The following is a 71299-nucleotide window of genomic DNA, read 5'->3' as shown; positions in this document are numbered from 1 at the left end:
TTCTGATCACAACTAAACAGGACGAGGTGTTTTCTGCTCCCTTCTGCCAACACAGCTCAACGTGCAGCAGGCCTCACCTCGTATAATCATTTAACTCAAGACGAAGACACCCTGGTGCTCTAGCCCAGCTCTAGAAAGTCAGCCCGTGCCTCAGTATGGCCTTGCACGGAAAAAGGATTACTTTGGCCTGGAGGAAAAAAAGAAACCACAACATGAAGGTCACCCATAAAATCATTACACAGATCCCTCTTCCCCAGCTCCTAGAGAAAAACCTTTATCAAACCCTCAACCTCAAACCAGAAACACAAAAAGATATGTACATTAATCCCATATACCTCCGTCAATTTTTTTCCTCGTGTCTTTAGAGCAGTTGTTTACTGCAGCCAACTGCAGAGAAATTACAGTAGCTTAACTCTCCAACTCCCTCTAAAGGATTAATCTTCCAGTGAGCATGCTCACGCGAGATCTTTTTTCAGCAGTTGCATCCATTTCATGAAGTGAGGGCTGCTGCAGACATGAGGAAATGCCATTTCAGGACTACAGGCAAAGTTAAACAGCCCCCAAAATAAGGGCTAATCCCTTCCCAGAGCTCTAGACGGGCTCTCTGCCCAACCCTCTACCTCCAAGGAGGTTGAAAGATTGCACGTTAATGTGCCCTTTCAGGAAGAGGGGGGGCTCGTGGTTTCCTGCGACACACGTTTTAAATGTCTGAGCTTGGCTTTTCTCTACAAGCTGGTGGACAGTTCATCCACCGAACCTTAAGTGGAAAACAGCTTCTTCTCAGTGGCAGATTTTTCTTTTGTAGCACTTGTTGGCTCATCTTTGCTTTAAAAAAAAAATAAAATTGGGAAGATAATTTGGGGTGCAGGGGGGAGGGGGGACATTCAAATAAAAAGGAACAGCTTTAAAAATCTAGTTCTCAACTCTGCAGCACAGTAGATAACAGATCCAGAGACACATTTAACTCCACAGATTAAGGACCCATGCAAATGAGGATTTGCTAGTAGACAACAAATCCAGTATCTAAACAAGGCTGTTCAAGTAATCGTGTCCATTCTCTCCGACACCACTGTGGATTAAACTGCTCTATTTGAGGTGTTTCTCCCTCAGCCCAAACGGTGCACCTCGAATCAGAGCTTTCCTGGTGAAAATAAAAGCTCCGAAGTGAAGGACAAGTATTTATACTTTAGAAATAGACCCTTCCATTTTCATCTTCCCATATTACCAGGGTACCGCTGCTCCCCCTTCCCATTTATCTATTTTATGTCGTGTTGCTTAATTGTTCTTTGTGGCTGATAGAGACCCAAGCCTTCCCCTCCCCCACCAAAGGCTCTTATTTCAAGTTTTAAACCCTGCTTGAGTCTAGGACAAGTAGAGCCCAGGCTGCAAGCCCTGAGCGCTGGGGAAAATCCGGAGTGGGCTACAACCGAAGGTGTGAGACTGCTTCACAGATCCAGCCGCCAGACTTCACCCCAGCCACCACAAAGATCTAAACATTTTTATTTAAAAAAAAAAAAAAGAAAAAAAAAAAAAGAAAAAAGGAGTCTTGAATGCCTTTGATGCCCTGAAGCCCTTTTTATGTTTTAAACTCTACACAGGAATCCACAAAAAAGGCAACGTGTCATGATAGTGTTAAATAAGGGCTATGTCTGCTTTTTAAAACGAACGCTCACCATAGCGACAGTCTCTGTAAGGACTGATAAAACGTATGGTGACACTGGATATTTTGTTCTGTTGTCACCTAAATAGAATCACCCACAGAAAGGAAATCTCTGTTACCATGCATTAAAATAGACGCTTTGTTTTATTTATAAAGCATCCAAACTGGTTGGTTTGGATGTGTCATAGCACAGGCTGTTCACCCACCCCTCCCTGCTCTATCCTTTGGGGACTTAGCGACCGGTGCCTGCACTCATCCTGCCCTCACCTCCCACTGATCTCAGGTGGTGCTGAGGCTGCTCCAGCTCCTCGGTGGAAGGCTTCGAGTGAGGGTGGGATCTGTCCCTGAAAATCCCTGCACAGAAAAATCCCAGACTGTAAAGCAAGCAGATGTGAAAGCCTTGATGCAGGAAGATCATGTCCTGCACTTCCTCCTCCACGGCAGGATTACACCCAAACAGAAGTTGGGATATCAGATATGGAGTCATCCTGACCTGTCATTCCCAATTTGGAAGCCAGTCATACTCCCTGAGAGTTCAGACTTTGAAGATTGACTGCTATTGATTCTTCTTCAAGCAAACAGCCCAAGCTGGCAATCAGTCAATAATAAGCAATTACTCGACAGCCTCTTATCTTCCAGATGCCAGCCCAGACAGCTCGATTCACAGAGGCAGCAGGTCAAAAAATCAAAGCTGTTCTCAAATTTTAAAATATCATCATTTAAAAAACCCACCCAGCCTTCAACCTGGCTGAAAAAGCAGCCAGGACAGAGTGCCGCAGAACAGTATGGTGGTATATTACTCATTTACCGAAGAGGAGATAGTACGGGACGTGGTGAAATCCACCGCTGACACTCCTCGTTTGTCCTGAGTACCGTGAAAGCTGCTGCTGGATGAAGATGGTGAGAGAGGAGGAAGCAAAACCCTTCTCCTTCAGTTACTCGTAGGGAAGAAGCAGAGCGGGGCAGCCTTCCCTAAACACTCACCGTTCCTGGCTGGCTCACTTTGACCCACCTCGCTGCTCACCGGGAGCCTCAGAAATACCAGCAGAAGCGTGTTTAACACCTCTCTGACAGCAAGTTGATGGCACCTTTCTAATATCCCTGCTGTGACCTCTGTACCCTGGGTATACAATTAATCATTTCATCCTAGGAAACGCACTTCTCTGCTCCTTCATGGACTAAACACGATAGAAGTATGTGAGCCAAAGGCTCCGCTTGTGTATTTCAGCGTGACCCAGCGGCGATGCTGTTAAATCCAGTGGTGCCAGCACTGTGCAACAGAGAAGAAAATCAGCCTTGCCGAAAACTCATGTAGGCATTTTATGCTCTCAGTGCAGACTCCCTTTAAAGACTCGTTTGTATGAAAAGAGCTAAGAATTGCCTATATAATTTGCAGGAGACCACACAGCTAGAATGCAAGCCTAGTACAATGGCAACCTTCTATCTAGCACTGCAGAACCTAGAAACTCAGGTACCTTCACTGTTTATCCACGGGTTCTCGCCTAAGTCATGGAAACAGCCTAGAAGTATCAAAAGAACAGAGCAATACTTAATAAATAATTCTGCTTCTGCTGCTAGAGGGGGTAGGCGGCCTACAGGACGCTGTACCCTCCACGCCAGGTCTTAGCCACGGGCACACAAAGAGGTAAACAAAGTACCGACAAGCTGCACAAGCACAGTAAATCCAAGACCTTTGGAGACCGTGACGCGCTCTGCTCGTGCTGCAGAAGTGTCCCAGATTCATCAAGCTTGGGGCAGCTCCACCACCATCCTGCAGTGTAGCTGTGACCCCATCTAGGCAGGCTGCCAAGGGTCTAAACAATGCCAAATACTTAGGAGAAGGAGGCATGACTTGGGAACAGCCTACCAGCAGCTCCCAAAGAACAGAGCAGAGGCTTCTTGCATCGTTTGACATGACCGCTGGTCCCAGGAAGGAATGTATTTAGGGATGACCAAATCTTGCAGACTGAGCATCTCCAATCACACTAGCTTGATTGAAAAACAAGATTTTGAGCATGATACCTAAACAAAAAGGCATGACCCACTGGAAGCAGGATCAACCCCATGGCTGGTACTCACTCTTCATACTCCATTTGCCACAAAATGCCAGTATCTGAGTATGTGGCCTAAAGGTCCTCAGTCTTCAACACCTTTCAGAGTTCTGGGAGGGACAGCCAGGTGAAAGGCAGCAGATAATTAATTACTTCAGCTGTACTCGCCAGTTGGGTCAGACTCCTTGTGGAGGAGCCGACTGAGGTTTTCACCTCTAGCTACACACAGTGCACTTGGTTCTTCCTTCCATCAGTGGCTGGGACAGCAGGAAGCTGTGGGAACCTGCGCCCAAAATCTGAAAAGGAGTTCTCCTCTTCTTACCCACAGAGCATCTACAGGTGGCTCTTACGCTGTCTGTCTAGTCTGCATCATCATGGCAAAGCATGGAAGAGCACTCAGGAGAAAAAAAGAAGCGTTAATGCATAATACTGTATCACTATCACCATTTATAGTAAAGCCGCAAAATGCCAAACCAGCTGACAGGATCCCACAAACCACACTGCAGAGCAACAGCGGGCTCCCGACTTTTGCAGCCTACCAGAATTATTTTTCACACAATACCTGCATTTTTTCTGGTATAAAAGACGGCGCGCTTTCCCCTCCCTCTCCAAACACACAGCCCAACGGCAGGTCAGCGCGTCCAGGCCGTAGGGAGAGTCTGGCGGCAGCGCAGCTGTAAAGAGCAGCGGGAGTCGCTGACCGCTGAAACAGTTATTTACTTGCCCACGAAAGAGAGCAACCACGCTGCCTGCTATGGGCCTGGCTTTGACGGACACAAGGCCTCAGTCCAACCCATGCTGTCATCATCCCCGCTCCGCAAAGGGAAAGTAATACAGCCACGTTACAAACCGTAAATACGGCAGTAACACAAGGCTATTTCTCATCTTTTACGACGAAAACAACGCCAGCCGCAAGACGGCCGGGTATCACAACCTGCCGTTGATCCTTCCCGTCCATCTCAGGGCGTGACCGTTCCATACAAAGGCTGGCGATCACCTGTTGTGCTCTGCTTCCTTCCTTTAAACCGCTGCCTTGTGTTAGCACCAGGATCCCGCCGCCTGGCTCCGAAGGTTTTGCTAGAGCAACAAATGCTAGAAGCTAGAGCAGAGAACAAAAGGGCTCCACAGCCCCACTGAGGATGTTATCAAGAAGACGGCAAGAATGTAAAATGGGACCCAGACACCTCTCAGCGCAGGGAACTGCCATCTCGAATACTTTTCGTGGGTAGAATGGTAATTTAGCAAGTCCATCATCTCAGTGAGAAATTACACCAGCTCAGCCCAACATCTCCTCCTTATCAGGGGCCCCATGACTGACCAAGGCTTTGCTCCTCTTCATGAGCCATTATTTCATGCCCAGCACGAACATGCCATTGCAGTCCAAGACCTCATGGCTGACTTTGGTGCAGAGAGGCAGGAATTAGGGGACAGACTTTTCCATAAAAGGCGAAGTAAATCCCTGCTCGCATGTCTAGCAGGTTGCCTTTGCAGAAGGAGACGCGGTCAGAGTACCTCTCACTGGACAAATCCAATTTAGGTTAAATTCCAAAAGCTCATTGGACAGTGTAGGCAAAATTAGTCTCTTAATGGGGTCTCACTGCACCTTTCAGGGCTTATGAGAGTGGCCCGTGTGGTTGCAATGAATATGGATGCTTTAGAAAATAATCCTCAAAGCAGACTGATTCAGGGACTTTCGTTGGTCCCTTCTAGTACCTTCAGCACGGAGACCCTACACCAAAGATGTGTGCACAGTGCCCTAACTGTAAATACTACCCACTGGAGTATGGGGAGCAGGAGGACAGTAAACAGCAGGCTTCTGTGTGATTGCAGCCCACTGACAAAATCGATCCATGGTGGTTTGTGTTCGCTGCATCACACTGTCTGCGGCACCGGTTTTGATACTGGAGAACTTTGGAAGAGCTCAGAAGATCCTCATACTTTACACTCACATGGACTCATTTTGCCCCACGCTGATCGCAAGGATCTGATTGACTCTGATTTGTCTCTCAAGACAAAAACACACTGCTTAAGGGGGGGCTTTTTTATTTAGCAGAAACTGTCCTTCTGCGCCTGGTCTTCCTATCACCTTTGATCTGCCAACTCCTTCCAGAAGGCTCTGAGAGGTAGCTAAGAAAAGCAAGCCACTTGCAGTAGTCGTGTTTGCTATACAGACATTCACACCCTACTGGCATGGGATTAAAAACCACTCAGGCAAACTAAGCAGAAGTAACAGAGAGGAAGTCCTGGAGGCGCCTGGCTTTACGTATGAAAGACCAAAAAAAAAAAATTTTCTTTCAAAGCTTAAGCAAATGGTTTAGTGAAGCTGACAAAGGCAAAAATTCTCATGGTGGCTTATGAAAATGAGTATGATGGCTAGCCAAGGCAGTACCTGCTTCAAGGAAGTAAGACTCAGAGCCTGGCTCTGAGCTGGCCTCACCTCCGGCTTGTAACACCTGCAGAGGTTACAAGCCAAGCAGCGAAGAGGATGAACGTTATTTCTCCACCTTCTGGATTCAAATTCAAAGGTGCAGAAGTTGCATGAACTACCGAGGATCACAGCACCGAGAGACTGCCTTCTTCTGGGAACAGCTGGCCAAGCCCTGCACTCTCACGCCTGCCATAATGCACGGTGAGAATCCTGACCTCAGGAAAACTGAAGGATTTTGCTGCAACTTAATCCAAAGGCCCTGACAGCACAAGGCTGTGACTGCGGCCTTCCAAAACAGCCAGGTATCAGTGCTCAGATGCCTCCTCGTGAGCCTGCTCACAGCTCTGGGAGGATCACTCTCCTCCGCGCTCAGAGCCTTCCTCAGTTTTGCTCAACAACGTACCTTTCACACGGCGTGCAAAGCAAACGAGCAGTGGGATACAGTCCAGCCTCACCTCCACTGGCATCTACATTCCAGCTTTTCATTTGCATGTTTCCATTAGGAAAAAAAAAAAGAAGAAAGAAAAGAAATCCCCAAACACAGAGAAATACAAGCACATGGAATGACAGACACTGAAATAGTATCATGTAAAAAAAGTAAATTAATTCACGGACCTGATTACTGGTCCATCCACAATTTTTGCATCTGTTTAGCTGTCCCTGATAGAGGCATCCTTTATAGCATGACAGTTCTGTTGAGACAATTCAAAGCATATTCAAAGTTACACCAACACAAACACACCTCTATCAACAGGACTTTGGGCAACACACATGACGTGCAGCACAGCCACATTTACACCAGCGTAAATGTGCTTATATGGACACAGCTAAGCCCTGTGTCTTCACATGAATTAGCTATACCAATACAGAATTGCTAACTTTAACTGCCTGTTAATTGGGATCTGTAGAGGTTCAGCCTATATATGCCAAGAGCTGTATATAAATGAGCTCTCACAGTACAGTCTTAATTAATGGTCATAGCTTTCAACATGCAAAGGAACTGCCATGATCATCCTGTCATCGGCTGTTTCTACAAATCCAAAGGCTGATGGCTGAAAACCTGCAACTGCTGCCTAAAACACCGCACCATCATCTCCTGCTTCCTGGCTTCTCTGCTCTGCTGAGGAGGGCTGTGAGGAACACACCTCTGCGGGAGCCTCCAGCCAAGAGGTCTTTATGCCATGGCAATAGCTTGCTTCACTCAGGAGGGCTTATTTTGCTGGCAAAACTGCACCCACACCTGCACAGCCTTACCAAGGAAGCATTCCCAGTTGGAGGCATGGCTCACACCTACCCACACACCGAGGGCTCAGACGTTCAGGGCTATGGCCAAGGCACAGCCATCATCCGAGCCCTTATGTCACCAATGAACAGCTCTCCCTGTAGTGCTGAATACTATGGCATATTAGTAGTCATTACTCAGATGCGTAAATGTTTGTGAGATCAAAACCCACCTGTCCAGCCACGTTACGTGGTTATAGAGCTGAGCACTCAGCAGCACACAGTTGTGTTCCGCTTCCGTCCGATTTGGATCTGCAATATACCATTACAAGAGGCTCCATGCGCTCATTCCCACATCGGTCTGTGTTCATATAACCTCTGCCACAGGTAGACCACTTGGCACACTCATGGGTGGCTGTCAGGACAGCAAAAGGTTTTTATCTGACTTTTGGACACCATATCCCTGGAGAAGCTGATTCTGTCACATAAGCAACTCATAGGATCTAGTAGAAGAGAGATTTTAACTACTCCTCACAAGGCAGCAATGTGATAGAGTGTTCTTGTGTCGAGACAGACAGATGTGGTTAATGCCACAGTGCCCCTGGCCAGTTAAGAGGAGGAGACGTATCACCAAGATAATGGCAGCATCTGCGTGAAGATTAGCTCTAAAACTAAGCTTGGGAAAACAGCACCTGAATTCACACGGAGAATAGCAAAAATTCTGATTCAAGTATCCCCGTAGAAAGAAACGGGGAAACGACTGTATTCCTGGAAATTCATTTGCAGAGGTGGCCCGTGTCCAGCAGTCCCCAGACAACAATGCTGAAGGAGCAGTACGTTGAGACACGCGGGGCTGAACACCCAAAGAAGAGGTAATGTCATCTGTCAGAGGCAGGAACCTTTTTCTCCTGCCTCTACTGCTCTGGTGAGGTAATGCGCAGGGATATTTGCCGTTAACAGAAACCGCAGCCTACGTGGGCCAAACCTTCACAAAGCTCCGATAATGCAGCGAAAACACAGTGCTGGTTGATCTTCCTTCCACGCAATTTAACTTCTAGTACTGAATATAACACTCTCCTTCCCACTCTTGTGCCCAGCTCCAAACGAAGCGGATCCGCTGGAGAGTGAGGTTTAAGTAGGATTTAAGATACATCTTGAACTTCTGATGGCAGTCCATGAAGCAGTGGATCGTACCCAGGCTGAGCAAGAGACTGTAACCACACGGTTTTGTCACGCACAGAATAAAAGCATTGTGAAGTCATGCCAAAATATTAAGGGCTTTTTCTCATTCAAAAAAACAACAAAACCAAAAAAAAAAACCCAAAACCAAAATGGCTGAATGAACCAACAGAGCAGAGCTTCCCCCAGTGCTTTTGCATGGTCAGATGCGGCCACAGCCAGACCGTGGCTGGGAGGAACCTGCACCGGGTGCTCCTGGGCGGTGCGGCCGCGACACAGCCCACGGCAGAGGATGCTGATGGGGGGCTCCAGCCCTCTTAGCCCCCTCTCTGCCTTCCCCCACTTACCTGCACCCTGAAACTAGGCCTGAACCTCCAGCTGCAACTGCTACACTCTTGCAAAACCACATTAAAAAACCCAGATATGAACAAACAAATGGGAAAGTTTGCCGAAGTGACGCTTTTCTACCCAACGTTTTGCCTTAGAAAAGTCAGTGACAGGTTGTCACAGTGGATTTGTTTATTAAAAGTAGATCTTTCCTAGCAAGGGGCACAGAACGACCGTACAGCAAATGCCATCATTACATAGGCGTGTTAAAAATTGCATAGGCCGGACCAGGACACATTAGCCTAATTTAGGAATGGAATAAGAGAACATGTGAAAGATTACAGATCACATTGTTCAAGGTGAAGTCCAACGTTGCTATCAGGAGTCCAAAGAAGAGGTGCTGGACACTTGGAGTCATACTGGCTGTGATCACAAGTAGTTCCTATGTTACGAAGTGCTTCTAGAAGAAATCTTGTATTTCTCTTAATCAGGCCCGCCCGTGATCTCAAGGAATGAAGCCAGAAACCAGAGCACGTAAAACGGTGAACGTTTTGACGTATGTAACTTGCCATGTCTTAGCCGGTGAAGATAATCTGCACATTTAAAAATTAACGTTCTGCATTTCTACCACACTTCCAGTTAAAGGCTTCTAACAGCAAGTCAAGCCTTATTAACTCTGTAAAAATATTACCTCTGTTTTACAGATGGGAAAAGCATCACAGGCAGCAAAACATCAACCAAGCTGTCCCAGGGACAAAGCCGGGAGAGCAGCACAGCCTGCAGAACCCAGCCACAGCAGGACAACCCGAGAGTGTGAGCCTCTGCTCACCCCGGGGAAACTACCGGCGCAAAAGGGACCGAGGGATTTTAGGGGGAAGAGGCCACCTCGCAGGGCTCACAAGAGAGCAACCCACGCAGATCCGCACACCTAATGGCAGCAGCCTCAAGGGACCTCCAAACATGCAGATGCCAAACTGATCCGAACCGGCAAATTCGGAGATGACAGCCCGCCCTTTCCCCTGCAGATCGGCTGGCACCGGCAGCGCACGGCTGCACCTCTACGGCACGCAGGCTGCCGACAGCGACGCCGCGTTTGCGGTAGACAAAGCACCACAATGGCGAAGCCAGGCCAATCAGCAGCATTTCAATTCATTGGCTTTTAAGTTGTCTTGGGCACAGCGGCTTTTCAGCAGGGACGAATCCTAAATCTCATAATCAGACTCCACCAACCAGCCTGGCTCGGACAGTTCTTTTGTTTAAATTGCTGACCGCCCCAGTGCTCGGGGACACTGCAAGCAGTCTGCTCTCACTGAAGCTGATGGCAAATCCCTCCCCGATTTTCCTGTTTTTGGATCAGGTCCCAAGACTCTTTTTAATATAATACTCTAGTCTATGTAATCTTCTGTCTTCTGGAGGGTCAATGCTGCAAACTCTCCTTGCACTTAAGTCCTATTATCTCCCTGCACTAATTCTGCATACAGGGTATTTACAGGTCCTTCGCTCTCTGCTCATATAGCTCCACATTCACCAGCCCCAGCCAGCCATGAAGCTGGGCATCTGCTAAGTAAGAGGGGAAAAAAAAACAAAACCCAGAGATTTACCTTACTTCAATATTCAACTGCACAGTCATTTTTTCCAATACTCTATTTTGCACATGGCATAACACATACTTGAGAAACTCTGGGAAACAAGCAGAGGTGCTTGCAAAGCACCTTCTATACTTACAAGGCAATAAAAATTAGCTTAATTAATAATACATCAGCAAGAAAAGGTTAATGAGCACCCAGCAGGGAAAAGGACTGTTTATTCTCCTTGTGTGAACTCCTTGCTTTGGCAGCAATCGGCAACTGCATCAGCATTACCATCCCAGAGCAAGCCAAGATACCCGACGCGTCAGGGACCGCGCGCAGGGACCATGGGCTGCACGTCACCATTTACATTTCTCTTTAAAAGCAGACGCTGTTGCATCAGCAGCGGCTCTTGGCAGCTCCACGCCAACTTCCACTTGTGGACTTTTTGTCATTTAAAGAAGAATTTAGAATATCCCTGGGCATCCAATGCATAAATACACACAGACGACGGGGCCTCCTGCAATCGGTTCTTTGACCACGTCTGCAAAACGTACGGCTCTGCCGACAAAGCCTGCAGCGGCTTTAAGCTGCTGACACAACCGTGCTGCCGGATCACAAGCACGCTGGGGGGGTCCGTACCGAACCTCCCTACTGCTGGGAGCTCACCGAGAACACCCCAGCTGTGTCCCGGGGGCTGCCTGCCCGCGCCGAGCTAAGAGGCAGCGCCGGCTCAAACCCGGGAGCTGCCAGATGTCTTGGGTAGGTGCATTCACGGCAGGTAACGGAAACCCCCTCTCCCAGCGGTTTTTCCCCCATGCTGCCTCCCTGTTGCAGGAGGCTGTTTTGGCAGGAGCCAGCACCCCACGAGTCAGAGCCCGGGGCTCGCAGCTGCCAGCACAGCTCTGCCGCCGGAGCGCGCCCGCGCTGGCACGCGGCCGCGGCGTGTCTTCGTCAAGGGCTGGTGCCGCATGGGGAGGTGGTTTCCTGCAGCCAATGGAGGAGCTGCCGTTTCTGCCTTTCATCAGAAGCGTGGCTGGAAACAAAGGCCCGGTGAAGAAAGGCAAGCTGGCTTGTAAAACCTCCTAGCACTAGCCAAGCCTCAGACCTGACACATCGCCCTCACCCCGCATCACCTCCTGACCAGGCTGCCTCGGGGATCACACCGGGACCGGTATGTGAGCCCGCACGCCAGCTGGGCGCGAGGAGGATCTTTGTGTCGCGTGTCATTGCTGGCGGCAGCCTCGAGCTCCAGGACAAGCAGCAGCAACAGCAACGCAATGGCCGTCTCGTAGCTGCAGCAAGCACCAGCATTTGCATCCGCAGCGGCAGGTAAAATTTTAGTCTGCTGTCACACAGGGGCAGAAGATAAATGATCTCTGTAAAACAGCCTCCATGAGGATAGTCTACAGGTGTGGATTTGAGAAGACATCAAACCAATTAGTTTTTAATAAAAGCCATAAACGATCAAGACTAATGTGCTGCATGAGAAAAGGTGCTAAGCTCTTCGAAACCCAAGAACGTAACCGCATCACCAGCACAAAGGGCACTTTCAGTAGAGAAGGAGACCATAAAACACGCAGACAAAGAAATCCCAAAACTGTGGGAGTTAGGCACTGAATACACTGTGTGTGACAGACACCTGGTCTAAATCTTAAAAAAAAAAAAAAAAAGAAAAAGATGGGAGATACAACTTGCAGTGACTGGAAAAGAAAGTGGAAATAGCCAAGACAGAATATGATCCCCCTTCGCTGGCCTTTTCAAACGATGCAAGCGGGAGGCTGTGCTACCCTCTCCCTGCTGTAAATTCTCAACAGCCAAAGCAGCCGAACCTTCAGCAGATGTGCTCGGTAGCGGTTTGTTTGCTCGCTGGTACAGGGGGATGTTGATTAAAAGACAGCACGGCTCTTCACCTCGTCTCTCCACACAGGCTCTGAAAGCTACAGGATCTGGCACTACAGCGAGAGTAAATATTACATCTCCCCCGAAGGCCGTCTTTAAAGGAACATTCTTTTTTCTCCTCAAAGTGTAGCAAAAAAGGTTAAATATTCCAGATGTCATCTCCAGGTCCTATACGACACCTGCTTATAAACAATCATCTATTGCATATTAAGGGGGCATTAAAGCACCAATTTTAAAGAATGCACCCTAGCAGTACTGAAAGGGTACTTTGGATTGGTCCCAATCCAAAAAGAACCAAAAGGATTTCTAAAGTATGGAATTCACAAATCCTTAACACTTAAAACACAGAGTTGACAAACAAGTTTGCAGCTAAAACCACCTAATGCCTTGGTTACCAGTTCAGCAGTGGTGCTTTTTGCAAAGCTTTCTGGGTGTTGATTTAATCTATCAAATATTAATAAAGCTCCTCAATTAATAAAATATTTAGACTCATGCTTTATGTTCTCATCATCTGGAGGTTTATGTTCAAACTTGCAGGCCAACAGGATACTAGATAGAATCATAGAAACCAGCTCGCACCCTGATTGTTAATGCTTTCATCTCCCAAATACAGATACTCCCTTCTTTACACCGATAAAACCCCACTTGACAGGGTGTAAATCTGCTACCTGCCCCCTTGGAGATAAGAAATGCATCTAAAAACTAAGTTAATTTCTCGGGTCCCAAAAACGCAAGTGACTTAAACGCCCATCTCCAGTTCAGTGCAGGTCCCGATGACCTCCAGGCTGGAGTCACGGCCTCTCCAGTCCCCAAATCCTCCCCTCCGCCCCATGCTAACGCAGACGTGGCCGCCGATCGCAGGGCGTGCGGAGCCGACGCGAGCAGCCTCCAGTGCTTTCCCGCAAGTCCCTTCCACGTGCCTGCAGCAAAACTCACAGGGAATGGACTTCAGTCAAGGGCAGCACAAAAACATGCCTCGGGTAACGCCCCAGGAACCGAGATAATCAAGGGAGGATAAATTAAACTACAGGGAAGAAACAGTGAAAAATACCCATGGCTTTGCTGCCCAGCTGCTCACACCTGCAGCCTCAAAACCTTCGGTCAGCTGGAGGGAGGGCACGGCTCTGATGCCAAAGGCCTTTGGGCATTCGCATTCCCCAGGCACCGACGAACGTCACGTTTCTTTAACTCCCTCCTGATACTGTGACAGGCATACTTCCAATTCCCAAATCAACAGCTGGATGAAGCATGTAATTTTGCAACCCGTTAATCCTTTCCAAGTCTTCTACCATGTGCATGTTTAACTTCCCACTTCTTGAAACAGTATTATGATTTTTGAGAGAACCTGACTGTAGCTTCTGAATGCTCTGGGTCAGCAGTATGAAACATCCCCAATTACCACTGAAGTTGGATAAAACATTTGGGTAATTTGCCTCCTGGCTTTGAGCTTTTGGGAGAAATTACCTATTAAAACTTCCTCTGAAGCTGCAGGGACTAGAAATGTGTGACTGGAGAGGAAGAAGGTAGCTAAGATTCTTAAGAACCCAGGAGCTCACGCTTAAAAAGGAAAAGAAGGAGGGAAGAAAAACTAACGTATTTCACTGCACTTTGGGCTGTATTCAAATGCATCAGCAGGTTATGGCCAATAGTCCCGGGGAGACCAGGGTTCCCTTTTGCCAAATAACATGCTAAAATACATCCGTCCACAGCTAGACTTGAGTTCTAAACTCAGGTTAACAATCTGAAGTAGCACTCTGAACAACGCATAGACTTCTCCTCTTAACATAACCAAGGCCAAAGCACAGCATATTTCAGCTGGGACACCGGACTGCAACTCCCTCTCCACAGAGGTGCCCGTGCTCTCGTGCTGCGTTCCCTTTGGCCCCACGGGTCATCCTGGCTGCCCGCCCTTCTCAGAAGCAATAAGCACCACGTTACTCTTCTTTTTAGCGACGAGACAAGCACAAGCAGGCACCTTTTTCTGCAGCACCACAAGCCTCCTGGACTTGGCTCAAATACTTTGCCCCAAAGCACAGGTAACGGGCCTGCTGTGTAATCTTTGGCACCACTATTACCTCCACTCACCTCAATTTGCTCAGTGCCCCAGTTCTCTGCTGTTGGTTTTGAACGCTGTAGCCACGGCAAAGCTCACAACCGACTCCTGGGTCATGTACCGGCCCCGCTGGCCCAAGAAGCTATGATCACTTTGGTTTATTTTTATCCTTGTTTGCATAATCTTACATTTCCCTGTCACAAATGGGGTAAAGTCACTTACCTGGCTTTATTTGCAGTGTATCCATGTCAGCCCCGTTATCTTGCTCCGTATTTACTTCCTCCCCAGCTGCACCACCTGCAAATTTCCTCCCTCTCCCATGTGCTGTCTCTGCAGGATGATCAGCCGTATGCAAACAGAAGTGGACCTGAATTTTCTGCTCTACCAGTCCATCCCACTCACCGTCTCCCTGTCCTAAACTGACACTGCTCACCACTGCCTCCGAGAGCCCTCCCTTGAGAAGGGGATATGACACCGAAAAGGATGGATTTAATATTGAATAGCCCACCTCCACCCCCAAGCCAGTCCCTTGCACACACAAGGAGCTCAGCCCTACACCGTGTGGGCTCACCTTGCTCAGCAGCTGCCTGCAGTTTATGTCACGCAGAGGGGTTGAACGCTGACTCCTCCGCAGAGCCAAACTGTATTAAATGTAAATGCGGGCAAAACAAGCTGGTACAGAGGGCAGACGGCAAGACAGTGGTGGGGATCAGGCTGAGCTTTAAGGAAACAGGAATCCTCTTGGAAAAACATTTCCTACTTGAAAAGAGGACACGCTGGATGTCCTTGATACTTTGCTTATGCTAGAAATTTTTAATTAAAAGCAGGAAAGCCTTTCTATTTTAGACGCAGCAATACCAGCATCAAGCGCTTTTATAAGTACAGTTTATTCTGGGTTTATATGCATTTCATGGAGCTTGGCAGCCAACCTAAGCCAGCAGGGCTACAGCAAACTCTTCCACTCCCTGTTGATTCACTTTACCACTTCAACCAGTCACCAGCCACCACCAACAGGACGTGCCTGCCCACACACTGCGGGAGGACGGACTCACACGGCTTCTCCCTGAGGCACCTGAGACACAGCGAGCCTTTCAGTGGCAACCTTTGGCTTCCACAACAGTCAAGGAAGGGGGTATCTCCAGCAAAATGTGTCTTGAAGCACTCGGACAGACCCCTTGAACCTCTCGCAGTCCTGCACAAAACATAACCCCCTTTCACCTCCTCCTTTTCCGGGACCCAGTGACCCAAACCATAGGCACCAGCTGTGCCCTGCTCCAAGCACTTTGCTAGAGAAAAAGGAAGAGGAATACGGCCTGCTGCCATCCCCTCCACAGCCCTCTTCAGGAGGGCAAGAGACAGATCACAGAACACAAGGCAAGCTGATAAAGAGCCAGGCCCCAGCCTAGCGTCACACATCAGCGGCGACACAACAGCATCAGTCCCTAATCACTTGGATATCAGCTGCTCTCACGCACGTTTGGAAGCGTGGTACCCCAGGGTACCGGCACATCGCGCTCCGCTAGCGGCCAAGAGCCACTACGGGATGCTGATGCCTCCATCAGCTGGCACAGCTCTCTGCAAGGTGCGTGCCCGGCCAGCTCCGTCTGCCAGCACAGCTGGGATCAGCTCCCCCCACGGAAGAGCTGCTTGCTTGTTTTTCTTGTTGTTGTTGTTGGGGTTTTTGCTGGTAATTGCATCTCTACCAGGACTTCTGCTGACACAGCGATGGTGAAGGGGAGAGCAATTTCTTTGCGTTTGTGGACAGATAACTAAGTCGGCAAAACTTCTCAAATGCAGCCCAAGCCTCTGCTTTGGAAAGCAAAAAATAAGCTACCTTGGTCTAAAATGACCTCTAAACTAATACTGCTATGTCCACAGCAAGGATTTTTATTAGTATGACTACTTCAGCAGGGAAAAATAAAAAAATCATCCTCTCCAGCCAGGATAATTATATTGGAAGGGCTTTTTTTAAAGTATAAACCAGGCCTTTGATTCTGCCTTGGCTGACAAAACGTTCTTCAGATGCTTTCTTTGGTCACGTTGGCTCAGCCACGTTAGCTTAACTCAACTGAAGGGCACTTTTAAGGCTTTCTTAAAACTTCAGAAGTCATATTTGCCCATTCTGTTATTATTTAAAGTTTCTCTACATGGAAGAAAAGGATGAGTTCCCCAAGGGCCTGCGCTAGCCCACAGCCTGCTCAGCATGTGAGAATTCATGTTAGGAAAGTAGATGTTAGCATCCATTTGACACAGGGTACAATTTTGTCATGGACAGGGCAGTGCGTAATTTTAACACAGTAACCCTTGTGCGAAAGGCCCTAATTGCTGAAGTTACAAATTCTCCTTAGGAGGTGTTTGGTATCGAAGAAGGGAAAAAACCTTCCTTCTTCATACAAACACACAGTTAAAGTCTTGCAAACTGTATTAACCCTGGTAACCCCAGAAGAAATTTAACACAACAACTGAAAACACGTATTTTGCCTGTGTGTTCACAATCTCATGTCAATGTAGTATCAACATCCCTCACTGCACTAAGGAGACTGAGGGAAACAGCTGTCCTGTGGCCAGCAAAACACGCCGGCTTCCAGACAGCTCACGAGGGAGAAAAGATGACGGCGTTCAAAATGCACCAGGTTTTCCTGATGTAGCTTACTGAAACAGACTCCGTCTTAAAAGCAACGGCCCTGGGAGAGCAAAATCTTCTCCTCACTCACAATACCAGCTGGCAGGAGTAAATGAGAGAGGAGGAAGGGCAGGGCAGGCCTGAAAGAAGCACTGGATTTTGCATCACCTGCAAAACAGAAAGTGGGAAACTGAAGAACTCATCTACGTGCTCGCTGCTCAAAGGCCCTGCTCATTAGGTCCTGGCTTTTCCTATTATCACTCCTGCACTTGGCGGCCTATTACAGCAACGTCCTTCCAGCCAGGGCCCCGTGGATAGGAAGCGCTTTGACGTGAGTGAATGTTGCCCCTTAATCCAGTAGGGAGTTCATTGAACGGGCGGAGGGCTGCCTACAGAGCTCCCGGCACCAGCTGGCTGAGGGGATGAGAGCCAGGATCAAAGACAGGGCAAAGCCTCAGCACCGCGAGCCTGATTTGCGAAACTGCTCAGCCTGTTGAGTCCTCGCCTTTAAAACAGGGGAGCTGCTGGGTGCTGGACTTGTCGGAGATCCAGCCTCAGCTGAGGGTGCTGAGCAGTGGGGAAATCTGTCCTCTGTGTGGCTTGCACGCCGTCTCTTCACTTTAAAGATCAAAGCTGCATCTCCAGAAAAAAAAGATGTTACAGATCAGAACAGATAGGAGGAAAAAAAGTGATGAAAAATGCAGTGTGACTTCTGAAGAGAACCACTTCATTCAAAGCCACACACACACCTTTCTTCCTGCTTAGCACGCAGGCACCAGCCTTCCTGAGGCCAGCACGAGCCTGAGGAAAAGCATCGTGGCTTGAAATCTCCCTTTTCAAGCTCACACCAAACGATCATTTTAGGAAACACACAAACACAAGGTCAACTGATTCTCTTCACTAAACTGACGCAAACTGGAGTAGCAGCATCAAATTCAATGAACCTGCACTATCATAAAACTGTCTGAGCAAGGCAAACTGAAGTCCTTAAACTTTAATCTTTAGCACTGTATTTGCAGTATGCCTAAAATATGTAAAAGCCCCAAACCAGACTGGATACAAGACACCTGCTAAAGAAAACCAACAGCAGAGCCAGGCTTCTCTGCAGCAATGTGGTTACTGTACCCAACGGCTGCAGCACGGCCACTTACCTGGCAGCTGAACCGTTGCCCAAAGCACAGGGGTTACTTGGGGCAGCCTCTGAATAAGGCAGCCAGAAGAGCATAACCACCAAAGTTTACAGCTCAGAACTTACGAAGAACTTGGTGCTCGGAGAGATTCTCCATCACCCGTCAACACTAAGATTTGGCAAGAAGTTGTTCTATCCTGGAAGCTTTTGCCTTGAGTTAGCTGCCTGCCAACAACTTTGTCTGTGTGGACACTCCCTGGAGACAAGCAGACAGCACTCTTCCAACCCGCCTGCTCCCACCCAGCTCTTTGCTCAGAGCAAATCTCTCCTCCCAGGAACACACCTCTGCACCTCTCTTGACCAAATGACATAATCCCTCGTTTCTGCTCCATCTTGCACATGGCAGAACACCACGGTTGTGGGATGTTAGTCCTTGCTCGCCGCCACCAATGCTGAGGAAGCAAAGAGCATCTCCTCCAGTCTCTAAATTCCAGCCTGATTTATACCAACTTCCTCCCCTCTGGCCTCAGAGGGGTATAAGCAAAGGCAGATCTGGCCTCAGATTTAACTGAGTTTATGGGGGAGGGGAGGAATTAAACTCCAAATGAGTCACTGTTCCCTCCCCATAATCCATGGCAACATCTGTGGATATTAAGCCTGACTCTAAGAGCAATGTTTCTTAATGCTCTGCATACAGAGCAGACCCAGCCAGGACTCCTGGGAGATGCTTCCCAAAATGAAAGGTGTGCGTCTGTGGCATTAAGACTAACCTGTGCATTAAGAGTTGATGACTTACGAGCCAGCTCCTACCCCGGTTACAACCATGCCATTCTCCTGGAAGCAATCACACTGAGGCAGCCGAAGGCAAAACCGGACCATGGAGTCACAGAAGCACCTGGGGGCTGATTCCTCTATCACGCAGCGAGAGTAGCACCTGATCCTCTTCAAAAGCATAAAGGAAGGGCAGCAGGATCAGGCCTTGAGGTACAGTTGTGATAGAACAGAAAGCATAATGAAAGCCCTGGACAAAACTCCCAGCAAAGATAAGGGGAATCTTGTCCGAGTAATAAATTGAGCTGTCTTTGCAGCGCTTCACAAAGAACTGCTGTTGCCACCTGCGTGGCCGTGCTACAAACTTCATCCCACACAGGGCAGCCGTTCCCCGCCACAGGACAACCCCCTGCACTCTGTATTTCAGCGAGAAAGGCTGCAGCACAGCCTGTCCCACCGGAGCCGTAATGTGCGACCCAGTTGGCGGGAGATGCTGACCGGTAACTGCATCCGGCTACAGTTACGGAGCATCATAGAATCTTTGGGTGGGAAGAGACCTTTACAGGCCATCTAGTCCAACCCCTTGCAGTGAGCAGGGACATCTTCAACTAGAGCAGGTTGCTCAGAGCCCCGTCCAGCCTGACCCGGGGTGTTTCCAGGGATGGGGCATCCACCACCTCTCTGGGCAACCTGGGACAGGGCTTCACCATCTTCATCTCCCAGTTTGTATGTGAATGTAGACCTGTATTATTACCTCGTTGCTCTCTCTGTGCACGTGAAGGCGCAGCAGCCAGCACGCTGGCATTTACCTGAGGGCAAACAGACTTACAAAACAGAGTTTATATTCTCTAACAAAACCAGGGGGAAAGTTTCAGCCTGGTGTAGGGACACACTGCAAGCATCACAAGCGTTCCAGCTCCACGTGCCACTGGCTCAGCTACGAGGTAGCTGAGCTGTGCGCTGTGCTCTTTGGGGGCATTTACAGAGCCGGATAATTACGGCTAATTGTCATGGCAAAAACTTCGTTGTCCTTGGGGGTTCTGGATGTGACCCCGGTACGCCCTCGAGCCGTGCGCTCCGAGCGATCCCAGTCGCTCCACGAGCCCAACACCAGCCACGAGGGCTCCGCGGGGGCCGGCACTCTCGCGCCCCGGGCTCGCGGGGCCTCCTTCAGCGCGCCGCACGGAGGGACGGCCGAGAGGAACCGGGCCGTCGGGCCGCCGGCCCGGCCGGCTCCGAGGGAGCGCCGGGACGACCCCGCCGCCTCCCCGCAGCGCTCCCGGGCTCCGCCTCGGCCCCCGGTTCCTAGAAAGCCGGAGGCTGCAGCCGCAGGCGCAGCCGGGCCCGCAGGCTGCGGCCTCCCCGGCGGGCGGCGGGGCCGGGCTGCCGGGGGCGGGCCGGGGGCCGGGCTGGGGCCGCCCCGGCGCCGCCGCGCGCGGGCCCGGGGCCCTGCATGCCTCATGCCTGCCCCCGCAGGGGCGCGTGCCCGCCGCCCGGGACCCTGCATGGCTCATAGCGGCGGCCCGGCCGCCGCCGCCGCGCCCGGCCAGCCCTGGACTCTGGATGGAGCCGCGCCAGCGCCGCCCGGCGCCCCGCCGCATGGGGGGCCCCGGAACATGGATGGCACCCTCGCCGCTCCCCCCGCCTCCGCCGCACGCACTTGCTCCCATTGGGGGAACCCCGGAACCTGTATGGCCCATACCACTGACTCACCGTGGAGGGGTGTTACTTATACAGAGTCCCGGGCCCCCCTACACACAATGGCAGCAGCTCCCACATTCTTCCCCTCAGAGGAGTTGGACTGAACCATGGGGCGGCGGGGGCACGGCCCCCCTCCCGGCCTCCGACAGAACCCGCCTGGCCCTGGGCGATACCACTCCACGCTCCCCCATCTTCCTTCCCCCCGTCCGGGTAGATGGACGCCGCCGCTCTCACTCACCTCGGCATCCACTGTGGCCATGGCCGGAGCCCCGGAGCGTAGCCCCGCCCCCTCGGCGGCTCCTCACGCCTTGGCTCCGCCCCTTTCCCCTCATTCTTCTCAATGGAGACGCTCCGCCAGCCACGGCGCATGCGTGCGGCAGCATGGCGACCCCCATCTGGACGTACGGTGTCATGGCGGCGCCCATCAGGAGGGTGCCGTACAACTGGAGCAGGGCTGGGGATGGGATGAGGATGGGGTGACACGGGGACAGGGATGGGATGGAGCAGGTCCCCTCGCTCCCCACGCACGGCCTCACCCCCCCAAACCACGGACTCTTTACTATTTGTACCAGGAGCCCCCGAGACAGCGGCTCTGGCCCCTCGCAGCGTGGGTTTTATCCTGCCACGCACGGCAGCAACTCGGTGCCCGGCCAGTGCTGTGCGGAGGGAAGAGCACTGAGTAGGTAATGAGTTTCCCAAACTTTCAGGAGTACCTCGCCATGACAGTACCAGTGGCAGCACTTGCCCCAAAACCTAAAACAAAATCAGTGCAAGATCCCAGAAAGAGTCAAAAAGCCCCTCCATCCTCTTGCCAAAACACTTATTCTTTGAAAATTCATCTTTTGTAGCTTGTCCCATCTGTGTGCTATTTTCAGCCCGGAGCGTGCAAGGTCGCAGGTGTCCACCTGCGCTGCAGACAGGGGTGGATTGGCCGGGGAAGAGGGAGCCGCTCGCCCCGGCCCTGCCCCAATGGGTCCTGTGGGGGCCCTTCCCAGCTGCCTAGCTCCCTTTCCTGCACCTCAGCACCTACAGTAGCTGCTTTCAGCCTCCCAAATCCCACGGGACCCCTCCTAATGCCCAGGTCTGTAAATCCATGATTGCAAACCAATTAGCTCTTTTACAGCTCTTCAATAAAGCCGAAGATACCGCAAAGGGGAGGAGAGATAAACGCCTCCAAGGGCTCCTTGGCCCCACAACTGCTTCGGCTGCCACCCGGGGAGATCGCACCGGCACCGGGAAGACGCAGGGACGGGCAGACGCCACCGCACCAGCCTCCCCGCGCCAGGGAGCGCTTGCTTCTTGGAGGGAAACGGGAGCCTTTGAGCACCCAGACGTCAGTTTCCACATTTATTATCGGCTCTCCCGAGGGACGACGTTCCCTCCCTTGGTCCACGGGCTGGTGTCCTGCAGCCCCGGACCGACACCTCGCTCCTGGCCGCGCCGTTTTGTTTGCTTTGCAGCGGGACTCTCGCCCTCTCGTGCTCCGAGCCGTGCGGGCGCCAGCGGTGAGGGGCCCTGGCCACCGCCTGCTGCTGGAGCCTTTCTGCAGAAGCCCTGGGCTGGTGCCGGGGCTACATCAGGGGTTACCACCGCTCTCGCCCCGACACCTCCGCAGCCTGGGTGCTCCTCCTCGCCCGGCACAGCGTCGTTAGCACCCGGAGGCCATCACTGCATCGAAAGATGCATTTAGCCGAAGCAGGAGGATTTGGGATGACGGAGCACAGGAAGGCGCAGCGGTGCCCCCGCAAACCTGGGTAACTCCGGATTCGGCACAAGTTTTGGCAACGAGGCGACCCTGGCGCTGCACAGGGGAGCGGGCGCTGGCCACGCGCTCCCCTGACCGCTCCGTCGAGGGCCGGGCCGCCCCACCGGGCTGACACCCCGGGCCCACGACCGCTCCTGCCTCTGCAGGGTCTCCCCCGCAGAGAACCACGCGTGTCGGGGTGTGGAGGGTCCTTCTGAGGGACACGGCGCGGTGAGAGTCCCCAAAGGCCGCTCAGCGCCTCAGGCCAGGGCCCCGCGCCCCGCCCCGGAGCGCGGCCCGGCCGCTGCCGCCGCCGCTGCTGCCCCCGCCCGGCCGCGCCGCGGTCAAAATAAGAGTCCCCGGGCCTGAGGCGGGACCCGCCGGGGGAGGCAGCGCTGGCCCCGCCCCGCCCTGCTTCACCCCGCCAGAGCAGCCCCTACCCCAATTTAGCAGCTAATTAATTAACTCCCCAAGAGATCCGCCCCCCACCATGCACCGGCAGCTCTGGCAGGGCCAAGGCAACGCCCCGCCGTGGCCCCTCCCGCTGTGCGGCGACTCAGAGGGGCCCCGGGGGTCCTGTCGCTCCCCGCCTCGGGCAGCGGGCAGGAGCAGAGCCGGCCGAGGAGGGCGGTGGCACGGATGGGTGTCCTTCCCCTCCGCCCCCCAGGGTGGAGTGGCTGTTCCCCGCACAAAGGAGATCCACCAGCACCTTCGAAAGGGCGCGTCGGGAAAGCCTGGGCTGCAGCGAGGGCCGGCACCGCCTGGAACATCCCCCGCTGCTGCGCTGGCCGGCAGGCGGCCATGGCGGGAGGCAGGGAGTCGCCCACCTACAGCCCTCCGCCTGCAAACCACCATGCACCCAGGTCCCAGCACCCGCAGGGGCTCTCGCGCCTTCGGGACGGGGCCGAGAGGGAGGCGGCGGGGCAGGAGGGCCGGCCAGGCCAGGGCTCTGGCGGCGCCTCTCCCCTGGCATTTGCTGGGGCTCCGTCTTTCTCAGCCGGAGCCGGGGACGCTGCAGTCGCTGGGACAAACCTCCCCGGGCCATCAGGCAGGGGAGAGGCTCCGAGGAGAAGCAGAAATCACCGGGAACGCACAGAGCCCTCGCAGCCCATCGCCGCCCGTCACGGCTGCCATCCCACCTCGAACCCTGCAGCTCCGCCGGTTTAGCCTCACGCACTAACGAACGACCGCGAGCGGGGCGAGGACGCGATCTGTTTTGCCACGAACTCCCCATTTTCCCGAAGCAGCTTTGCTGCGAGCCCCGAGAGGAGCCGCGGAGCCCAGGGCTGGGGCTCGGCCCCAGGCAGAATGGAGCCAGCAAACAGCTTCGCCATGGCGGCTCCGGCTCCTGCTCCGGCCGGGCTGACATCGCCCTCTCCCGCACCGAGCGGGGCGAGCAGGGACGGGCCTCCACATCCCGGGATTCCTGCCAGCAGGAAGAGATCAGCCCAACCGCCCCGCTGCTTCCTCCGGCTGGGAGGCCGCGTCCTTCCAGCTGGACCTTTCTCCAGCATGGGAGCAAGGGACAGGTGAGGTCACCCAGCGGTGGCTGCCCTCCCCGGCGGTTCCCCCAGTGCGCCGCAGGAGAGGCGGCTTTGCTTTAGCGTTGGTTATTAATGGGCTTTTTTGGGGCATCGGCGGTAGTGCCAGGCCCTCCTGGCAAGTCTCAGCATACAGACGGCGCTCATCACACATTTAACCCAAGCAAAAGCACCCATGCTCTTAGAAAAGGAGATGTTTATTTACATTTTTTAGTTCTTTACATTTGGTGGTGTAAAACCCAGGACAAAAATACTCCCCAGAAGCCATGGTAAACATGTAAATGTAAACAATAAGTTTTTAAAACCCAGTAATAAATCACACAGAAGTCTTAGGTTGTACAGAGCCATCACAAATATTGTTGTATAAAACCCCAAAATCTGTAAAGAGAACCACAGGAATAAAGAATTACATCCACGAGTACTGGTACAAGAAAGGGCACAAGTTTTGAGGGTTTTACCCCACCAGTCTCTCTTGGGGAGGGGGGATGGGACAGACGCTCCTGTTGCAGATGGTTGGAAATATTTTAAAATACAGAATAAAAACCAAACGGACCCCGGAACACCCCTTATCTGTCTCTTGTGGCGGCTCAACAGGAAAACTTCCTAGCAGAAAATACCTACTTTTACAAAACTACTGCAAGTTCAGTGGAAAGCTAAAAAAGCATCACCATGCAATAACAAGAAGAGCCTTCGCGTCCCCCATCTCCTGCAGGACAACAGGTGCCAAAGCGGAGCTTCGCAGGCCACAAACAACACTGAAAAAGCCAAAAATATGGAAGCGGCACATGTGGAGAGTGGGACAAGAACAAAACCATGAGGGACAAAGAAGCAGCAGCAGCAAAAAAAAAAAGGACAGATGATACTTTTGGTATTTTCCATTGAATGCTGAGTTTGGAAACAATTAGCTCACCCACTTCCCCTCCCCATTTCAAACAAAACCAAAAAACCATTGCTTAAAAATTTGAGCCAGGAATTTGAATGAATTCCAACCAGCTGAAGTTTTTTACCCAGAGCTGAGGGCAGAAAATGGGCTTTTTTCCTCTTTATTCCAGAGCTCAGAAAGAGGAGAGAGGGGTGACCCAGGGCCTACAGGAGCTGCCCGTGACTTAGAGGTTGAAGCTGGAGAGGCTGCAGAGAAGGGAGCCAGCAGTGAGGCAGAGGACAGAGCAATTGTCCTCTCTCCCTCTCCAGAGGGGAATAGACTCAACCCCAAACGTTGGGTTTTGACTCATCATGCTCGTCCAAAGTACCCCAAGGACCTTGCTGCCGTAGCGCCCTGGGGCCACAGCTGCGAGTAGGTTTAAGAAGAGCTGGACTAACTCCTCCATCCTGCAGCCCTGGACCCGTTCAGAGGGGGGAATGCAACATAAACAAGGCTCTTTGTGTCAGGCTTCAATTCCCTGCCACAGCGCTGGGGAGCAGGCACGGCTGGGCAGGAACGTTGCAAACCACGGCGCTTTGCCGGTTATTTCTGCCCACTTGCACAACAGCGAGGTTGCTCAGAGACAAACTTGGGGTGATACCCTGCTGCACCCCAGCCAGAGCCGCCTCGCTGGTCCGAGACAGACCTCTCCCTGCAGCAGCTGTGCGTACCCAGCCAGCCCCAGCATCCACAAGAACAAGGACCACCATGAGGTCTAGCTCAGACTCCTTCCTGCTCCCACCACAGCAGCCAGCAGAGGTGGACACTCCTTGCCAGTGAAGAAGACCGTGCCCACTTGCTCCTTGCTTTGCACAGGGGACACTGTGTACAGCAAGAGGTGCTGAAGGACCAATTTGTAGCATATACAGTTCAGGTGAGGAAGCTGAGGTGCACCAGAGCAGTGCAGAGACGCAGGGCACAAGCCAGGAGCTGCGTGAGAGACAGCTGGCTTCTCCTCTCCACCATGAACAGTGCGTTCCCAACTGTAAAGGTTAAATGAGGAGGACAGATGCTGGCTGGGGATGCAGAAGGGCATCCTAGTGGCTCTGGCCACAGTAACCAAACAGCATTAAAGTTTTCCAGCCAAGGAACATGGGCTGGACGCATCACCAGCAGCTCAGCTTCAGGGGTGGAGAACAAGGAACCAGGAACCCAGTCCCAGCCCAGGCTGCCTCTCCCAGCCCCCAGCTGGGTCAGGAGACTGTAGCCCAACCCAGCACGTACAGAAGCATCAAAAGCTCATAGGAATTTTTCCAGAGGTGTGGAAGGGATTTGGGTCGAGGCCTGAAAGGAGGGATACATACTGCCGACAGCAAGGAAGACCACAGGAGCTATGGGCTGAGTAGGCAAAACAGGTTCAACTAACTGGAGGAAGAGGAGCAGCACTGGGGAAGAGACATACAGTCAGGAACAAACAAGCCCCTGCCTTTGACCTCCTGCGTTCCTGTTCAGGAACACTTTTCATGGCAAGCACAGACCAGGCAAAGGAGAGAGTCTTAAATAATAAAAGTCGGGCAGAAGTGTAAGTTGAGCAGAAGGTGAAGGAGGATCGTTGTGTCTGAGACTCAGATCACACCTCAGGCTACTTGCAACAACATCTGGGCAACACCTACATGCTTCAGACATGGTATCACCAAACTGTGGGTAGGGGGAGGAGCCTTCTTCCATTTTTAATAAGTTTATTTCAAATGGCTCTTTAGGAGAGGACATGGGCTGATGGTCTCCAGCCCTTCCAGACAGACCGTAGCTGTCCCATCTCCATCCTCCTGAAGGGAGAGTCCACTCTCCCTTTCCTCCCCCCAGCCCACCTCTCCAGTCAGACAGCAGAGCACTGCCCGAGACCTGTGGGGCACTGGGACAAACCACGGTGTCAGGACACAGAGCCGGGGAAGCAGCAGTGCAGTGGCTGCTCTCTCCAGAGCCGAGCCCACATGGTGCCAGACTCCCTCCAGCCATCTGGAACTAGGAGCTCAGCATCGCGGTCAGGCTGCAGCGTGCTTGTTTTCCCTGAGCTGCCTTGGCAGAAGTCACCATCCTTCCTGGTGAGAGCAAGAAAACTTGCTGCGTTTTGTAACAAATCAGCGAGGTGCATTCCTGGATTTGGCATGAACAGGCACATGGATAAGCATCACAAATGGATGAAAAAGCACAGCATTTCTCTTAGAATAATTTATTAAATACAGCATTAAAATTTGTATTTATGAATGTAATCATTAAAAACAAAACTTCATCTTATATATATATATTCAAGGACCATGACAATCATTCTATCAACATTGGTGCATGTTGTGCCAGCACTGCTCAGAACGGCACCTTCTCTACGCTATCCTTAAAGCAATTCAACACTTAAAAAAAAAAAAAAAGCATTTGCAAAGAAAGAGTGCAAAGCAGGGCTTGTCCCCAGCTGCCTGCCAGGGGTGTGCAGAGGCTGTAGTGCTCCCAACAGGTTTGTTAGATATTGCCCATCCAGCGTGAGGACGCCAATTCTCAGACTGCCAAAGGCCTGCAGGCCACAATTTCAGCCGTGGCTGGATGCTTGCAGCTCTTAAGTATCTGGTTTGTGGTTTCCTCAGCTTGGGCAGTCAATACTAAAAAAAGCTAAACAAAAGGGGGGGAATAAAAAAAGCGCAAAAGTAAAATCTTGTTTTACATCCACCAGCTTCTTCCCCCAACCTGCCAGGTCCAGCAGAGGCGGCAAATGAGGCGCAGCAGTTTGTGTTCCCACTCGCTCATTTTCGCATCCTGCTGTGGCTCGAGAGGCGGCTCAGGAGACAAGCGGTAAACCAGTACACGGAGAGGACAGTCCCCAGGGCCAAGCACCCTCACACACGGGCTTGGCAGCAGTGACCGCTCCTGCGAGAGATGCCAGGCTGAGCCTCGAGGGAGGGTCATCCCCAAAGGAAGGGCTTCCACGGACGGGGGCCTCGGGCAGACTCAGAGGTAGCATCGAACAGACTTTTGTAACTTGATTGTCATGTAATCCTGGCCTGCCAAAGGCAGCGGCAGCTGGGATGGAGAGGACACCCTGCAGGGGTGGGAGAGGGGACACAGGAGTCTGGTCCCCCCGCTTGCAGACTGACTAGCACTGTTCATCCCGGGCGCTGCGGTCTAGCAGCGAGCAAAGATGGACTGTCTCCTACAGGGCTCTTCCGAGAAAAGTCACCCTTGCAGAAAAAGGCCAGAAGCCCACGGTTAACAGCGGGCTCTCTCTCCACAGCTCATCAGGGCCTCCTGGGTTATAAGCAAGTGCCCCAGCGAGCTCCCCAGTGCCAGAGCCTGCTCTCCTCTCACCGCATGCAGGCAGCGGTGCAGCCCACTGCGAGAGGACTAAAGGCTGCCCGTCACCCCACAACACAGGTATAGTGAGGGCTTGTGCTTTTGGCTTTTTAAGAGTCCCTGACCTTCCAAACCTGCTTACTCCAAGAAGCCTCCTGTTTCAGCTAGACTTAGGACCTACAAGGACAAGGAGGAAGGGCTGTCAAAACCATTTCTGGAGAGCACATGGCCCCTAAAAGAGAAGAGGAAGTCCACACAGCCCAGCCTTCATGGAGACATGCCAAGTCAGGAGCATTTCAGATAAGGCATCGCAGGTGCTTTGATAGTAAAGCAGTTAGTGTTGACTACAGTACTTTAAACACAGGCTGCTGCAGAGGGCATCCCTGGGGCAAAACCAGTTCTGCAGCACTTGGTGCAGCAGAAGGAGATGGTTCTGTTTCCCAGACCTCTCCTACACACGCACACAGGCTGCTTTGGCTGCCCTTTTTGTGGTTTTTTTTTCCCCCTCCCTAGAAAGAGACTTAAAAAGCCCAGGCTGGGATGTGCCATTTACTCCACCAAGCAGCCACAGAGATAAAACGCCTTGTGCTGTACCAGACTTTGCAGTAGGCAGGTGAACCGTGGCGCCTGGGGGTGGGCAGCGCCAGCGGGACTCGAAGCAGGAGGGGCTAGTTGCCGTTGCTGATGCTGGAGGTGGCACTGCTGCAGCTCTGCTCATAGGATGGAGGTGCCTCTGCGGGGGAAAGAAAGAATAAGAGCAGTTATGGTGGGTGTTTGGGAGGTTCCCTTCACCTCGGTCTCTGTAACTCGGTGCACAGTAAAGCAAACTGCTACCATGTACAGGTGTCATGCATGCAGGCACTCTCTCTCCAGGACCCTACAACCTGCCCCACTGAAATATATGGGGTTTGTGTGTGCACACACAGAATTTGAGCCAGCCAGTCCCTCCCTGTCCTGATGCCTACAGGGGTTAAAATCAGCACCTCAAAGTCTTGTTCTGTTCCTGCCCTTCTTTCACAAGCATCCTCATGTACTCCAGCACCTCCAGATCATAGCTGACCCATGCTCCGTGTGCCCCAAGCCCAGGCTGAAGCACCACATTGAGTGTCTTGTGACCCCAGTGCCAACAGGCGGGTTTATTTGGGTAGGACTGTGCTAACAGTCTGTCTGTGCTAACAGACGCTGCTGGTCCCTGCCACCCCAGCCACCTGGGACAAGCACGGCTCCAGGAATCCAGCATGCTGGGATTTCCCCCACCTTTTCCACCCTGGACAGTCTCTCAGCTCCCACCCCCACGGCTTGTGTCTTCAGACCAGCTGCAGGCCCACTCCAAGTCAGACAGAGGATTTCAGTTACATCATTTTCCTGGCTCTGCTCCCACCAGCCTCACCACAAGCCAAGTTGTTTTTCTATCAGTGGGAGGCTGAAAGCTCATTTAAGAACAGGGAGATCCTCTCATGATGAGCCCGGGGCAGGCACAGGAGTAGACGTGGGAATGGACAACGGGCTTTTAGAGCTGTTAGAGGGGACTCCTCTGGAGACTAAAGCAGGCAGAGAAACCTCATGATCCCTTCTGACATCAGTCCCCGGCAGGCTGACATCCCTATATTCCCACCCAGTTCACAGCCAGCAAAGAGATTCTTGTGGTAGGAGACGTTTACCGCCATGCTGCCAGCCCGTGTAGGTCTCAGGAGCGGGCTGCTCACCGTATGGGTAGCCCCACGTGCTGTACTCGGGAGGCAAAATTAGGGAGCTGGCTGTGGGGACAGGCACCACGTTCCCCTCAGCGTAGTAAGGGACAGTGGCTCCTGTTGACAAGCAGAGCGTGGGGTGGTTTGGGGAGCCCGTCTGCTCTGAGTCCACCCTTATCTCCTGGAAGCTCAGTCCTGGGGCGTAGCTAAATGGCTGCTGCTGGGAATGGCTTTTGGTGGGGATCGAGACATTGTCCATGGGGTGATAACCACTGGCAGTCTCCTCTTCCTCCGGCGGTGCACTGGGTACCACTGCAGATGGGATGTGCTGGATGGACCGGGAGGGGCTCAGAGGCACCCTGTTCACAGCAATGTTACCGATATAAATGGGGAGAGTGACTGAAACCTCTGGAGACTTGAGGGAAATCTGTAAGAGAAGAAAAAACAGTGGCATCCTCTTCGTTAGAGCTTGTGCTGGGAAGGTTCACCTGACGCAAAGGCCACCCACACCACAGAGCTACGGAGTTCAGCGATTGAGCTCAACCCAGAAGAGAGCACAGAAGTTGCAGCACAGCCCACTGGAGCTCCCCAGGAGCACTCAGGTACTCACTTGGATGTAGTAGTCGATATGTATGAGGCTACAGCCCTGCAGAATGGACTGGGGCAGTGCTGGAACAAGGATCTGCTCCTTCCACTCTGCGTGCTTCCAGGCTTTCACGCCTGAGCCTTCCACTTCCGCGATGGTCCTCAGGTCATAAATCCAGCGCTTGGATTTATAGGCCACTTTCTGTACAGACAGGAGAATATACAGCTAGCAGAAAGACTGCAGATGCTCTTCTGTCTCCTGCAAACTTAAATCACGACACAAAACCACCCAACTGCTTTGTCAAATAAGCATGAGCACAAACCTAACACGCATGTTACAGAGCAGAAATACCCATTATTATATGATAGAGCTGGTATAAGCAAGACAAGTTCTACCCCTCTTTCCCCAGGAAGGTAAAGAGAAACAGAGTTAGCCAGAGGTCAGGACTCCTTGCTGCCACCTCCCAGCCACACGCAGCAGAGATGCACACTGGTGAGAACTGCCCCAGTTTCACAGAGGCCTCAGGGGGGTGGAGTACCAGCACAAGCTGAAGAATCACCCTTCCGGATGCTTACCTGGAGCAGACTGGCTACCACAGCCCCGGTGTCCCGGCCCGATTTGTTCTCTATGTCGGTGCGGAGCTGGATTGCTTGCCCTACGATGTACCCTTTCAGATCCGAGGTGGCGGTCAAGATAATGTTGCCACTTTTCACAAGCTTGTAGTTGAACTTCTTGGTGATTGACATAGTGTTGGGCTGCTGCAGAAGAGCAGAGAGACAGAGATGATGGCTCAAGAGAGTCAGAGCTTCCAGAAAAACACTCAAGAGATTCAAAACAAGCAAGCAGAAATATCTGGTCTAAGAGGACACAAAGAACCAGCAACACAGCACTGCCACAGGCAACAGATCTCACTTCTTCATCCCCCCAGATTTGCTGTCCTATTAGTCACTCTTCCCTCCAAAGTAAGTTCCCCAAACCCAGGTCTCTACCAGCACCTGCTGCTATTGGGCCAACGCCTCTCTCCGCATGCTGAAAATTCACCTAAATCTTTCAAAGCAATGTGCAGAAGAGTCAAAAATCACTTGGAGCAGTGAATGGCAAGGCAGGACAGATCAGGAGTCCTTGCTCTGCTCTTGCACAGTCAGGGCATGCAATCAGACACTTGTCCAACCACACAATTATTCCCCAGACAGAACACAGGACAAGGACAAGTCCTGAAGCCTTGGCACTTCCCAGCCACGCTCCTCCTTGTTCTTACCTCAATGTCAGGGATGTCATTCAAGTTGAGAGGGCAGAGAACATAGAAAATCTTGTTGCACTTGTAGTCCTTGGAGAAGCGAGGTGTGTCTATCACAGCTTTCACCTGATGGAGGACCTTGCCAAAAGGGCCCTCAAATGATGTAGGAGCAGAGGCTGGAGTAAAGAGAAAGAAAAGGATCATAAGGCTGAGTCAGGCCAAGCGTTTCTGAACTGGAAATAGCTAGTCTCTTTAAACGGCTTTCCTCTTCACCTAAAGAGTTCCACAAGTACTTTAGAGTCAGGGATCCCCCTGCCAAAAGACCTGGGACTGAACAGTTAAGTCACTTGGAGACCTTGCTGCAACCTCCTTGCAGAAGGGATCCTCTGCAACCACAAGTTCAAGAGCAGAGATCCTCTCTCTGAGGGCATGGCCCCCGCGCATACCCAGAGACCTCACGGGGTCACGCTTGGAGAGGCATCAGCAACAGCTCAGACCCAGCTTTGCACCAACACAGAAGGTCTAAGCTCCTCTGCTGTCTGCGGCTGACCTTACACTCCCTCTAGCATCTCCGGGCCAAGCTGCCAGCCTGCCTTTGCCATCCAGCCCAAGTCCTGCTCAGCACAGCTCAAGAGGCTGCAAAAGCCAAGGCTTACACGCAAGTGCCTTCAGCCATTTATCGGCATCATACCTGGCAGCAGGAACTGGAAGGGAAAGTTGTGCTCTCCAGCTGTCAGGACCCCTGCAGGAAACAAGAGGAAAAGGTAAGTGGGACAGGCCATTGCCTTGGTGTGATCTTCTGGTGAGCGTGATCTTCTGGAGAGACCACTACCTGGGGAGCGACACACAGCTTGTTCAGCTGCCTAGAGCCCACTGGACAACTCCAGAGCCAATGCGCAGTGCTTGAGCCAACAGAAGCATCTGCTGCCACCCACCTCTCCTTGGGACAGGAGAGGTCCCCATTCCCAGTGACTGGTTCTAGGTTAAGATACCCTGGAAATAAGGTAAGCTGAGGCAGGGTTTAAGGGATCCCAGTGCCACAGCAAGCAGTTAGCCCCAGACTACTGACACAGGGCATGAGGAAGGGATGTTGTGTGTTCATCTTTCCTCAAGTTGGCTACAGCCAGTCAGGGAGAAGGCGAGAACACACAGGCACTGTCCGAGGGTGCTAAGGAGGCCTGGTGGGCATCAAGCCATTACAGCCTTAGCCACACACCAAGCCCCACACAGACTGCAGTGTGTTCAGGAGCTAGAACCAAAGGTCCCTCTCCCAGGCCTAAAGCCATCCCCGGTCACAAGGAGGGACCTGCAATACCTCAGCCCCGCTGCTTAGACAACAGGAGCCAAGGAAAAGATTTCCACAACGTTAAAACCTCAACACTGGTTTTCTTCAACAGCAGCCTTGAGGATGCAGATCAGAGCCAAGACTCAGCACACAGCTAAAACAACAGGTACAGACTCAGACTCCCTGACCCCATCCACCCTCCGGCACTCCCATCCAGATTCCGGATTCCCTCCCAGGGCAGCGTGACGGCTGAACTGGACCCGCAGTGTGACCCGGTAACATCAAGCAGCTCCCAAAGTTGCCTTCGGTAAGAAAAGCACTAAGGTTTATCCACATTTGTTAAATACCTGTAAACATGAGAGGTTTTGTTTTTAAAGTGGCTAAGAGGAGACCTGGATACCTATTAAATCAAGCTGTGTTTATCTGTTTTGTAGGATCACTGCTGGAGGCACCAAGACTCCGGATTTGGGGATTTGGCTAGCTCTTTTGTTGATGCAAGACGGAAGGGACAGCTTGCCCGTCAGCAATACTGGCTCCGCAGAGCTGACAGTAATAGAGTCCTATCGTCAGGGGATTAAGTGGATTATGTGACAGGAGGAGGTGGGGAAGAGAGAAGGGTAAACCTGCCCCTGCCAACACCGCGATCCAGGTAGGAGGCCGGGGGGGGTGGCATTTGACTCGGTGCATCCTTCATCCTCAGCCGCCCCGCGGGGACCTAAGGACACCCCAGTCAGCGTGCATCCCGCCTGCAGCGCGAAGGCAGGCGGGACAAGTCACGACAAGCATCCCATTGCATATCGCTACAAAGGCAAGGCAGGAGAAAGCAAAGAGATGTCTATTTATACACCTTGTCCTTACAGAGAGGAGCAAGACCTGCTCGTTCCCATCACCCCACCCAGAACACCTCCCTGGTGATCCCCAAATAAAACCCAATCCGGCTGAACTGCAACACCCGCTCTGGTCGCCAGGTGGAGGCACAAAGCCAGGCCTGACGCCTCGCAAAGCTGGGGCAGGCCCGGAGCCGTGGGACAGCTTCTCCCCTTCCCCTCTTGGGAAGCCTCGCTCCGCTAAAGGCAGTAGCTTGAGATTTAGCAGGTGCCGTGGCTTGTTGTTACGGAGTAAAGCCTGGCTAATATGAATGACTCAACTAACCCAGTGCTTGTTTTGCTGCTGTAGGGGCTTCTGCCTTTTATTGGGCACTATTCAGCCTTGATCTTACACCCACTACCCTTAACTTTTGGAAAGTGAATCAATAAACTGGAATACACCAACTCTCCGGTGCATCTTCTGCATTACAGTAAGGGGACTTGCTCCATCTGAAAGGGAGAGGGAGCAAGTCCTGCTACTGCAATGCAGAAGGGAGGGAGATGGGAGTCCCAGAAGATAGTGGCCACTGAGTTTCCACCAGACCTGGAGACTTTCCAGCTGTCTGACCCGCAGAGCCCCTGACGAGCATGCAGGCAGTGATTTCAAATCTCCTGCTAGGAGCATGAAACTTTGCAGCCTTTCCAGGACCCTTAGGAATTGCTCACAGACTCCACAAAGTGAAAGTCCCTTTTCTACATCACAGGCGGCATGATCCAACAAGTAATTTTGAGCAAGCTCCTGCCCAGCTCATGTGCACCAACAGAAAATCAGGCTGGAAGTGAACCCGGGAGCACTTTGTGTTCGCAGTTTCTAACCCCCTGCAGAATACCAGGGGTCCTGGTGGTTGCTCCCAACACAACACCAAGCAAGGCAATACGCTCTCCCAGCAACGCGCATGGCCAGCACCACTTGCAGAGGATGCGGTTCGGCTGTCGGAGCTGCCGCGTGACTTGGTGGCACTGATGCAGTTTCCACACAGGTAACCCGGCCTCCGAGTAAGTCGCCGGATGAGAATTGCCCGGTCAGGGCTGACCACCCCAATAGCTCAGACCAAGCCCAAGTGCTGACCCCACCTGGGGTAGGGAGCAGCTGCAAACCCCTCATGCAGCTCCTGCTTGCAACAAGAGGCCCTCGAGGGCTAGGAAAGGCCATTCCTGCTCTTCACAGCCAGTGATGAGTTCCAAAGACCAGCTACCCCAGACTGAAGTCATGCCCCGTCGCAGCTCATGCGTGCCAAGGGCATCGCAGCAGTGCTTGGCTCACGGCCATGATAGCCCAGATCTCAGCCCTGTGCCGAGTGAGGAGCCAGGGAAACACAGCGAGCTCTATTCTCCACTCCATTAAGCAGAGAGATGCTGCAGGCAATTAGCAGTAGCTCTTGTTTTCAGACCTGCTCTTTCCAGCCCACACTCTCCTTCCCCCAAAGAGAGAAGCACCTCTCTGCCAGCCCCGAGATCCTCCACGTACAGGGAATTTTCCAGCAGGCTGGACCAAGCACCCAGGTCCCACCCATAGGTGCAGACACCACCACATGCAGCTTCGTTTGCTAGCACAGCTAACGAACGGCCGGCTGCTCACAGAGCCCCAACTTCCAGCTGAACGCCTGCATTTCTTGCCCTTACTGCAAGCACGGAAGCTGTCTGGGCAGGTTGCTGGTGGAGGGGCTACGATGGGTGGCAGCACCCTCAGCCCTGCATCTGGCTGGGGACTCCCAGTCCTGGCTGTAGCACCCTCGGCATTTCAAGAAGCCTGCTGGCACAGAAAGCAGGAGGGGTGTTGGAATTCAGTGCCAGAGCTATTACAGAGACAAAGGTTAATACAAATAAGATGAAGAAAAAGAGATGATCCTGACCAAGACGGGAGACTCCAGTGAAAGACGGGCACAATCCAGAGCGCCTGGCAGCAGAGCAACAAGGCAGTAGAGACCGCCGGCAAGCTTGGGTCCTGCCTGCCTCCCGCTGCAGGCAGGAGGAGAGGCAGATATTTACCAGCAACCCCACACCGAGTTGCTCCTCAGGCTTCTGCTTGCCTCTCCTGGCAGAAGCTCCTCCAGCATAGACACAGCGGAGGTTCCGTGTCCAACTTGCCTGGGATTACAAAGCCATCTTGGTCTTTTGCCATGTGTCTGGTGCCTTTGGCAGGTGGCAAGTTGGTGAGTCCCAAGCTGAGTCCGCCCTTACAGTGCGAAGGGAGGTGGCAACTGCTTTTAAACAGCCCAGCTGGCAACTCTGCTCCTAAAGGCTGAGCTTCCATTTCCAAGTGCTGACTACTCTTGACATAATGGGGAAAATATACAATTTTCCTTGTCCCAGCCATCCCATGAGCACAGGCAGGGCACAGGCTGACGTTGCCCCAACACCCAGGGACCTCTCACGTGGAAAACAGCAGTGAAAGCCACCTCAGCACCCTGTGAGGGACACTCGCAGTGCTTGCCCGTCCCATGTAGCCACCGCGATGGCAGGACAGGGCAACACGTGCCCCGCTAGCCATACACGTGCCTTGGAGAGATCCCTGGACCACGGCAGGGGACACGTGGCATCATGCGCAGCACACAGAACTGTCCTGCCTGCCCGGCTGCATCCGCTGTACAACACCAGCATCCAAGTAGCAAGGGCCCAAACAAAACCCATGGGAAGCCACTTACTGCCTTTATCCCTCCAGCCTGAGAGCTTCAAGTAAAGATCCAGGACACTTAATGTGCTAAGTCCACCTGCAAGTTGACTTTGCAAGGGAGACGAGAAGGTTCCCTCTAACAGCCACTGTCACATGCAGATACCCAGGAGGAGCAGCCCTTTCTGAAAGCTCCTTTCTGAGCAGCTCCTGAACCAGAAGCTTTGCCAAAGCAAGCCGCAGACCGCACGGGCGAGAGCAGGTCAGCAGGAGTTCAGCATCGCTCGAGGGGTCTCTGACAGCCCCAAGCAGCAGGCTGCAATGCTCCTGAGCAGCTTGCAAACACACTGTGAGGGGAAAGGGCTGTGCAAGCTACTGCAGCCGTGTTGAGCTGTTACCTCCCAATTCCCAGAAGCCTGAACAAAGGCCACAGTGTGCTCGGCCACAAAAAGGCTCTTCCTGAAGTTTACATGCAGCTAAAAATACCTAGAAAGTCATTAGGCAGCAGGGGCAGCTGGATTAGCAGTGTTCTGCTGTGGGGCCATACCTGCAGCAGCCTTTCCTCCCGATAGGAGCCAAGACAGCAGAGATCAGCTGCCCCCACATGGCCTTCAGAAACATCCTCCTTAAAAATTCCTGGAGGGAAAGGAGCCGCTGCCCCAGACAGCCAGGAAAAAAACAAACCCAGACAGCAGGAGCAGCAATGACACATTAACGGTGCGGAAGAGCCATCTTACAGTGCAAAGCAGAGAGTGACCTTGGAGATTTCCCTGAATCCAGCGATTTGTCTGGAGGCAAATGGACTCTCCTGTTCACAGCTCCGCTGCTCCCCTCTGCTCCACACCGGGACAGGGGGTTGTTCGCTTGTACCAGTGGATGTGGATGAGGCCTGGGAGGACTCAGCATGCGCAGAAAGGAAACGCCTTGACCCAGAGGGCTCACACCGAGTCCTCCGCCGGGTCCCCGGGAGGTAACCTCGTGAGGCAGCCAGGCCCAGGTGGGGCTGCCCTGCGCCATCAGAGCTTGCAAAGTGTCGGCAGCGAGAGGGAGCGCAGCCCCGAGTCCAGCCCTGCATCACACAACAGACCTCGGTGCTGCAGCACCGTCCCACGGCACTCGGGGCATCTGTGGTCACACTGATGTGCAGTGGAGGGACAGAAATTTTCCCCAGGGTTGTATGGGGTTCCCATGCAAAACTGGAGGTGACCATGCCCCTGGTCTCACCCAGCCACTGGACACACCGATCTTTCCCCGCAGACAGCTCTGCTTTGATCCACGAAGGTTTTCCCACACTCGCTGCAAACCAGCACGCTGCTGCACAACCGCATGGGAAAATACGACACCATCGTGACCGCACGTGGGAAAAACGGCCACGTATTTACGTTGCTAAACAAATGATCCAAGTTGAGCTTACTCTGCCACAGCTCAGGTGCTGAAAGGGTTCGGGCTCTTCTCTGAGCAGCGCAGCTTCCCTGGCCTGCGCTGCCAGGCCCCTGCCCAGGCGGAGCCACAGCCAGGGGAAGTCACCAGCCCTTCAATGCCGTCATTGCTCCGAGAGCGAGGGGAAGCTGCCTGCCCACACCCTGCCCTGCCAGCACGGGCGCAGGGTGAGCCAGCAGCCAGCCAAGGGCTGGGAAAGGTCCTCCGGCAGCCTCTGCTCCGGCAGGAGGGCAGGGCAGGGCTGGGTTCAGGAGGAGACAACCAACCACACAGGAACAAGGATGCCAGGCCCTACCCACTGCATCCTGCCTGGGCTTCCCAGGGCTGTTCTGCAACTCCCTCGGTTAGTGGCCCATGCAGACAGGGAAGTCTTACAGTACCGGTGGGGCCAGATCTGCCTGGGCCACATGTTCAAACCAGTGCCACCGCAGGGATCCGCCAAACGCCTCCTCCCAGGTCGGCTCCCCCGGCCCCAGCACCTCCATCCCTGGGGAGCTGGTAGCCACAGGCAGTCACAGCTGTCTGTCCGCAAGGCTGACCGCCACCACGACAAAGCCAGGACCTCCAGCTCGGTGCTGGAGGAAGAGAAGCCAGAAAGAGGGTTGGGGAGATGCCTTGGTCACTGATGCACAAACACAAGAAACTGAGCCAAGCCTTATCACTCACCCCTGTGAAACCTCACGCTCCGGTGTGCTGTGAGAGCCAGCACACAGCAGTCCGTAGGGCCAGGCAGCGGCAGCGTGCGGTACAACGCACGCCACTGCCTCGCCAGGCTTTCTCCACAGCTAGACTAGGGCAAAACAGATTAATATTCTGTGTATTGCTCCTTCCATCCCCCGAAGAGAAGGGTGCTATCTGCTCCATAGTCACAACTACGAGCCTGGAAGGTGTCCCTCCACCCCCGGCACAGGAACCCGGGAGCGGCTGAACTGCGGCTCCTGCCCCAACCTGCAGCTCTCCAGGCTGGTACCCGCCGTGCAGACAGCAGTGGCTCTGCTCCCTCCTGCTGCACACGCAGACGCTGCTGCTCTAGAGCAGGAACAAGATGAGCCTTTGGAGCACACGTATTTTTTTGGTTCTTATAGTAGAGGAACAGCAGGCCAGGCCATATGGCAAATTCTCTCTGGCTACTTAGCAAGTGATGCATTAACTGTGCTGGCCAAATCATGTAGTACGGAAGGGTACCTGGTGCCTGCTGGTGCTCCTACCAGTGCTTGTAGCAATATAGTCTTCCTGCTGCCTGAACTCAGCCCTCGTGCTCCCTAGGGAAGGTGCTGAGTTAAACTGATACCAGTGCTGCCGACACACAGCTCAGGTACTCTCCTCTCAAGGCTCTGCAAGCGGAGAGCAGGAAAGCAGCAGGTTTGAGTTTTGCACTTCTGTGTGGGCAAACAGGCAGCCCTGCCCTGTGCTACTGGATACAGATTCCCCAGCTACTGAAAGAAGCATCACTCTCGCTGTGGTCCTGACAGCCCTGCCCACCTCTGTCTCCTTGTCCACCTTTGCAGTCCAGAAAATTGAATATTAGACATAAGCAAGAAGGTCAGAGCTGCTCTTGCTCACAGGAGGCTGTATGAGAGACGTCTGATGGGAAGCATTAACTTTGTCAGTGCCAGGGCACTTCAGGCAATGCTGGGCCATCGCAGCTTTAGCGTGAGGACTCCAAGTGAGTCTCTGTTGGATTAAGCTAATCCACGGGATTACAAACTGCAACAACTGAGAGTAAACACACACATTTGCTAGTGCCATCCCTGCAGCAGATACAGGTGCCTCAGAGGGAGCAACCTGCTGGCAAGCACAGCCCGACGTGCTGGGGAAAGACTCGGCGTGCAGCTCAGCTTCATGTTGCTCAAGCGAGAGCTCTCCTGCTACCGACAGCACCTCAGCCGAGCAGAGCTGCCGCACTGGCAGGGTGGGAGCACGGTCCCCAGCAGGCTCCATGCTCCGTTCAAAGCAGCAGCTCGCCCACGCTGGATCTGCACGCACACAAACACACAGTAGGAACACCCTCCAGTGCCCTGATACGGTTAATGCGTCTGAGATAAACCTTTCTGTAACATAGGAGGTACAGACTGAGAAAGAAAACACCCCAGAAAGCCCAGCACTGAGGCTAGGGCTCAGCTGCCTACAAATCTGTGTGTCAGCAGTTTTGGTGACATTTTCAATGAATTAGCAGGATCTGGCAGTACGGCAATGCTGCAAAAAACCTCCAAGGATTAACAGTGGTCTACTGAGGCAAGAAATTGGGAAATGCTGCGGAAGCTGCTGTGACCCAAGCCAGCTGCAGCTCCTTCCATGTGGTTTTCCTGGGCCAAACCCACAGTTACTGCTCCTGAACCCAGCAGCCGGCATCAGCACATCCTTAACAGCCCACCACTGGCCACAGGCACCCTCCTGCTCTCGCCTGGCAGGAGCATCGCCCACTGCTTCACTACCTCCTGCTCGCAGAGTGATTCCTGAACACAGAACAAGAGACCTAAGTCTCTCAAGACCTGCTTCATTAGGTCACTAAGCTTTTTAAATTCAGCTGGAAGACAGGATCATCACCTTGTGCCGACTGTTGGTCATGAAGGTGTTGCGCCAGGCCGGCCAAGAACCACCCCAGGGAAGAGGTGATGCACAGCTGCCCCTTTTTAGCTCTTTGTGCAAGAGATCTGCTAGCAAAGGCAGCAGGTGGAGCTGCCAGGAATTCCCTGCAGCACCTTCTAGCTAACTAACAAGCTGCCAAAAGTAAGGTCAGCTGGAAATTACAGCCAGCTCCCTGCATGGGTTCAACTCAGGTACAAGTAGGATTTAAAGGGAATAAAAAAAGTCTACCTTTGCACGCACAACCCATCCCCAGGGCAAGAGCTGTGTGTGCACTCAGAGATACAGGGTGTCCAAAGAAAACAGCCCCGTGTGGGTACAGGCACACGATGGACCCGCTCCTCTCCAGTTGAATACAGCCAAAGCTGCAGCAGGGGAGGGGGAAGAGGAGCGGGAGGCCTCCGCAGAGCTGAATTACTCCATTATATTGGATCAAGAGAAGCATCTCTCTGTCTGAGAGCAGCGCGTACAGGTGGTGCTATTTTGTACTCAACTGCAACTGGTGTACTCGGTCTCCTGCACCGCTGACACCTAGAGAAACCCAACAACCCCACTTGCAAGGTTCCTCCCACCCCTATTGCGTTTCTTTGCAAAAAGAGGACCCAAGAAAAACCAGCACCAGGGAGCAAGTGTCCAAGTCAAACCCAGGCCAAGTGGGAAAAGCAAATCCTGCCTTGGCCTCCCCTGCAGGAGGCAAAAAATGAGCCTCCCTCAAGAGCTGCTCATGGGCTGAGTGACCTCCGGGCACCACAGCGTGTCCTCCAGCAAACAGAGCAGCGAGGCGGCGAGGGGCTCCAGGCCAGCTCATACGCTCAGCACTTTCCAGCAGCTTTTATGTAAAGAGCCCGAGTTCATTAAACTGCTGGCCTGTGCGTCATTGCCAAGGCTACAGCACAGGCCCAGCACAATCCCCCAGCAGCTCACGGGTGCCTGCTGCCTCCAGCTTGCTGCTCGGCCCCGCCGGTCCCAGCGAGAGGCTTTCCCCGAGCCGGACGCTGCACTGCTCGAGCGGGGACAAGCACCGCGCCAGCACAGATGCCAGCAGGGACCTCTGAAGCAAAAACCCCCATCACCAACCTGCAGATGCTCCAGCGGGAAGGCTAAGCCCTCTGCACCCTGGATGCTGATCCAGAAGGGGCAAGAAGGGAAATTAAGGATGAGGCCAGGGCCTGAAGTAAGTGTGTTACATTCCAAAGCCGACATCTGGGTTATTTCAGGGCCTGCCTCCTCTCTCATACAATGTACACCCTTAAAAAACCCAAAAAACCCAGCATGTAATACAAGCAACAGCTGATGCTACAGAGGACGAGCTGCCCCCTCGCTTATTTCAATGCGGAGGCGTGTGGGTGAGAAGTGCGGAATCACTCTTAGATGCTTAAAGAGCAATCCAAGCCTCGATAGTTTCATAAACCTCCTCTCCCCTCCCCCCACATGTCCTCAAAGAGCACAGCTCGTTTTTTCAAGTTACTGCTCAGGATGTGGGAAGGGAGAGCGTGAGGCGGGTGGTTTTTCAGGCCGAGCCTGCCTCCCTGCACCGTCCCCCCAGGTGCCAGCACTGCTGTGGCCTGGCTGGAGCACGACCCGCTCGCCAGGGACCGGCAAGATGGGGACGCATTGGCTGCACAGCCTTGGGGACACCTGGGATCCTCCCTCCACCCGAGCCGATGCTATCAGGCTGGCTGAGCCCTCTGCAAGAGAGCTGGGATGGTGCCAGCAGGACCCTGGCATCGCCCTCTGCCCCCAGGCACAGCCTGGCTGCCAGCTCCCCCCCAGCAGGGACACGCTGCTCCCCCTCACTTCGTTGCTTTTTTTTAATGCACAGGTTCAAAAAGGAGAGCTAACGGCATTGCCACAAGGGAAGGGGAACGCAGGAACAGAAGAGTCCTCTGAGGCAGAAACAAACTCCGGCCCTTCCTCCATTCATTTTCCATTTGTGCTGCTGGGAGGTGACATCCCCCTTTGCGGGTAAGATGCTCTTGCAGCACGGCAGAAAGGCAGCCCCTCCACCTGGTGCACAGGGCCTCCCGCGGCCCTGCCCGCCCGCCTGCTGTTTGCTTTTCAGGGCGTGAGAAGGAAGGGCGGACACAGCAGCTCTCACCTGAAGGAATAGGCACGTATTCACCCTGGGGGGGTTCTGCATGTTTTTACGCACGTGGCAGGACCATCCCGTACGCCACCGCGGTATTCGTCTGCAGCCGCAGTAACCTTCGCTTGTGGTGCTCACTGCTTTTTGCCCACGGCTGTCCGACACTGGCCAGGGAGGGAGACACGTGCTGGCGGTGTGGGCTGGCAGCCAGGCTGGCCCCGCACTCCTTTGGGAGTCCTTGCTCAGGAGTGCGTCTGACTCCCTTAACTCACCTGCACCCTGGGCTCCTGCCAGCACGCTTCAGCAAGCATGGCACAACACAACGTCCATGTCCCAAGAGCCAAGAGCGCAATCCTGTCTCAGTTTCCCCACCCAGGTGGGTGTCAGACCTGCAGGGAGGCACCCGGGGAGCACCCATGAGCGCTGGGTGCGTCTCCCGGGAGGCACTGCACCTCAGACTGCTTTGCTGCCAGACACCGGAGCAGCCCGTCCCTGCCGAGCACCCTTTGCAGTAGTCACAGGGAAAGGGACAGCTCTGCTCTGAGCGGAGCAGGCACCGTGGGATGGTCCATCTGCCTGAAGCTCCCTCACGCTCTGTTTAGGAAAGGCTGGAGCAGCTGAGAGCTATTCCTGGGCAGCCTAAAAACGCCATGGCTGAGTCAGCGTCGAGGCCTGCCCTGCCGCTCGTGTCCACGAGGCCGTTGCACGACTCCCCTCACAAACCCCAGCTGCTGCCTCACTGCCAGCGGCCCCCTCGGAGGAGGCAGGCAGGCAGAGACAGGCCCGTGTGGAGGCAGAGACATGGAGAAGCAGCCCGGCTTCCCTGCTGCTCCGCCGGCCTGGACATGCATCAATGTCACGGCGAGGGCTGCGACAGCAGACAGTTATCTCTCTTCCCCGTGCCGCAGGCTGGAGCGGTGCCAGCCCCCGGGGCTTTTGTTTCCACATCCGCACAGGCCAGCGCAGCAATTACAAGGGACAGTTTCAAAGCCATCTCTGGTGGAAGACTCGGGTCCAAAGGCAGCATCAACGCTGCTCTCTCCCACCCACGTCCCCTCGCTCGTTCCCCTCCCTCCTCGGGGCATGGGGCAAACACAGCAAGTCCAGGACAGTAACTTCCGAGCTTGTACCAGTCGCACAAAGAGCGAATGCCCCACGGGCACTGCCCTTGGCTGTGATCCCACGCACAGGGACTGCCTGCCCTCTCCCTGTCTGCTTCCCTGCAGCTGGGAGCCACCAGCTGAGAGCTCCCGGCGGCTGAGTCCGCTTCGACACAAAAAGCAGAAGAGCAGAGGCCAGTGACTGTAAGCACCTGGCACGCTGCTCCAGACTGATCGCTGGTAGCTGGGACCAGGCTTTTCCCCGTAATTGCACTGTAGCTTTGCAAGACAGGACAGTAATGACACTACAACACACCTCGGCTTTCGAGCGCAGAACTCTACAGTCCTACAGGACAGGTTTTCCCTTCCATTCATTATGTCCCTGATAGGTCATGCACTACCGTTTCTTGCCTCACTTGCCCAGAGCTGCGGAAGCTCTGGAAGACTTCAGCGGGCCCATTTTGTCCCGATCACACCCCAGGCACGCAGCCGGGCAGCTGCCAGCTCCACGACCGGCTCCAGCGCAGAGCGAGCAGCCCAGCCCTGCCACAGCCCCGGGCGCCTGCTCAAGTCTCAGGCTGGCAGAGTCTGCAATACCGGCGCTTGACAGATAGCACCACTGCACCAGGCGATACACAAGAGTCTGGGTCCCAGCAAATTAAGAGCCAAAAGACTAGGGCTTTCCATGAACAGTTCAAGAGCTGGGAATACCAAATTTTGGGCATCTTTGGAATTCAGGCCTTCAGAGGGGATACTTCAGAGCCATGAAAGCGCATAGCCATCAATGCATTTTCCTTCTATCCTTCCCAGTCCATACTGGTCCTAGCTGTCAAGGGGATGGCTCCCAACGGCAACCTCACGAGAGCCGACTGCCGAAGCAGCTATCAAAATCTCCCAGGGCCTGCAAAGCAAACAAACAGCCCACTCTTACCTCCTGGTTGGCTTTTGCCACTGCGCAGCTTTAGCAGGACAGAGCCGACCACAGTATCACAGCTCTCCCTTGAATCATTAAATATTAGAAACAGAAGTTGGAAGGTGCATTTTTCACTGCAGTTGCAGGTTTAAACCTCTCCAGAAGTCCACAAATGTTCGCAGCCCCTCCCAGCTCAATGGCCTGCAGCACCTTATAAAGCCTCTGGGATTTTGCTCTCGTTCACAGCTGGGGTCTCTGGCTGCGCTTGGTGCCGCATTCAAAATCAGGCACATTTTTCATTGCCCTTCCAGGCAGTTTACCTCCAACTGCAGCCCTTGGGCTATGAGCCAAGCCAAGGGGCGAACCAGCCAGCTGTCTCCCTTCTCTGGGACCTGAGAGCAAGCAGCGCTCTCCAGTTGCTGCGAGGATGAGGTCAGTCTCCCCTCGACACTAAAAGCTCTGCTTGAAAAATTGCTGAGCTAGCAGAAACTGCCACTTCAGTTTTACCCATTTCCTGTTATTAGATAAAACAGCACCAGAGAGCTGAGCTCCTGGTAGCCTGGGCTTTTGCCACGTTACAGTTACCACTACAGCCACTGCCTTCAGCAGGTGAATACTGGCACGTCTTGATTTCAACAGGAGCCAGGGCACAGCATGAATTATTTGTGGTAAGGCTGACCTATTTAACAGCAGAAAGACAGCATTCATTCGAGCCCAGATTCCCCGGAGGCTGCTGGTGTCACTTTACCCCACAGGATAATACAACCTGTCGCTATCTCTGGGCATCTCGGCTTGTGGGAGGTGTGGTGGTTACTGTCCAGGCTGCCTCTGCCATGCTCTCAACGTTTCTCTTGGAGGCGAAGTGACACGTCTGCATCCCTTTCGATGCAAGCTACTCCTGGCCTGCAACTGGCTTCTGGTGATGAGCTTTGATCAGTATTTTGTGACAACCACAGACAACACACAGAGGAAGCAGAGCAGGGTGAAGTTCACAGGGCCTTGAAACAACAGAGAAGTCACTGCTGGCAGCCCCGTTTCAGGCAGACCAGGGCCAGGGGATGTGCAAGCAGTGTTTGCAGGGTGGCTGCCAAGTTCTGCGGCTATTCAGGATGCCTCTCTGCACAGCTCCTCCTAAGCTCTTGTAGTCTCTAATATTGGCTCCCACCCTCGGTGCACAGGCCAAGGCAGCCTGTGAAGGGGTATTTCACATCAAGAAGATGCTGAAGTCTTGATCATGCATTTCTCTAGACCATCTCAGAATCACAGATCACCCCCACGTCTTTGCAAACCTTACCTTTGTCTGCCAGAGACAATGTGCTGTTGAAGTACTGCTCCTCCACGGTCCATGCTGTGTCATTGATCTTGTTAGACACCCCACAGGATCCAATGCAGCTCACCTTGATGGCTGTTGAGAGAAAGCACACACATAAGCACTGGGAGAAAGCAAAACCTCAGGTTCAAACTTGCTTCAGGTAGTGTATGTGGACTTGTGCAGGAGCAGTGAGTGCCTCATGAAAACACACACAGAGTGGAAAAATGGACCAAAAGAATCAGGTCATGCTTTCATTTCAGAAGACATTTTCCCCTTACTCTCTGCACCATTGCACACTCCCTGCTACCCCAGTGCTATTCCCAGATGGTATCACCGTCGTACCCCTCGTGCTGGCCTCCTCGGACTATGAAAGCCTTTAACAGCAGTGATTTCCGCTCCCCAAGAGGTAACCCTCTCTCTAGTTTTCTCCCAAATGAACCAACATCCCCTCCCAACATGTGCATCAGCCCCTGCACTCAGGCTGCCAGCAGAGACCTCTGTGGCAGCGATGCCCTCCTACACACTCGGGTGTCCCGGTCCGGACAGGGATGAGTGGCAGAGGGCTCTGCTGCCTCCCACCCCACAAGGAGCCAGGCATCCCACTGGCCATCCCGCCAGCCCTGGAAGGAGAGATGCGCTCGGGACGAGCCCATTAGCCAACTAAACAAGGCGTATAGCCCTGTCTGCCGCAGCAGCAGCGAGCTGGACCCTCCAGTGCAGCATGAACAAGCCCAGCTGCTGCTTGAGTTCACAGCCCACCCACCCTCACGGACAACCCCAGTCCCTGGGAGCTGCCCCCGTGTCCTGGGGTCAGTCTCTCTACTTCAGAGTACAGCAGTAACACCTTGCCTGTTAATATTTGTCCTGCATCAGGACTTCTGATCATACTTGATAAGCATGTTGCTTCTCAGCAGCCAGAGACCGCTCTGAGTGGCTTCCTCCTCCTGTTAGAGGCACAGGGCTCACAGCAAAGCCACACAGCAAGGTCTGGAAGCATTTGAGATGCCACTTGACCTTCCCAAAGCAAGGAGAGGAATTTGAGCCATGTTTGTGCCCTGCCTTGAGAAAGTCACCCCAAAGCTTGCCCTGCACCATGGCTTTCAGAAGAGCTACCCACAAGACATTTTCAGTTAGTCTTGGCTAATTCACAGCAGGTTGAAATCAAGCTCTGATGTCAACACTGGACCAGAGAGACAGACAAACGCAACAGACCAGCCTTGTTGCACTGCAGATGATCATCTGCGGTGCTACTCCCACACAGGGAGGACGCAGGCAGACCTATCGTGGAACAAACTGGACCTTCAGGGTCGTCCCAGCTTGAACATCTCCTGTCTTGATTCTCACCAGGTTTTGCAACAGCTTTAATGCATCCCACAGAACTCCCTCACCAAATTTGTCAGGTGAATAGTTCTGCTGGCAGGAAGGTGGCAGGAACTACCAGACAGACTCTTTTCCCATCTCACCCATCTGCTCCCCTGTATTCAAGCCATGTCTCAGAGGAAGCATCTCCCTGGGAGGCAGGCGGCCAGTCTGCGTTGGCTTAAGAGCTCTCCCCCTCCCCGCTCCACAAGGCTTCTCAGCCATGCTGATCACACCACCTCCACCCACCTACCCCAACACTGAGGGCTGCAAGAGATGCTGCTTGCAACCACCTCAAATAGCTCTCCAGAGCACCTGCCTGGCCAGCATGACCACGTCCTCCACGCTGACTCAAGACAAGGTGGAAAGAAACCCCAAACCCAGCCCTCTCTGCAGTGGGAATGCATAGTTCTTACCCCAGCTCCCTTACCTGTGCTTTGCTACATGCATTCAGGTGGAATGGGCTCCTCAGGGCTTAAAGTCTCAAATCCCACAACGAAGAATGGCCTCTCCCCATCAGATCTGCTGCAATACCTTCACAGCTTGATCATGACTTTGAACACCAGGGCCCATCCAAGTGCTGTTTTATACTCAAGGGCAAGGGATAAGCAGTTCCAGGTGCCAACTCTCATTAACAAAACATCAATATAGCAGCAAGGCTGACACATGGGCTTGCTTGTTTGTGCCTGCGATGTGCATTGGCACTTCCCAAGCAGTGGACGAACAGGAGAGCATGGGACCTGCCTGCACCATGGCACCCAGCACACCTGGTCTGAGCTGACACAGATCCCCTCCCGAAGCTAACCATGACACTGAACTCTGCTGCACACCCCTGGGTGACCTCTAATCCTCTCTTTTGCCAGACGGCGCAGCCAAACCCACATAGGTGTTTCGACATCAGAGGGAGCAGGGAGCTGTTTTAGCAGGGTGGTATCCTGTGTACACAGGCATTGGTACCAGCTCTCATGCCCCTGCCTTGTGTATACCGCCACGTCCCTGGGCCCACGACGAGCTGCCCTGCTCCAAGTTAGCCCAGATAACTCAGATGGCTCAAGTCAAAAATCAAGCCCAGGCTCAAACGCTCTACTCCCACATTTTCACAAGGGAGACACAAGCGAGAAAAGCCCAGCCAAGAATGGGAGAACATTCACATCCTTCAGGAGCAACAGCCCCTGAACCGTCTCTCCCCCAGACTCCCTTCACCACAGAAGTTTCTAGATCACCACCATCTGTTGCAATGCCCAGATAAGGGGATGATGGTCTTTAATTCAAGCCCGCTTGCTGCATTGCGGTGCTGAGACACTCCTGTTCCTGGGAGGCGGGTGGGTGGGCACGTTCAAGCACACACCATGGCCCATCTCCCTTCCCACAGGAGACAAGAGACTCAGCAATCAAAGGCAGTGGGTTTGCAGCCTGACACTCAGAGACAACCCTTGGCTGGTGGTCCCTCCCTATAACCCACCATGGGGGCTAAAGTCAGACCGTGTCTAAAAGTCTCACTGCAGCTAGCTAACGAGTTCTCCATCGCAGGCACAGGAGCTGTCAGCTCCAAGGCTTCTCAATTAACCAACATCCCAAACTGGTGTGGCTGCAGGCAGCCTGTGCCTACAGAGGAGGGATGGTTCAAGGAGGGAGAGCTCCGGGGCTCTCGGGCACCCCAGCCCTGTGTCCCCACCGAGGCAGCCCTCTCCAGCCACATTTCTGACCATCGTGCACCCTTGGGGCTGCCATTTCAGGTGCGTGAGGGCAACCAAAGGGGCAGAAAGCAATATTTCAAGCCAAAAAGCTTGAAGGTGATTTCACAGCAGTGGAGAAACTCTCTCTCTTATCCTCTACAATCACCAGAGTTGCCAGCATACTGTCACCAGGCACATCAAGCCTTCAGATGTAAGACAAGGGCAAGACTCAGAGCAGCTCAGGAGGCAAAGGATTTGTCACAGAGCATCTTCTCCAAACCTACTCCAGGTTTTGGAGCAGCTAATCATGAAATCGGCCTCTCCATGAGCATCCCATGGGCAGAGGAAGACAGTGGGGCCTTGCCCAGCTGTCATGCACGGGCTCCTGCCCACAAACGGGAGGAGGGACACGGGGTGGCTGACAGGCACAACTCGGGCACGTGGCGCCGGGGGCAGCGGCAAGCCAAAAACGGCGTCGGTGGGACAGGTCTGGCAAACTGGCAGCATCGGAGCTGCTGCAACTGGAACCACCTGAGGTGCAAAGCTCGTCAGCCTGACTGTCAGGAAGCGAAATGCGCAGTCTGAGCCTTTCCAAGGAAATCTCTGTGCCAAGCTGCAGATAGAGCAAATAGGAAAAGTTTCTACATCAGAACAGGCCAGTTCCAGTTATTAGAAACCCATTAAAAATACCTCTGGAATCCAGTGCTACCAGTGGCCCCAGTTACCATGCTCCTGCTCCCTGTTTACCCAGGCTGCTTTGAATAAATACAGAAAAAAAAAGTAAAAAAAAACTGTAAGGGAAGTGGAAGGGGGAGGTGAAGAGCAGCAAGCAGATGAGAAATGAAGTACAAAGCCATGCAGAAGAGAAGAGCCCTTCACCCTGCAGTCCCCCGGGCACTCAGGGAAGCAGGCAGCTTCGCATCCAGCCAGACACATCTTTAGCAATGCGCTACAGCACACGCCAAATGCTGGAAATAAAAGGAGACAGCTCAGCCATATCCATCTCTGCACAAAGTAAAAATAGAGATGCCAGAAGCTGGGCACGTCCGCCTTCTTCCAAGGTGATTTAAAGAAAGCAGCCATAGACTTCAAATTATTTTTTCTGGTGACCCAGTGAGCTGCCCTCCTCGGGGAAGCTGGCATTGCACCTCAGGCAAGAGGAAAGCAGAGGACGCGCATCCCCCTCCCCTGCCAGAGCAGGTTGTACGTGCACATGCCCACTTCCAAAATCCAGTCCTGTCCTGAGCAAGCAGAGAGTCACCAGCCACCCTGCGCTTCGCAGCAGGGCCAGCCCCAGTCCCAAGTGACCCCCTCCGGCTTCAACTCCCATCTATGTCACAAACCCGCTGCGACAGGTATGGGCAACAGACAGTGGTGGAGGGCAGGAGGTGCCGACAGCTTGGTTGGTTTAGGTTTTCTGGGGTGGTGAGGGGAAGCAGCAAATGATACAACAGCTTGGGGTGGTGGCTGTTGCATTTGGTAGCAGCTTAGGGGGGACAAACAGACCGTCCCGTTGTTCCCCATCACAAGGACGGACTAAGAGCTGCTGACTGAGGTCTGAACCGGCACTTACCAACAGCCCTGGGTTTCTGAAAGCTGAAGCCTACTGAGTCAGCACACGGGCTCGGCCACGTCTGTTGGACCCGGAGGCTCCAGATGTCCCTGGCGCGGGGCAAGGGATGCCCAGCCCTGTGAGCGTGGGATGAGATCGATGGCAAAACCATCCCGTGTATCTGCACCGACCACACGCACCACAAGGGACCGGGACACGCATTCGTACCGGGCACTGAGATACCCTCCGGAAAACTTGTGCACACCTGGATCCAGATAACAGGGGAGCAGAGGGGGAGAAAGTGCTGTGGGAGGTGAGCTAGTCTGCATCAGGGAAGTCTTCATTTCATGGAAACCAGCCACGGGAAGCCAGAGCCCCCTTTCCTCATCCCTCTCCATCAGAGCCGCAGCAGGCAGCTATCACCACATTTTAATTAGATTCCCTCAAGCTGCTGTCTGTATGCACAGAGCTGCAGGGACTGAGAGCCTCTCGTGCGCTGGGAACAAGCCACCTCTGCCCCCGGCCCCGCAAGCCACAGGGGCCAGAAACAGCCCGGGGAGAAGGGGGTGATGGACCACTCCCCAACAGATGGCGGTGGGGACCTGCCCTTGACAGATCGATGGGCGAATGTACCCTCAGCAAGTTTGCTGATGATACAAAACTGGGAGGAGTGGCTGATAACCCCAGGAGGCTGTGCTGCCATTCAACGGGATCTGGACAGACTGGAGAGTTGGGCGGAGGGGAACCTCATGAAATTTAACAAGGACAAGTGTAGAGTTCTGCACCTGGGGAGGAACAACCCCATGCACCAGTACAGGTTAGGGGTTGACCTGCTGGAAAGCAGCTCCATGGAGAAGGACCTTGGAGTCCTGGTAGACAGTAAGTTCTCCACAGGACAGCAATGTGCCCTGGTGGCCAAGAGGGCCAATGGTATCCTGGGGTGCATTAAGAAGAGTGTGACCAGCAGGTCGAGAGAGGTTATCCTCCCCCTCTACTCTGCACTGGTGAGGCCTCATCTGGAGTACTGTGTCCAGTTCTGGGCTCCCCAGTTCAAGAGAGACAGGGAACTTCTGGAGAGAGTCCAACAGAGGGCTACAAGGATGATTAAGGGACTGGAACATCTCTCGTATGAGGAAAGACTGAGACACCTGGGGCTGTTTAGTCTGGAGAAGAGAAGGCTGAGAGGGGACCTTATCAATGTCTATCAATATCTGCAGGGTGGCTGTCAGGAGGATGGAGCCAGTCTCTTTTCAGTGGTGCCCAGTGATAGGAGGTGGGGCAATGGGCACAAACTGCAGCACAGGAAGTTCCACCTCAACATGAGGAAGAATTTCTTTACTGTGAGAGTGACAGAGCACTGGAACAGACTGCCCAGAGAGGCTGTGGAGTCTCCTTCTCTGGAGACCTTCAAAACCCAACTGGACGCGTTCCTGTGCAACCTGCCCTAGGTGATCCTGCCTTGGCAGGGGGGTTGGACCAGATGATCTTCAGAGGTCCCTTTCAACCCCTATCATTCCATGATTCTGTTGCGGCGGCAGCAGGAGGCCACCTCGACACGCAGCTCCTCAGCTCCACCCTGGAGTGAAACCTCTGAGTCCAAGAGACAAAGATCCCAACGTCTGGTACACCCTGAGATCTTCTGGCCCTGTAAAGCCCCTGCCTTGGATGTGGGTGAAGAAGATGGGTGTGGGGTTTCCCCACACTGCCAGCAAAGCAGGATCAGATGGTGCTGGGAAAATGGAAAGCCTGGGAGACAGCAAGACCCACAGACAGAGCAAGCTACTCCCAACCAGTTTGTAAAGACTGGGTAATTCCTAGAAAAGCTCCATGAAAAGTGGACAGGAAGCCAAGACCCCAAAGCGGGGCAGGATGAGGCCTTTGTACTGATGGCCTTTACACAGAAACGCAGCAGTACCACCTCAGGCACAAAGGGCTCATGTCCTCTAAGCAGGAAGGCTGGAAGCTCACAAGATACGCTACTCCCTCTGCGCCCAGCCCTCATGCACAAATATACTAAGACATTACTAATTAAACCAACAGCTCCTAATTAATTCTCAGCTGTCCCCATCCTTCTGGGTCCATCCTGTCAGTTCCTGAGACACAAACAGTCTTGGGCATTTCATAAGCCAGTGAGGCAAGAGCAGGGCTTACACCGAATGCTGGAGGCAGCAGCAGATTTGGCACGAGGTTAAGGATCGTCTAGGAAGGTTTTTATCGTCTTCCTTCCCAAGAGCCCAGCACAGGGGCAAGAAGGGGATTCAGCCTCTAATGTGGAATGAGAGGAGTTGTCTAGAAGCGTAGATCATGCCTTCCATCTCAACTCAAACCCAAGCCCGTAGCTGGGCCCCGGGAGGTGACTTGTCTGGAGCTGACACACATTGAGCAGCATCTCCCATACCAGCAACAGCTTCCAGAGGACTTGGCTGCTGCTCCTCATGACCCAGGGGGACATCCCACCTCCCGCAGCCTGCCAGGCCACCACACAAGTCACACCCAATACAGCTCTCTGCTCGGAGGCTGCGGACAGCCTCCCAGTGAAATACTGAGTCGTTGCTACAGTTTGACCTGTCTTTGTCCCTGTGCTGCTGCCTGCGAGCAATGCTCCTGCCACGCACAAGCCCAGCTAGGGCTCAGGAGCACCCTTGCAGCCCCCTATGCAGTGGCAACAAGCTTTAGCATCATTTAGCCTCCAGGAGCAAGATCTGCTGCTCAGCCATTCCTTCCCCAGCTTGGCACTTGCCCTCTGCACCCTGCAAGAGGCTGGACCAGCCAACTCACTCACAGCACTGGAAGGGACAGTCCCCCCTTCCTGGCCCTGACCTTTCAGTGAGCCAATTTCCAGGACAGCAGCACCAGCCCTGCAAACCTCAGCTCAGCAAAACCCATCCTAAGGGCCAGAAGGGCCCATTCTCCCTGGCTATAGCAACCGGGCAGTACTTGTCTGCTGCCAGGCTAAGGCAGGAGGACCCAGCTGGGTCTCCCACACAACCTGCAGGAAGCCCGGACCCACCCAACACAGCCCCACGCTGCAGGAAGGCCAGACCAGCTCCTCAAGGCAGCCTGTAAAAACTCCCCCTGTAGCAACAACTTTGCCCCCCTGCTACGGGGGCAAAGTGACCCACAGCCATTATTTTGGCTACGCACAAGTTATTTTAGCCAGAGTCCAGCCCAGAGCAAGGAAGGGCACATCCACGCAGGACTGACACACGGAGGATGTCCTCATTCTAGCAAATGCCGAAGTTTCCGAAGGGAGACTGGGCAGGTATGCGCCTGTAGAAAAGCAGAGTTGCAAATCTCCTCCAAGTCCTTTCCCAGGCAAGTCGATCCTCTCCCCTCTGCATGCACTTCCGTCCATCAGGTTGACAGCAACAGGGAAACCCACATTTTCCAGCTCCTCCCCAAAACCAGGGGTCAATCTACATCCCAAGAGAAGAAAGCAAACCCTCGGGCTCCGGTTTAGAACAAACTCCTGTTCAAACTGAAGGCTCTCTCCTCCCTTACAGAGCTGACAGATTTATTTATAGCATCACAATGTTTTATCAGCACACTGGCTGCCCTCGGAGGAAGGGGGTCATCTCGAACATCTGGAATGAAATCCCCAGTTGAGCACACTTAACAAGCCTGTCTTGGCACACATCGGGCTGCGGGTGGAAAACTCACCGGCAAACAAGGCCACACGAGCTGCGGAAGGGGGATGACCACGTGCCACACAGTCTGTGCCTTGGGTTTGCCAGTCCTGCTGCCAAAGGCAACTGCAGCTCCTTAGCAAGAGGCACAAAACGCTGCGGGATCCGTACGCAGGACCCGACTGATGGGCTGCACCCCTTCAGCCCGGTCACCACCACGCTACTGCTGCCACCACCACCTCACCGTTCACCAAACATGCTCCAGAAAGGACTCCCCCAGCATCCCCTTTCTCCAAAACTGCCTCTTGGGGGGGAAAAAAAAAAAAAGGGCAAGTTTGGGATTTTTTTTTAAGCTTCAGATTGATGTAGGTCCTGGTGCTGTGCCACCCAAGCAGTCTGGCAAGAGAGGTGGGGAGGAATGGGGTTACTCTGCCTTGAGAGCCCACAAGGGCAGAGGCGGTTGCACCGTAACAGCTGGGCAGCGCAGAGTCTGCGCGTGCGGTCTGGCGGGGGCGTACAGCCACACAACCATCGCTGCCCGCACCGTGCCACCTACCCCAGCCTCCCCGCGGCAGGCACCAGCGCGCCCACGGGCTTCCTGCAGGAACAGCCCAGGCTGGGCCTGGGACGTCCCTTGATGGTAGCCACAGAGGACGTGGGGAAGGAGAAAGTTGTACCTCAGACCAGTTTTGGGAGCCCAAACTCTTGCCCCATCCTAAACCAGCAGAACCGCTCCAGGCAACGCCTGCTGCCACACACAAGGCAGGGGTCAGCGATGCCAGCCCCCACCACAGCATGCCGAGGGACCGGCCTCTTCCTCCCAAGCCAGCATGGCACATGCAGACGCCCCTGTGTGCTGGGAACAGCCAGATCAGACAGGGGTACAGGAGGCACTGCGGGGAACTAAGTATTTGGCAGGGAGAGGCAGATCTCACAGCTCACTATGAATATCTCCATGCCAGCCACCCACCTCAGCGGCACTGCCAGCATTCACAGCCTCCTCTCCTAATACCCACCCCTCTGAGTATCAGAGGGGAAATGCAGAGAGGTTGCAGAGGAGCAGAAGGCTGGAGAAGATAGCGGCAGCCTTTCATGTGGATCTTCAACCGCCCTGGTGTGCGAAGCCAACTTTCAGTTTCAAGAAACTTCTTTCCTTTCTACCTCTCTGGACAGAAATTCAGAGTGGGAAACTCTGACCTGTTTGGAGTCTAGCACGCCTGCGCTCCTTCCAGAGCTATGCTTGAGACTCACTTCTGTTCACCCCATCCACGATAGAGCCGTCTGTGCTTTTCCTAGGATGGGACCGAGCTTCAGGCAGGGCTTGCAACAAGAGTCACACGCAGTTCCCCAGCAGATCTCAGCAAACAACATGACCTCTGTCACTGCCTGCACTCCCACCTCCTCGCCCTCCTTTCTGCACACAGCGTGGTATAGCCCAGCTCCTCGGCTCACCCTGCCCCACAGCCCAGATGCAGGTTGCTGCCAGCACCGGCACCTCCGAGCAGCAGATACTGCCAGCTTGGTACAGAAACATCTTGTATTTGGGATCTCAGTCAGGTCCAGGAGAGTTTTACTGACGATCCCCTGAACAAGACAGATCCTAATTTATTGCCATCCTTCTCAGGGGACCCAGGAAACTTAAACTTGCTTTTGTGAGCCCTGGGCAACCTGAATTTAAGCAGGCTATGCTCTTCAAAGCAAAACAAGGCTGTACATACAAAAGCAGTCAGAGCATCTTAATCTTCAGTGTTTGGCCCCCAGAACAGCCCTGTGGGAGGGGAATGCAAGTCCCCGATGCCCAACCTGCAGCCAGACAAGTGGAGCAGAGCCAGCATTCACTCACAGGAATGCTGATGGACACCAGGACCTGCCTGAACTCAACACTTCAGCCAGCCAGGGACCACAGCCACCACCCTTCCTCAGGCTGAGCAGCACTGAAACAGAAGAGAGGAATCTCTTTTTTTTTTTTTTACAGCTTACCCAAATTGAAATAGGTTCCCACCCAGCACTTAGCACTACTTTAGGCCCAAGCAGTTAAGATATTCTGGTACACTTGACTTGGCCATCTAAAAAAGCAAGATACCCCACCGCAGTCTACCACACAGCGCTGCAGGTCGCAGGAGGCATTTGCTGGGTGCTGTAAGACCAGTCAGGTCCACGGTGTGACAAACTGCCCCTTTAAACTCATTAAGAAACTCAACTGCTCTTCCCCAGCAAGTGCAAAGCCAGGCACCTTCTCCCACCTCGCTGGCAGAACAAGCCGGAGATTCACCCGACACGAGGAGCAGCCAGGGAAGGCTGAGCTCTCTGACGTCCAGGGAACGCACCTCTGTTTGCAACCACCGCCAGCTCCGCTCTGTTCTTCCCACACCCCAGAGCAGGTTTAAGGAGCTCTCCCCGCCAGACAGCCCCTCTGCCCCCACCGCAGAAGCGTCACCCCTCCGTGCTGGGTGCAAAAGCCGCTGCAGGCAGATAAACAACCGACTGATCAGGTTTCTCTACTTACCACAAAGAGGTTGATTCACCAGAGACTACTCCCTTTTCAGGCTCTTTCTAAATAAAGGCTTCAAAGAGTTCTGGAAATTCATGCTTAACAGGCTTACTGTAATGCCAGAGCACAAGGGTTCCTGTGGGCCAGACTGTGCTGCGGGACTGAGTGACGCTCATTTTCTTCCGAGACTCTCAGATACACTTGTCTAGGAGTTAAGGCTAGAACAAGTCCTGTTGGCTGACACTCATTTTGCCAGATCCTCACTGCCACCCAAAACACGACCCAACACGGGTCATCCGGTCTTCTCAGCAACAGCCAGCCCTGCAGATGCAATGCAGATGCTCAGGAGGGGAGGTGACGCTCCTCCATCCCCTCCCGGGGCTCCAGGGATGCTCCTGGGCATGAACTCCCCAGCACTCGCTCCCCATCCTGAGAGGGGAACACTTGCAGGGTCAGCTCAGCACCTAGTTGGCCAGAAAAAGGCCTGTTTCAGGCTGGACACCCCCAGCACACACACCTGGGGCTGAAAGGATCCAGCACAGGCAGTACAGCCATCACCAGGCATCCTGAGTGAGCCTGTGTCTCCAAAGCACTGAGAAGGACTAAGGCAGCAAGTTGAGGACTGCTCAGCCACCCTGGAAACAGCAGTTTTGGCGTGAGGTGTTAGAGCCTGCATACCAGGAGAGAAGAGCACGGGGGACAAGCAGCCACGCGTAGCTCCGCAGTAAGGCTCGCCCACCCTGATGCTCCGCTCCAGGCACTGAACTCACAAGTCAGCAGCTAGAATTCACTGAGACACCTCCAAGCAATTCAGCGCTGCTGCAGCTCCCGGGCACAAGCCCAGAGCCAGCTCACCTCCTCCTAGCAGGGGAGGTCTCAAGCGCCTTTTCCTGAAAAGCCTTATTTATAAGCAGTAAAGCAACCGTGCATTTAGTGACAACTCATCCCGCCCGGGTACTGGCATGGGCAGGTTCTCTGGTGGGGAGGCGGGAGGACGCAGCGCGGGACGGTGCGACGGGAGATCCCAGCCACCTCGCCTCACCTGCTCCCCGCCGAAGATTTCACACGCCACAGCGAGCTCTCAAGCGTTGCTTTCACGCGTCTCAGTTGTCAAGAAAACCCCCTCTCCCAGCCCCAGCATCTTCGGAGAAAGCAGCCAGAATCCACTCCATTCCGCGTAAGAGCTGCCCCTGTGATTTTCTTTGATGCCATTCAATGCAAGCAGCTGGATTCTCTATTTATAGCAAGATCATCAGTTTGGAAAAACTACTTATGTTCTCGTTATTATCAGAGCACACGATACATAACAAATGCCTGCTGTGCTAGCAGTGCTACAAGTTGGTAAGACAGTCCTCACGGTCAGGCCAGACACCTGCAGAGGTCCAAGCAGACAGAAAAGGGAGCATTCAGCCCTAAGAGCAAAACCCCTGGACCTGACGTTCAGTGCCATGCTGGCACTCCCCATCAAGAAGGCACCGACTCATACCCACACACTGAGTTTTTCTCCCTGGAGATGTTGCCTTCCGAGCCAGTTTTATTCAAGTCTTATTGCAGGGAGCATTTGGGATTAAGGGAGAGCTGGGCAGCAACCTCTGTCACCTCTGGCCTGAGCTGCTGGAGCCAGAGCGAGTAAGAGCACTGTTCCGTCAGCAACAACAAAGGGTTGGAAGTCAGAAGCATTAGTGCTCCAGAAATGATTCATGCTTCTTGGAAGCAGCCTTTTTGCTACGGATATCTGATAAACTCCGGTTTTTAATCGACATTAAGGTGCTCAAAGGTCGGGGTGTTTTTACGGTAGGTCTCTGAATAACTCCAGACTGGCATTCACTTGCCACCCTCACCTTGCTGAAGGGGTCCAAAGCAGCGTCCATCAGGACCCACCCATATCCTCTCCACCACCAGCATCCAGCATCTCAGGGTCCCAATGCACGTGCAGGAGTTCGCTGAGCCCATTCCATTTAACCACATGGCATTGACCACCCTTCCAAACACAGTACCTGATGCCACAGCTAAACACTTTCTGGTGAAAAGCCTCTGTCCACAAGCTTGTTCACAGCAAAACACCCAGCTCACACTTGACACTGGCACCTCATCAGCTAGTCTTAGTTGGCCAAAGAGAGTTGGGGGATGTGGAGTTGCTGTTTAAAAGCCATCACAAGGAGACAGAAGCCTGCACATCTTTGTGGTCTGAAGCCATTTCACCTCCTGTTTCAGATCCTAAACATGATCCAGGGGCTTGGAGCACATGCAGACACAACTGTGCACAAGACAAAAATCCGCTGACTGGCAGCCGTCGGGCCCTTTGCTCATTTTCTCCTCTCCTAAGCGCTTTGCACTTCCACACGAGAGATTGGAAGAGTGACAGATTTTAAGAGCAACACAAAGAGGTAATTAACTTCCACAGCAATCCCTGTCCCTAGACTTCAGAGGTCACAACAGCAGCCTAAAGGCTGTACATTGGGTATCTTGGCAATCAGCCCTCAAGAAAAGAGGCACCACACCAAAACCCAGCCCCTGGTGCGCTTGCCAGGCTGTTTCAGACCATCTGCCCTGAGGAGAAGGAGGAAAGACTTGCCTGGCAGAGCATCTCTCTCTGTGCTTTTGCAGAGGTCAGGTCTGCAGCAGCCTTGAAGCACAACCCAACCACCCCATTGCCCTTCTCTTGGAAGAGCCCCAGCATCCCCACCTCCAGACGGCAGAGGATGGCCTGCACGTCCCTCCTACTCTTCTTGGCCCTGACAGCCTCTAGCAAGACTTTGCCAAGTCAAATGGCAGCTATGTGGCTTCTACAGACATATTTCTTCCTCAAGGATGACTTTCAGCAAAAGATACTCCATAACAGGCTACGAGCAGAGCATGCCCATCCACGCACCCACACCTCCCTTGGCAGAGGGGCTGGCCCGATCCAGCACCCGCCCCGGCTGCTCCCCCTCACCTGACGCTGCCTGTGGGGCTGTGCATGGGATGATGATGATGGGGAGCTGCCCCCAGAGGAGAGGGATGTAAACCCATGGGCTCATTCCTTCCAGCCAGGGAGCCTCCCTGCTGCCTACCTGCCTCCAGCCCCGAAAGACAAGCTACATCTCTGCCAGCTCTGTGCTGCCCCAGGGAAGGAATAAGCACTCACAGCCCGTTTGCCACACTTGGAGGCAAATCAGACAGGCAGAATTCCGCTCCACTTATTCTCCCATTTTGTTAAACAAGATAGGGGAGGCCACAGCATGTCTCCTCGCCAAGGGAAGTGGCAAACAGAGTTCTTCAGATGAGCACAAGCGGTGCACGGGTTGGGGAGGCAGCGGAGAGAGGCACACACTGCAGCGACGAGACACAAAACAATCTCATGATTAGTTATTGACTCCAGAGGAGTTGGAGCTCTAGCAGCAAGCCAGCCAGGAGAGCAAAAATCCCTCTTTTGTTCCACAGCCTCAGACAGACTTGGCCACACAGCTCCCTGCTGTCTCGCTCCAGACAATGAGAAAAGAAAGTTAATCCACTTCCCCTATAGCAGGAGCCATCCAGCCTGCCGGAGCGATGCTGCAGAACGACAGATGAGCATTCCTGCGCACCAGTCTCACCTCACCCTGGCGCCCACCACCGCTAGCGGATGCCAGACGGCTCGGGGACCTCACCGGGCACTGCCGGTGTCGCCAGGGACAACGACAGCTTTGGATCCGCTCCTGCCTTCCCAACCCACCGAGCCCTTGCTCAGCTCTGCCCTGCAAGGCACCGCGCTCCCTTGCCACACTGCACCCCAAAGCGGAGATGAGCCGTGGGGTCTCTCCCACCCCGATGATTTATAGGTGACGTATGCTGCCAAGCACAGAAATTTGAAAGCCACCTTTACAGAAGACAGACTTCCATCTTGGGATAGAGCAAGCTTCAGACTCCAACCAGGGACAGAATCCATCCTTTCAACATCCCCTTCCTCAGCAGCCCACAGCCTTTCTGCAGGAACGTTTCCCTCTGTTTCAGAGGTCAAGTGGTGCAGAGCATCGTGGCCAACACAGTCCTTCAGTGTCACCTCTTTCCCCCAGGAAGGGCACAGGTTACATGCATGTCGGAACCACCTTACATGTTAGCCAAACCCAAACTTCTTCCCGCTGCCCTCCCAGGAAAACAGAGGTCATCTTTTAGTTTGGACACATGACTTGGGTTTCGAATGACTTGCGTTTCGAACGACTTGCGTTTCAACCACCTTCTTCTCCATCAGCTTTCTCAGTTCTCCATATGAGAAGTAAGAATATTTACTACATTTAAGATTAGAGAAGGAAATTATGATTCACAGGCTCTCTGCTCTGCAGAAATGGGAATTATGTACCTGGGTACTTCTACAGCATGAACAGACATAGGTACTTGTGTCTCGAGCTTTGTAGTTCAACGGAGGGATATTAAAGTCAAGTCGTCACTGCATAAACCTGGACAGCTAAATAATGGAGTGAAGAATAGCAAAGTGCTGAAATGGGCTCTGGAAAGCACTTGCAGTTTCTTTGCTCTTAGTGACCTGGAAGAGAGGGCTGTTATTTTAACATTACACTGCTGCCCACGAGAAGCCGCGCTGAATGGCAGGCAGCACGACCGTAATAATCTGCGTGGCCCCTGGAAGCCGCCGAGTTGAGAGGAAAGTGCTCCAGCATCCCCGAGCAGCACAAGCCTTTGTTCCAGCACGCTCCTGCCAGCAACCAGGGCTGCCCGCCCTGCTCCGAACAAACTTATTTCCCTCCTCCCTCCCCCCAAATTAACTCCATCTCCAGCTGTCCCAGCGCCAGCTTCCTGTTAAGATTAATTATTCTTTGTACACCCATGTTTGATGATTTACCCAGCAAGCCAGGCACAATGATTAGGAATTTTGTATTCCCATTAGCACTCTCCCCCGAGGCTCAGAAGTTTTCAGGGAAGGACCTTCACCCTGGCACAGCCATGGGGAGAAGCATGCCTCCCCAAAAGGTCTGCGTGGGTCACCAAAGGCCAGTTGTCATTTGTGACGCTGCCGCATGGTCAGCTGAAGATGATGTGGTGCTGAACAGCCATTACTGCTAGTCAGCAGGGCTGGCACGGAAGACAGCGTAGGTGGGAGCATTTACAATCCCGAAAGGTGTGTCTCCAGTTATGCTTTCCTATGACCCAAGATTTTTGGCGTGTTTAGCAAGGCAGAACGAGCTTTGTTTGTTTGTATTGTCCACCTTTCAGAAGGTGCAATTTCCAAGAGCCATAAAACAAGCTGCCGTGTGAAGTAGTCATCTACAGGCTGGTTTGTATTCGTGGTTTCCAAAACCACAACACTGAGAGAAGCCACTGCACCAGGCTGGTGCAGCTCCAGAAATGGAAAGCACAACACCTCGGTGCTGTGAGCCAGGCTGCAATGGGCCAGGACTTCGCATCTTCTCCTGGGAGCTGTTTATTAGTCTGAAAAGTCATTGCTGGTCACGGAAGGTGTAGGTGTACATAATATGTAACACAAATTGATGCCACCCACCTCTCCCCATGCCCCAGCAGAAAGCCACAGCGTGTCAGAGGTTGTCTGACCCCTCTGCTGCTGAGCCCGTGGAGCTCAGCAGGGCTGACGAGTCCCTTTAAGACCTCTTTCCAGCAAGTAGTTGTCTGCTGTCACACCAAGAAGGATGTTTCAGCAGCTACACAAGCCTCCTCCTCTGAGGGCGAGACATTTCCTTCCGCCAGAAGGAAGGAGAGGGTGCCCATTCAAGAGACCCCAGGCCCCAACGTGGAAGGTTTCAACACCAGACACCATAAAGGTACAGAGCAGCAGGGAGGACACCCAGCAGAGTCACTTTGCTCTCTGCAGACATCGGTGTCATATCCCAGCGTGGCTTATTTGGGCAGGTTCAGACACCAGTTATGGGAAGTTTCTGCCCCAGCTGGTGAAGCAGATTTGCAGGGACCTCAGCACAAAACAGCCACTCAGGTCACCTCTGCACAGAAGCAGAAGGAACAGCCACACAAAGCCCACCTCAGATTTTGTCTCAATGCTTCTGCCAGCAATCCCAGAGCCCTGCTCAGCTGCCCCAGCTTCTTTCCAAAATCACTGCATTAGCATCAAGCACCACATCCAAGAGCAAAACTCCTCCTGGCTTCAGGACCAATATTTACACCTGACCCCAAAGTTTCCGAGTCAAAGCAATAAGGAAGCAGAAAGAAGGTCCAGAATAAAGAGACATCTTCCCCACAACAGGAAGGAAGAGACATCTTCCTTCCCCACAACAACCAGCTGCAGCACACCGGGAAGCAAAGGAGATCTGGTGTAGAGCAGAACCTAGCAGTTCTCAACCAAGATGCGAGTTGTACAGGCAACAGCAAGGTGTAACCGTGGCCAGCCCCAGCCAGCTGGCAGCACAAGGGGCCAGCACAACGAAGCCCTCTGAGGCCAAACGCTCTCATCTCGCCTGAGAAGCACTTTCAGGAGCCAGGGCGGAAGTCAACAGGATGGGAGGATAGAAGTCAGCTACCCTTCGTTAAGAACGTCTTTGCTGGAAGAAGTACAGCTGGGAGTACCCTCCAGAGAAATGCTGGATGTGCAACTGTTTTGTTCTGACAGGAGTTAAACAGGCTACATGTCTGCGCTTGTCCTAGATATTTTTTTCCTGAGGAAGCTTCCAAAAAGCTACACCAGACAACTGGGAGAGGTGCTCACAAAAGCAAGACATAGGCAAGCATAGGCACCATCATCTGACGTCTCTGTTCAAAAGACTTTGCATTTTACATTCTTTGGACTTTTTTCCCCACCAATAATTTGTTATAAAGGAAGAAGCATGCACGTAAGAGAAGCAAGCAAGACAACCTCAGGGAAAACAGCAAATCAGTTTGCATTTCCATGGCACCGAGCACAAAACTAACTCGCAAACGTGAATGACTTCTCTAGGGTGGGGGAGCAAGTTCCCAGTTTGGAAGATGTGAACCGAGCAGGCTCGCCTCCCCGAGTCCATCCCCGTCCCTCCGCCCTGACAGACTGCACCAGCCGCCACCAGGGCCTGGGTCTCCCTTGGGCCTCGCACCCACGTCCCCCTGATACCTCCTGCACCATGGCCACAGCCGAGACCAGTGCTGCCTGTCTGCCTGCGGCTGCCTGCCCCTGCACACACAGTACCACATACTCAGCCTGGATGTCTCCCAAACTGGTACTTCCACAGCTCAAAACGTTCATGTCCGTTTGAGACGTTACGAAACGGTTGCTCACCACAGAGCGTCCTTGCAAACGGGCGGGCAACGCTCCTGCTGGGGCAGCCGCCAGCCGGGACATCACACTGCCTATCTCCTCCCGGCCTCCTCCCATCACCCTGCCATAAAAAAATATGCATTTTGGCGTTTGTCAGACCCAGGAGCACACGGGCCCGGAGTTCAGGGGCTGCTGCCGCCCCAGCGATGCCAGCAGCCCAGGGAGGCTGCAGGGCTCCGGGAAAGGCTGGATGCAGGGCAGGGCTCCTCTGCCCGGGCACCCACCAGCTTCGAGGCTCCTGTGAAACAAACCCGTGCTGACTTTGGTTGGTTTGGGGTGTTTTGGTTTGGTTTGTTGTTTGTTTGGGGTTTTTTTGGGGGGGGTGGGGGGGGGTGGGGGGGGGGGTTTTATGGGATGGGAGGAAAAAGTAAGAGGAAGCAGAGAAGGAAATAATTCGGAAGGTTGCTCCTACCAGCCCCGCCGCTCCCCCCCCGGATCGCAGGCGGGGAGAAGCGAGGCGCAAGCCCCGAAGCGCCCGGTCCCCAGCGCCGTGTCCCCCCACCCGGCTCCTCCCCGCGCCTCCCGCCCCGGCACCAGCCCCACGGCGCCCCACGGGGGCGGGCAGCCCGAGCCCCCCACGGCCCCCGGGCCACCTGCACCGCCCGCGGGCACCTCCCGCCGCGGCCCGGCCCCGCCGGCCCGGCCCCCCCAGTCCGGCCGCCCGGAGCAGGCGGGCAGGGGCACCCCCGGCCCGGGGCAGGCCGCGGGCTCACCTCGATACTGCAGCGAGCCCGAGAGGCGCACGGTGACGGTGCCGGCCAGCGGCTCGCCGGGGCTGTAGACGACGCGGCTCTCGCCCAGGCGGATCTCGAACAGCTGCACCTTCCCCATGACCGCGCCGTCCCGACCGGCCCGGCCCGGCCCGGCCCGCTCCGCCGGCAGCGCTACCTGCCGCGCCGCGCCGCGCCGCACCGCACCGCCCCTGCCCCGGCGGGCCGGCTCCGCCCCGGCCCGCCTCCTCCCGCCCCGGCCCCACAGCGCGGCGGGGCCGGGGCGGGCCCTGAGGCAACGGCCGAGCGGTGGGGCCGGGCCGCGCTGTGGGGCCGGGGCGGGCTCTGAGGGAAGGGCAGCTGGTGGGGCCGGGCTGGGAGGGAAGGACCCGGTTGTGGGGCCGGGCTGTGAGCGAAGGGGCAGCATGTGGGGCCGGGCTGGGAGGGAAGGAGCTGGCTGCCCCAGCATGGGGCCATCTTGCCTCCTGGTGCTCCCTGCTCCCTCTAATCTGATCTCCTCCCTGTAATTCTCCCGGCCCAGCTGTCACCCCTCCCCTCTCCTATTTTTATAACCCCAATCGCTTTAAGTGTCCGCCGCGAGGCAGACACTGGGGTCCCAACGGCTGCCTGGGCCCGCGGCCGAGGGGCACACGACAGCCCACACGCTCCGCAGAGCGGCGGGGTGCAGGTGTCCGGCCCGGCCGGGATGTCCCGGGGAGCGAGCAGCGGGCTTCCCTCCATCACACTTGCTGTGTCCCCCCTCAGCGTTGCGTGAAGGAATAAACACCATCTGTAAAACCCCCACTGAACCCAGCGCTGGGGAAAGGCACCTCCTGGTGAGGCCTCCCGGCCGCTGACGAGCCAGCTGCATACACGGGCAGAATGCACAAACATAAACCGAGCTGTTTATCTGCAGAACACACAGAGCCCGGACCCAGCCAGCCAGACAGACGTCCTCCCACGGACCTGCAGTGATTCCAGCCTGGGGAACGCAGGGCTGCAGGACCCTCTGTGCCGCCTTACGGTGGGTGTTGCAACGTAAAACCCCATAAAGCGCCAAAGGGGTTTGTGTATTCCTAGTGCACAGGGCTCCTGGTGGGAACTTCTTCCAGGCCCTCCCTCCTCCGGTGTTTAAATCTACCTCTTATTTTTCCAGCCTGCGTGTAGTCACAGGCAACGTACACCCCTACGGTCTTGTGCCAAGGCTTTCAGCAGCTCATCTCCTCCCGCGGGACGTACTCCAGGATGTAGCCGTGCACCACTCTCCTCGTGCTGTCCTTAGCTTTTCTTTTGCCAGGTGACGCACCCCGATTTTCTGCAGTCTCTTTTTGTGTAAGACAAACCTGCAGCCTCTTTCATCAGACTCTGCAGCCTCTTTTCAGCTCTGCCAGCAAAACCAAACACATTGCGGGGGGTGAAAACACCCTGGGGTACAGCAGATTTTACTGAACCCCCTTCCCCCATGGAAAGTGGCCAAAGATTTGGGGCTTTGTGCACTCTTGGGGCCAACCCATTGCTGAGGCGGCACCGGCACGCTTAGCCCAGAGGGACACTGCATGCACGACAACTCGGGGTAAAAAAACCCCTTTGCCAAAACCAAGCCCTTCATGCTGTGCCGCAGCTCTCCTGACGCAAAGAGATTTACACGCCTTGTTTGCAGAAAAGTTAATTTTAATCACGGCAGAGTTGTTCACCCAAGGTCATGACATGAATAAAAAGGATTCCTGCGCCAGGAGCTGAACAAAGGCGCCCAGGCTCCGGCCGCGGCTCTGCTTGCTGTGGCACAGCTACAGTACTGCAAGACAGGCGCTGTGTGCTTAGACACAAACATGGGAGCCCTTCTCGTGACATGGCCGGCAGTGGTGCCACGGCATTAATCTAACCCCTGGACCACAGCTACACCATGCTTTGCAGTTTGAGAGATGTAACAAGATGGGTATAATTCAATATATTTGATGCCTGCGGTGCCAGGGCACCCGCCGTTCCCTGTCCGTGGCCCGGTGGTGCTCGGCTCAGGAGGGTTTTACTCATTGGAGCCAAATGTGTATTTGCATTCCTGCCTCCCTGCTCATCTGCATGCGGCCCGGAGTCACCCCTGTTATCTACTTGTGTGCAGAGTCACTGCTGAAATTCAGAGCAGGTAAAAAAAAAAAAAAGGCTACAGATGCTTGGTAAACTGCAAAAGATTCACTGTCCAGCTATTTTGGCCTATAGTTTTGCTTTAAAAAATTGTTTTGAAGGTTGTGTTGTGGTGGTGGGAAATCTCACTTCCTCTGGGTTCTGTCTGCTCTCCCTTCCTCCTTTTTCCCCTTGTTAAAAGGGAAATTTAAAAAGGGCGAAAAGAAAAACAAATGTCAACCGCCATTTTAGAATAAATTTTTCCTTTCAGATGTCATCACATTCCCCTAACTTCAAGGAACATGAAATTTCTTGACAAAGAACATAGTAGTTATTAAAAAAAAAACATTTATCAATAAAACACCCCCACTGGCACCTGAGCTGTGCGCTGCCCGCAGCACAGACGAGCTTCGACTGTAGGCCCTGGGAGAGCGGCTGCGAGTGCCCTCACACGTGGGCAAAACACACCCATGGAGGCATCAGCTGTAGCTGCAGGGCTCGTACTACCTATATAAGTATTGTTATATCTATACGGAAAAGACTTCAGGATTAAGTCTTGGGCATTATCTTGTGACTTAAATCAGTTCCTCTCTTAGCCTTCCAGCTGTTGTCCAGCAGCTGTGCCCCGTGACACGGACAAGGCACAGCCCCACCTGACCGTGCCTTGGTTTCCCCCCGTGCTGGACACGACCAACTTGCCCGCTGGGGCTGAGGCACCACAGAAACGCCCGAGAATACCAGAGCCATGACTGATACAGAGTTTAATGATGTGAACACTTCTGGGTGAGGCAGCAGCACGTTACCCTGCGGCAATTCGTTGTTTGCTGGGTCATTTCCACCCGCTCTCTCGTTTCAGGGTATGTGGGTGTTGGGGAGACAGGCAAGCCTTGCAGGGTGCTGACCCTGGCCTCTCCTGCTCGCTAACCCCGGAGAGGAGGAATCTTTCAACCGAAGAGTTTTCTCGCTTTCGCTCTTCCAACTGCTCCCCATCCTGCTGGGGGGAGCAAGCGAGTGACTGGGTGGGGGCTTCACTCAGCAGGTCAGCCCACCGCACCCCGAAAGGCACCGGAGCGGCTGTGGTGGAGGAAGAGAGAAAGCAGCAGAGCGGCGTGGCCAAGGAAGTTCGTCATTGGGTTTCTTAAGCTTCCCTTGGACTAAAATACACACGTGTGAAGAGGCAACCCATGGAGAGCTCACTGCTGCTACAGTTACACTGTATACACCACTGAGAACTATTTTATGTAAGTTTGTATGTATATAAAATCCATAATAACAATATATTTATGTTACACTTAACATTTATTACCTTTCCAGATCACTTCCCTGCTTGACTCAGTACCTCACCACTTCTCAGCTGATCAGTCAGCCATGTCCCCTGATACGAACAGCAACAACAATTACTCATTTGTTTCAGGCTGACACCTTTCACCAGTTCACAGGTACCAGGAGTGTCCAGCCACACCTTCCCGCACACCCGTCCTCTCCTCGGCAGGAGCCTGCAGCCAAGGTCCCCCCGTCTCCGTTCTGTGGGTTCACAGCTCGGCTGTGGGCCAGCGAGGTACAGACAGCTTCCCCAAGGGCACACGGTGGCATTGGAGCCAAGAACCACTGGTGGTTCGTGAAGCTCCCGGGTCTCCACGTCCTGGGGCTCTGGAGCAGCTCCTGGTCGCTCCTGGAACTGCATCTCCCTGATACACCCTGTGGGTGCACCGAGCCTCCCAGGGGCCACCAGCCCCACCACAGCCCCACCACAGCCCCACTTGTGGGGCCAACAAGAAGAGAGCAGTAAGTGATTAGGGGCTCTGCGAAGGGGCCATGCAGCAACTTTGGGCTCCATCCCATGGATGCTTCCTGACCCTGTATCCTGAGGCAGTGTCCCAGCCCTCATTCAAGGAGTGAGGAGGGAAAAAAAAATATCTAAGGGGCTGTTAACAGCATAATAAATACCATCTGCTTACCCTCATACTGTGTGCCTGATTAAAGAATATATTGGCTGAGGCATTTCTAGCAGAGAGACGAGACTACCTTTCACCAAGGGACAACTCCCCCCCCCCCCGCCATGTCCCTTGGCAGTTTGCTTCTGCTGCTCATCCCTTTTGCTGCTAACGAGCATGCCTGCTTTTCAGTCTGACTTTGGCAGGCTTCAGCTGCTGGTTCTTGTTCTGTCTTTCTCTGACATTAAAGAGTCCTTTAGTGCCAAGTAATTTCTTCTTCTGATGGTACTTACACACCAAAATCAAGACACCTCTCAATTTCCTTAATAAATGGAGCAATTTGAGCTCTTCAAGTCTCTCCCTGTAAAGCATTTTCTCCAGCCTTCGTGTGACTCTGCTGGTTTCTGTCTACGCAAGCCCACGTACTGGCATTTCTGTGTCAATGGAAATCTGCGTGCGGGAGCAGCCTCCCATGTACAGACACGTGCACATACAGGAATTGATGCATTAGGGTGTGTTTATCCCCAAATGCACGCAGAGGTAGCACAAGCCCTTAATTCACATCACTAGAGACCAGGGAGCATCTGGGGTAACACACAGGGGCTCCTGGCCTGTTTCCCCCTGCAGATTAACCCTCACCCCTGGGGGAAGAGGGCTAATTCAGGGTCATCCCTCCTAAGCCAGGTCCTCCCTTTTAATCTTCCCTCCAAGCCATGGAGAAAGATGAGGGCAGGGGGAGCAGCCACACCCCCCCCATGGTCCCATGACCCGGCTGGCACCCATCCCCTTCGCATGGGTGCTATTGCTTTAATAATTTAATTAATAAGTTCATGCCCAGCCAGCACCTGGTGAGCCTCACTAGAAGATCCTTAGAGAGAGGCAAGGCATTAATTACTATTATAATTTTAATCGCACTGCCTGGATTTCTAATCTCCTCCTTCGCTGGAGGAGCCTCTGCTGCTCAGCATGGGACTGGGGAGGAGGATGAGACAGTGGGATGCCCGTCCTCCCTTCCCATGGCGTTCAGCATCCGCGCGCAGGCGGAGCGGGGACAGCGGTTTATTTGCGCTCACCTACAGGCTCTGGGAAGAGGATTCACTCTCTCGCTCTCAGTGATCCCAGTGGGACCTCACCTGAGAAAAGGGCCAAAATAAAGCCACGGGCTGGGCCTCCATGCCCCCAGCACCATGCAGGAGTTTGCATTTCTCCCTGACTCTAATACTACTTGTATTTGGTCTTGGCTTCCCACAACGCCAGGGAAAGGCAGCGGTTCCTGTTTAACACATACGAGCCAGCCGATGTCAAGGCTCATGGGGACCCCAGAGGGGCTTCTCCAGGGAAAAGCTGTGCTGTGGGAGAAGGGCGGCCCAATACCAGGGTGTCTGCCATCCCAAGAGATGTCCTGAGCAGCCAGAGGGTCCAACAGCAGTGAGACCACTAACCCCGATCACCACCTGAGGTGCATGGCATTTGGATCCCGTATTTGACCTGGCTCTCAATCTCCCTTGCCTTCACTGCCCAGTTCTTCTACTTCCCTTTTCCCCTGTAACAGCTTCATCTAACAACGTCACAGCGTAGCTGCCCGGGAGAGCAGCCCACTACGATCCCAGCGTCAGCTCTTCCCGCACTCCCGACGTTTGTACCACCCCCTCTGGCAGGGATCACTGCCTCGCCACAGACTCACCGTCCGGGATGTGACATCTCATCAGCCACTCCCATGGAAAGTCCACCATCTCACCTCTGCAACATGTTCACCTAAATCCATTGAATTCCCCCCAAGAAATGGCTGAGGAGCATTCCCACATTGATGGCTGTGGCAGAGCCTGACCAACACCGCTCCCCAAAGTTGTACTACCAGGTGCTGAACTTCACATGATCGTCTCGTCCACCCTCATGATCTGGAAGGGGCGACAGGCAGCAAGAGCCCCTTCGTGGTCGTGCCGAGGGGAAGCATGGAGCCTTCACAGAGGAGATCTCCTGTTCCTCACGAACTGAATTGAAGATCCAATCAGAGTGGGAGAAATCACGGTCTTCAGGATAGAAGGAAGGGAAATTTCTATAGTACATCACATCCTGAAAATTCAGGAGAAGCAAAATGGTGACATCAAGTTTTTGACAAAGGGAGACAATAACTCCGTTGGTGACAGAGGGCTGTACAAACGAGGGCAGCACTAGCTGGAGAAAAAGGGCATAGTAGGATGAGCAAGAGGATTAGTCACTATTCCAATACAGGGCACAATCTGTGGGCATGCTGGTGTTGGGTTGATGGTTGGACTTGATCTCAAAGGTCTTTTCCAACCTTAATCATTCTGTGAACCTCCAGCAGGGAGTCAATGATGAATATCCAGGACAGAAGGCAGCAATGGTGATATCCGACATCGAGAGGAGTGGACCTCTGCGTGGCTCCGCAGCCCCCTGCTAGGATCCATTTCCTCAGCCAGCCACTTCTAGCTGGTAAAAAGCTGTGGGATGGGCCCTGCCCTAGAAGCCAAGAACAAGAGTCACCAGGAGTCCCCTAGCCCTCCACACAGCCCAGGAGGAGTTGTCTGGGGAGAGGAGATCATGTACCAAGGGTCACATCAGCGACCAAGATTGAGCCCTGGGGTAGGGGCACCCGGCAGCACCCACGCTCCTCTCCCACGCTTGGCTGCCTTTGCCAACTCATGAAGAATCCCACTCGTTCCTTAGCACACATCCCCTCCCCACTGAGAGAAACACTTCATTTTCCTGCTTGTCATCAGTCACTCTGTGTGTCCAGAGCAAAAAATATCAACCCCCAGCATGGAGAAACATGTC

The 71299-nt window shown here is 53.8% G+C and overlaps 1 protein-coding gene across 1 annotated transcript; it reads right to left on the bottom strand.

The window, feature by feature from the left end:
• Positions 1-28764: 28764 nt before the first annotated feature.
• Positions 28765-64572, bottom strand: ARRDC1 (arrestin domain containing 1; the record flags this gene model as incomplete). The annotated part of the gene is made up of 8 exons (XM_082009176.1): positions 28765-28829; positions 29803-30214; positions 30398-30574; positions 30949-31131; positions 31632-31786; positions 32302-32352; positions 45792-45902; positions 64455-64572. 8 exons carry the CDS (start codon positions 64570-64572, stop codon positions 28765-28767), a joined length of 1272 nt encoding a protein of 423 aa, XP_081865302.1.
• Between the last annotated feature and the right edge of the window lie 6727 nt (positions 64573-71299).

This window comes from Phaethon aethereus, assembly GCF_964289735.1.
Source record: "Phaethon aethereus genome assembly, chromosome: 20".
Classification (NCBI taxonomy): domain Eukaryota; kingdom Metazoa; phylum Chordata; class Aves; order Phaethontiformes; family Phaethontidae; genus Phaethon; species Phaethon aethereus.
The sequence above is the reverse complement of the archived record's forward strand: the minus strand, read 5'-3'. Positions and strand labels throughout refer to the sequence as shown.